This window comes from Neodiprion pinetum, chromosome 1 (genome assembly GCF_021155775.2).
Source record: "Neodiprion pinetum isolate iyNeoPine1 chromosome 1, iyNeoPine1.2, whole genome shotgun sequence".
Lineage (NCBI taxonomy): Eukaryota > Metazoa > Arthropoda > Insecta > Hymenoptera > Diprionidae > Neodiprion > Neodiprion pinetum.
Genome location: NC_060232.1, coordinates 36,198,571 through 36,269,424, shown reverse-complemented (window position 1 = coordinate 36,269,424; position 70,854 = coordinate 36,198,571). Strand labels below are relative to the sequence as shown.

At 41.1% G+C, this 70,854-nt stretch overlaps 5 protein-coding genes across 9 annotated transcripts in view; 1 reads left to right on the top strand and 4 right to left on the bottom strand.

The window, feature by feature from the left end:
• Window positions 1-5,875, bottom strand: part of LOC124224836 (pupal cuticle protein 36a-like) — an 8,765-nt gene extending 2,890 nt beyond the window's left edge. The window contains exons 1-3 of the mRNA XM_046637042.2: window positions 5,795-5,875; window positions 4,475-4,763; window positions 2,758-3,036 (exon numbers count right to left, since the gene is read on the bottom strand). Of these exons, the coding sequence (XP_046492998.1) occupies window positions 2,758-3,036; window positions 4,475-4,763; window positions 5,795-5,800 (574 nt within the window). The 5' untranslated portion in view covers window positions 5,801-5,875. The remainder of the gene's footprint in view (window positions 1-2,757; window positions 3,037-4,474; window positions 4,764-5,794) is intronic.
• A 34,135-nt stretch (window positions 5,876-40,010) lies between these two features.
• Window positions 40,011-42,425, top strand: LOC124224835 (pupal cuticle protein 20). The gene is made up of 5 exons (XM_046637041.2): window positions 40,011-40,167; window positions 40,712-40,973; window positions 41,122-41,331; window positions 41,466-41,717; window positions 41,837-42,425. Exons 1-5 carry the CDS (start codon window positions 40,159-40,161, stop codon window positions 41,962-41,964), a joined length of 861 nt encoding a protein of 286 aa, XP_046492997.1. The 5' UTR covers window positions 40,011-40,158; the 3' UTR covers window positions 41,965-42,425.
• LOC124210858 (transmembrane protease serine 9-like) lies at window positions 42,359-46,762 on the bottom strand. The gene is made up of 8 exons (XM_046609311.2): window positions 46,542-46,762; window positions 45,782-45,969; window positions 45,204-45,550; window positions 44,709-44,839; window positions 43,899-44,042; window positions 43,385-43,587; window positions 42,924-43,270; window positions 42,359-42,768 (listed from the first exon to the last, which is right to left on the bottom strand). Exons 1-8 carry the CDS (start codon window positions 46,692-46,694, stop codon window positions 42,629-42,631), a joined length of 1,653 nt encoding a protein of 550 aa, XP_046465267.2. The 5' UTR covers window positions 46,695-46,762; the 3' UTR covers window positions 42,359-42,628.
• A 245-nt stretch (window positions 46,763-47,007) lies between these two features.
• LOC124210856 (ATP binding cassette subfamily A member 3) lies at window positions 47,008-58,755 on the bottom strand. 3 transcript variants are annotated; one of them, XM_046609303.2, is made up of 28 exons: window positions 58,621-58,755; window positions 58,320-58,408; window positions 57,769-57,873; window positions 57,463-57,671; window positions 56,023-56,369; window positions 55,553-55,860; window positions 54,858-55,016; window positions 54,172-54,412; window positions 53,681-53,848; window positions 53,369-53,556; window positions 53,016-53,186; window positions 52,730-52,838; window positions 52,486-52,640; window positions 52,162-52,323; window positions 51,932-52,003; window positions 51,620-51,758; window positions 51,298-51,535; window positions 50,977-51,187; window positions 50,672-50,888; window positions 50,011-50,535; window positions 49,799-49,924; window positions 49,494-49,709; window positions 49,105-49,371; window positions 48,745-48,989; window positions 48,497-48,644; window positions 48,024-48,234; window positions 47,742-47,955; window positions 47,008-47,658 (listed from the first exon to the last, which is right to left on the bottom strand). In XM_046609303.2, the coding sequence occupies exons 4-28, from the start codon at window positions 57,561-57,563 to the stop codon at window positions 47,449-47,451; spliced, it is 5,148 nt and encodes a 1,715-aa protein (XP_046465259.1). In that variant the 5' UTR covers window positions 57,564-57,671; window positions 57,769-57,873; window positions 58,320-58,408; window positions 58,621-58,755; the 3' UTR covers window positions 47,008-47,448. The 3 variants fall into 3 exon arrangements, with proteins under 3 accessions (XP_046465259.1, XP_046465262.1, XP_046465261.1); XM_046609306.2 differs by lacking the exons at window positions 57,463-57,671; window positions 57,769-57,873; window positions 58,320-58,408; window positions 58,621-58,755 and adding an exon at window positions 56,471-56,905 and having other exon boundaries at window positions 47,011-47,658; window positions 56,023-56,392; XM_046609305.2 differs by lacking the exons at window positions 57,463-57,671; window positions 57,769-57,873; window positions 58,320-58,408; window positions 58,621-58,755 and adding an exon at window positions 56,471-56,905 and having other exon boundaries at window positions 47,011-47,658.
• LOC124210857 (phospholipid-transporting ATPase ABCA3-like) lies at window positions 58,537-70,256 on the bottom strand. Of its 3 annotated transcripts, none has more exons than XM_046609310.2 (26): window positions 69,652-70,256; window positions 69,124-69,533; window positions 68,322-68,629; window positions 67,867-68,025; window positions 67,239-67,479; window positions 66,939-67,106; window positions 66,660-66,847; window positions 66,271-66,435; window positions 65,935-66,043; window positions 65,668-65,822; window positions 64,665-64,826; window positions 64,477-64,548; window positions 64,165-64,303; window positions 63,835-64,072; window positions 63,583-63,763; window positions 63,217-63,433; window positions 62,361-62,876; window positions 62,161-62,289; window positions 61,803-62,018; window positions 61,438-61,716; window positions 61,027-61,271; window positions 60,615-60,762; window positions 60,237-60,447; window positions 59,850-60,063; window positions 59,548-59,764; window positions 58,537-58,779 (listed from the first exon to the last, which is right to left on the bottom strand). In XM_046609310.2, the coding sequence occupies exons 2-25, from the start codon at window positions 69,458-69,460 to the stop codon at window positions 59,549-59,551; spliced, it is 5,013 nt and encodes a 1,670-aa protein (XP_046465266.1). In that variant the 5' UTR covers window positions 69,461-69,533; window positions 69,652-70,256; the 3' UTR covers window positions 58,537-58,779; window position 59,548. The 3 variants fall into 3 exon arrangements, with proteins under 3 accessions (XP_046465266.1, XP_046465265.1, XP_046465264.1); XM_046609309.2 differs by having other exon boundaries at window positions 58,537-59,764; window positions 69,652-69,834; window positions 69,974-70,255; XM_046609308.2 differs by having other exon boundaries at window positions 58,537-59,764; window positions 69,652-70,255.
• Window positions 70,257-70,854: the final 598 nt, after the last annotated feature.

The following is a 70,854-nucleotide window of genomic DNA, read 5'->3' as shown; positions in this document are numbered from 1 at the left end:
ATAAGCTTCAAGCTCGGAGTCTGAAAAGTTTTTGAAACAATTCGTTTGTCGCATAAATTTTATCTCGCGTGAGGCGCGGTTTACGTCACCGCACATTTGCAATACCGGGAAAGTCCCGGGAGGTCGTTTGAATTTTCTATTCCAGGCATGGAACGCGGGTCGAAGATCATCGGCTGGGTTTCCAAACTGGCATAATTCAATTACACGAGCCTCAGGTGTAATCCTTTACGTTCACAGAGCTGGATCGATCGAAGTTTGCTAGGCAGAGGAACCGACGCCCTGCATGCGTGGATCGTGAAAACAGCCGAGAGCCTTTTACACCCGTCAAACTATTTGCACATGTCGGAAGACCTTTGCGCTTATCTGTCTGACAGGTAACGCTTGATAACCAAAGATACGATCTCGACCCCTGATCTGCACCTCATTTCACACGTAGTACTCGACTCCAAACGTCCGCCTATCGGTGGTACCCAACTATGGAAGACTCTCGTTAATCGCATAGATCGGTCCAACACTCGTGCCAAATCCGACCTTAAATCACCGAGCATCGTTGGGACCAAAGGATCGTTACACGATTCTAATCGAGTTACACTGTAAGGTGGAACGAGGGACGGGATTTTTCGGAGAGGATCGTCTCCGTCCAGCTTCGATCTTCGCACGGGCGTGACGCAACATGTGTGTAAACTCCGAATCGAAAGTGTCCAGGATTCCTCCGATCCACAATTCGGTGTCTGTAAGCAGCCTCTTCGGCACGTCCGGAACGATCGTGCGATTCACGATTAGTACCCACAGTGTACACTGACTCATTGTTCTCATTGCTGCCGGGTTGCTGCGAGGCGATGATGCAAAGGCAAACAAATGTACCCAGCGAGGAGATGATGCCGCTTGGAGGTGTGGAGGTGCGGAGGTGCGGAGGTGCGGAGGTGCGGAGGTGCGGAGGTGCGGAGGTGTATCCGCCTCCTGGACGTGTGGACGTCGAGGAGATACCGCCTATCTGCCTGCACGTACGTACGAAGGTATGCCTACATAGTTGCGTGAGCTTGGGAATGGGCGAAACGAAATTGCTCCGGGTGCCTTCTGCAGCCAGGCACAGACGCCCGACTTACTTTATACACTCTCACTCCGCGATACTGGAGCATCTTAAAGGTCACGTCAGCCGCAAGGTCCGTCATTCGTTACGTGCTCGTTTATTTCCAGGCTCTCTGTGTTGTTGGGTAATTGCCTTGTATACCTGCGCCAAGTCGAAGCTACTTAAGTCGTCGAGGTGTAACCCGTGTCATGAATCACTTTTATGCCAGGATTTGTATACCTACCTACCTGCCTGCCTGCCTGCTCTGATTTCTTCGATTTTATTACACCGTGTAATATCGCGAACGGGCGATAACACCGATCGTTAAAAAGTTTCACTGCTTCACTCTGTCGTCATACTCGGCAGTTGAGAGACGATCATGGCGCGCGATGCGTAATTGAGTCGTTCTTGATGCACTCGCCTCGACGCTGTTTCAACTTGTTTTCACGTACTCGCCAATTACACTTCGCGTTCAAAGAATTCCTGTAACTCTTCAAGGATTATAAAACGAGACAGGTATATTACCGTATTGTGTTCCCGGCTGGCTTTTGGCCACAATAGACTGATCGAAAAGTACGTCAAACCAATATCCTTGTAGGTACGCTGCTTGTAACTGGTTTTCCCAAGGGTCGTTCAACTGCCCGGAAGAATATTCATTCAACGAGCATCGCGGAGGAATAATTCTCGGGGATTGAAAAAACGTCGAACGTACAACGTCGAAAAGTCTTTCGGTAGCCGTGGGACAGCTAATCTAGTGCAGGCAAAAGTTCAAACAACTCATCGGTACGACGAGGTATCTGAAATAAGGGAAAAGTGGGGAGAAGTTGGGGCAAGACCTTTTGATAACGTAAGAAAGCCTCAATTTTCATGGTTTTACGAACCCGAGTAACAGTACGTTGGTACCTACATGTGAGCGTGTATAAAACCTCACGGAGAATACGTCCAATTCCACCTTGTCCCTCGGGAGAAGAAGTAACTTTTCATCCTTCCTTTAGTATGGTAAAGTATACGCGAGTAATCCCTCTCTAATTTCAATTTCCACGGCTTAGCGTGAAGTTCAATTACCAATTAAATAATAAGCTATTTTGCAAGATAAGGCCCTGGGCCAAGTTTACATAACGAGGGCACAAAGTCGAGGGCGACGACCATCGTTCCGTTCCTCGTGTGCAGTTTGTACTTTATAATACATCAATTTTCCGCCCGAGTTCTCGGCTCTCTCGCGAGTAAGGCTGAAATTCTCCTCATTTCACCTTTGTTCCTTCGTCTAACAGACAGGTAACCGAAGGCACGGGGTAACTGAATTACTTCCGACAAAGTGCCGCCTGCCTCTGCTTCCTCGCCCTCGTACACGACCGAGGGGAGAAATTCTATCGCGACGCGGTGAGTGCATATTGTTCCTTCTGCATTCCGCCGGCTTCGCCTTCGTTACGAATCATTATTTCAGCCCTGAAGGCGGAGACGGGTCGTTTCGTCAAAAACCAAGGCAAGTCACAACTTGTTTACAAAAGCATCGTAAAATGCGTCATCTTTATTGGTGTACAATACAAATTTTTATAAGATATAAACCTAGTTATTGCGAGTATCTGCAAGGATAATACAAAGAACGAAGAAGTCAACACCCTCAACGGTGTTGTCTCACGTGGCTTCTGTTCTTCGGATGCGACATGCACCGAACAATAGCCAAGTCTAGTAGTGATAGCCTCCGGCATTGGCTCCGGCCGAGGAATGCTGGTTGTTGTACACCTGGGCAGATCCGGAATGATACTGTCCTCCCTGGTTTTCCCCGCGGGCTTCAGCGGCCAGAGACAACTCGACCCCGCGACGTATTTCTTCGGGAACGGGTGGTGGAGTCGGGAGGTGAGCACCTTCGGGATGAAAACCGTTCTCATCAGCGGTGTAGTGGACCGTGTACTTGAGTCCATCGGTCCCGGTGTACGAGTAGAAGCCGGAAACAGCCTCGGTGTTGCCTGTGGAAATATGGAACAAAAGGGACCAAGATGATAAAGAAACTTTGGTCGAGATTGCGGGGATTTCGCGCAGTCTGCACGCGGCGTCATTACCGTCACTCGGAGCGGTTTTTGGGACCGCGGGTGACGCGTCGATTTGGGAATTGTGATCCATCGAGGGAGTTGCGTTATATCGAGGTCGGATACGGAGGTTTGAGAGCCCTTCAAAATGGACTCCGAGACGTCCGAGCTGCGGGCAGTCAGCCGAAACGACATTCGCCTCGCCAGTCCGGAGACCGTTCCAAGGACAGGAAGCTTGTATCGTTGGGGCAACATCTTCGAGAGGAAGTCCATTGAAATATGATTGCGGACTTTGGCCGGTGTTGTGTGGTCCGCAGTTTGCGGAATTTCCTATACGATGGTCTGCGATCTTCCACGCAACCTCGAGCATCCAGGCTTCGCCTTCGTTTCGTATCGATTCAAACGCGGGCGAGAAGTTGGCGAAGAAATTGACGAAGCCGGTCATGGGAGAGGAAAAAAGAGAGAACCTCGTTCGCGGTGAAGAACCGTCTGCGAGAATACTCTCAGACACACTTAACGCTTGCGAATTTTTCAGGAATGAATCTGCGGCGACCGACGGTATTCGAATACCGGAGGGTTTTGAACGCCGGAAGGAATCTGCTCGTCGCCTGCGGCTGTTTCATCAAGGCGAGTCTACCGGACCGATGGATGACAAAGCATCGTCGTTACACCGTTTCTAAACTCGTTCGGTGCAGTTTAATCCACATCCTTAAAACGTCAAGAGTTACGAGGTCGTCACGCCGTGGAACGTCTCGTCATTTTTTATCCGTCTTGCTTTTTACCATCTCGAATCTCCTAAGATCGTTCTACCGGATGTCGCTGAGGCTACCTTGTCCCTAATTGTGGACACCGACGAAGAACTAACTCAAGAAATGAGACATCGATGGAGATCGTATAGAAGAAAAACGTTGCCTTCGCATCGCCGAGTGTCTTGAAAACTCGTTCGAACGCGTTGCGGATGAATCATTCGAATTGATCAATAGCAACGGCATTCTGGTCGTACTCAATGGACCACGCTTCGTCGGTTCAGCGGTTAATCTTTATCGACGAACAGCAGAGACTGCCAGTTTTTGGCTCAGGATTTTACTACTGAACCGAAATGACGGTTATACGTTGCTTCGAAAGTGAGAGGTGACTGGTCCGAAGCAACGTAGAATATATTCAGCCGTCGGATAATGAACGGTGAAAACAAACGAAGAATATTGATAAAAGTTTGGGCTCCATTTGTCAGAAATTATGTAGATGAAAAACACGAGCATCCTCGTATCGTGGTTCCATCTCAAACGCGGTTAAGAGCCTAGGATGATGATTCTTGGAAGAAAAATGTATGACGCGAAATACCGACAAGGACAAATAGCGACGGATAAAAAGCTCTTACCACGGGCTACTCCGGTTTCCTCAGCGGAAATTCCATTAGCCGTTTCGTAGTTGTAGCGGTAAGATCCGTCGGCGTTGTTCTGATTGTCGTACTTGGTGATCGCGATCTGTTGTCCGTGATAAGAACCTGCAGCGGTGGCGTGAGCCTGGGGATTGTAAGCTCCAGTGAATAATCCCGGAGCTTGAACGAGCCCCGCTCCTCCGGCCGTCGCGGCCGAAACCGGTGGAAGGTAGGTCTTCTCCAAACGGGCAGCGCTGGCCACTCCGGCAACGAACAAAAGGGCGGCGATCTGCGAACAGGAGCAATTGCGGTCTACATCGCACGGCGACGTTGGTCCATTCGTGATTGCCGATTGTCTTTCTCGGGAGGGTCGATTCCCGCCACCACGAGCTGCCGGACCAACACCCCCTTGACCACTGGCCGACAGCTCGAGAGAAGACGCTTAACTCCTGACAAAAGCTCTTGGATCCGGAGACCGTGAGGGACTTGGGAGAAAACTGGATCGGTGAAATAACAGTGGGATCTATTCAAACGCGGACATAATTAGATCCGACACACTCGCGGACGGTGTGTATTGATTTGGAATATCAGGAGCGAAATTTGTACAATGTGGACTCGGAGGATAGTCGATGAAGACCTTGGGTCGTCGGAAGTAGTCCCGATGTAAGACTGAAAATTATTTTCGAAAAGTCGATTTTCAACGTGAATTCCGTGCATCGCTTTGACGTTGAGTCGCACTGAGAAAAATTTCCTTTGTTACAGTAACTAGAATAATTGAGTAAAACAAGTATCGTTAAAAAAAACTGTTTGAATATTGTTGGGATTACGAAAAACGAGGTACGCGTAACCATTTTGCGCTATTGTCGATTCTTTTTTTGCAATTGCAACGGAAAATCAGTTTGTTCGGTTTACTCTACTTTTTTAGTTAAACAAGGCTTTGACGTCAATTTATCGTTGCACAAGCATTAAATTTTCGCAACGGTTGCAAGAAAATATAGCAACAGCGATCGTAATGAGAAAGAATAGTAACGGATACCAGACTTTCCGGTAACAGCTAGAAAACTAATCTTCATTTTCTACCTAGAACTATATTTTTCGATTGTGGTAAAAAATGAAAATAGCTAAGGACTGAGCGGTAACCGGAACTAAAAATTTCTCTGAATGTGGTAACCACACTGGTCAATCAACAAGATCTGTTTGAATTACGTTGGCAATTATACATATATTTGACACTTTTCGATGAAAAAGGATGTGACTTACACCCCGGTGGAAGTTGAATATTTGGGATAAAATTTGATTTTCGTAGTGTGAAAATTTTACCTTCATTTTCCTTCTCTTCCGAATCGAAGCTGTCTTCACTGTTGTCAAAACTTGACGTGCAACTCTAGGAATGCTTGCAATGAGACAAGTGACGTCGAGTTTAGGGGCGAACGGTTTATATACACAAAATCTCCCCCCTGAATGTAGCCGGGCGGAAAGAATTGTTGAGCAATACGTGATCGAAACGTGCCGAGTGTTTCTGATATGGATCATCAAAATACGAAATATCTAGAGTGACTTGCGATTCGCTGCGGAAAGAAGGCGTGCGCTGTAAATACAAAATTGAAGGTGTAAGGCTCGCCACACGGGGAATGTAAGTCTGCGCAAAAGTTAGAAGGCTGCTCTCTTACCCTTTGGCTCGAGTTATTTCCTCTGATCCGAATCGCCGATCCATCCTACATTTCAACGCGGCAATAACGACGATCTTTCACGACGATTATTCAAAGCTCATCGGTACCGCTGCGCCCGGTCTAATGGCCGATTAAAGGACTCCTAGAACTCGTAATTATAGAGCGGCGGTTAATCGCTTGACGCAACACCCGCTCCGGAATCCTAAACGCGCCCGTCTAAGCCTAGGCCGGCTGTTTCAGAGGTGCGTCGAGACGCGTCGCGTCGCGGCGTCGCGACGACAGGCGTACACGTACAGCCATTCCGGAGACGACACACCTCATTACCTCGCTCTTCGTTCAATCTGTTACACGCAAAACTTCCTCCATCCAACTTCGCGGAGCGGCGGGCAAACTCGTTTCACGAGCTTGAAAGCAGCCCCGGGATCTCATTAAAATTCGTCATTTCGCGAAACCGTCGATATTTCCCTCCGTTTTCTCCCTTTTTCCATCACCGAAATACCAAAAAACTTGAATCGACACGTCGTTGGGATACCTTGTACGTATTTCCCTCTTCTAAACGTGTAAAGATTGAGGATTCCCGAGGCAAAATTCGTCATGCGAAATCGTTGCGAAAATAATCTGTGATCAATCATCGAGCATACCGAGGTCGGAATTCGGGTGAGACTTAGACGTATCATCGCATCGGTCGGAGCCATACGGGGAGAGTTAATCAAACTAAAAGCCTTCGGCGAAACGTGAGTGTCTGTGTGTAGAGCGAAACGAAAACGTATTTACTATACGGCAATCGAATATTCATATCGCCTGCAGGCAGCGCTTTGCAAGGTGCATGCAGAAAACGGGCGGCTCCGTGTTTGAACGACTTTAATTGAACGTGGGCGTTGCTAGCTGGCTCGAATGTTTATTAATTTAATTACGGAATATAATAGAGCTAATGAGTTTTAGCGAGCGTGAATTAAAAACAATATAGATTAAATTGAAAATAACTTCCCCCCCGGCTATATTACGTTAGACTCGCACGAATTTCGTATGTGGTTTGCCCTACGCTATGTGAAATTTAATCGCGATCTACCCACTCGCTATAGACTCTCGCTCGCCCGATCCTTAGATATTGGAGTACCTTACACCTTAAAGGTCACCAGCTCGTCACAAGGCCTGAATCATTACATGTAGTAATCGTCGCAGTTCTATCTTTGTTCGCGGTTGTTACAGCATCGATTATTCGTTCTTCGCGCATCTTCAATCGCACTAAAATTGGGCCGCGGAATTATTCCAGAGTAAATTCGCTGTAAATTTCTAGTTTATTTTTATTTTTTTATTTTTTTTTTTTGTTTTACTCCCCATCCTTTCTCGGCGATCTTCTCTGTCATCGTTTATTTTGACCGTCCGTTATTTTTCTTTCTTTTTTTTTTATGCCAGTCGGCAGATTGTTGCTACTCATCTCATATACCGGTTCAACAATATCTTTCAGGTATAACAGTGAAAGTTTGACCGCGTCTGTCTGATGGCTGAAATTTGATTGATTACTCGTAACCATTGAGCAATTTTTTATCCTCCCTCTTGGATCTAATTCAGAGCCTAACGAAGATACGGACGAGTCAATACTTCTCAGCAGGTTCGATTGAGTTTCCGGTACTCGAAGAGTCGAAGAATTGTCGTTTCGAATGTTTCACAGAGCTATTCAAAACTGGTACAGCTCTTTAATGACCCGAATTTTGTAGTCTTTCAATTTGTTTGTGGGTCACGACGACTTTCGGCACTATGATGCAAAAAAAAAAAAAATATATATATCGACGATACCCGGACTGCTTTAGAATCAATCATAATCAAGAGACTGTAGGTAGAGTCTCACGCCAAATATGCAGCAAAGAAGAGCGCAAGGCCATGAAACACTTTAATCGCAACGAGACTTTTTATTTCAGGCAATCGATCGTCCATTAACAATGGTCGTTACACGAGAAATAAGATCACCGGACATCATCCGTCAAATTTTCGATTTCAATTACGAAATCGAATTAAAGAAAAAAAGAAAGAAAGCTACTAAAAAAAAAAAACAGGGTCACACGTTTAACATACGGCGGAAGACCGTGTATGATTATAACTCGATTGAGATTAAGTTCTCTGTAGTGAAAAAAAAAAAAAAAGAAATTTATAGTCAAGCTGTGTAACCGACGGCCTTTAACAATTCTCTAAGAACAGCCAAGTATGTCGTTTCCGGTGGCTTATCGGTAGGTCGATCAAGCAGCTTGAAATTCCAGCTGAAAGAGCGTGAAAGCTGATTTCATTTTTATTGTCAGCTCGAAAAGCGGAGGCTTTTCACCGCTACGGTAAGGTTCGAAAAATAAATAATGAAAAAAAAAAAGAAACAAAAACAAAAAAACCCAGTCACAGCGATCTTTATCGTACGTACATAACCGTACACGAGTAGAACATCCGTTGAGATAAAACTTATTTTTTGGTATGACGTTTGTTTCGCGGGTCGGCATGAAAAAAGAAAAAATAATAAAAAATAATAATAATACAACATATTTCTATCGAAGGGCACCCCAGCTGAAAGACGCGTTTCACACACTCTCCTACGGCTGGTACAAATGTGTCTCAAGTGCGAAGGAAGGCTGCCAGGCAGGCATACCTCGATGTTCCCTTGGGTCGAAGGACAAATCGAGCGGTACGCGCAAGTGGCGTTTGTACCAGATGGAACAAAGAGGAACAGGACTTCGTCGTGCTCGGACAATTACCGCATTCATTCGCGATCCGCATCTAGGCACCTTATGTCTATTACTCTCCTATGCCTGAACAAGGTGGAGGAGGAGGAGGAGGAGGAGGAGGAGGAGGAGTAGGACTTGAACGGAAGGTCGCTCTCGGCCACGGAGAAAGTGGTCTCTGCATTCAGCCGTTCCTTGTACTAGTTCTTAATAGCTCGCCGCTTAGTTCGATTCCTGGTTATAGACGAACGGTCGCACGTCTTCGTTCTTGCGCAATTTCTACAATGAGGTGATCGTAATCGTTATTGAACGAAAATGATCTGCATAATCGATTCGAACGCGTTGTAGCGTTCGAATATTCACCACCGATTTTCGACTCGAGTAAAGAAGGATCAAAAAATAATCCATCTGCGGGAATTATCATCCAAGATGGCGCCGGAAAAAGTGATCAGCTGATCGTTTAGGGTCGATTATACGATCATCGGTGCGGAGAAAAACCTCGCGCAGGCTGTCAGTCTTGTATTTTATTGAGTCGAGTCGATTTGAAGAAAACGATACGATGAACGTCAATTTTTATAATTAAATACGAGAAACGCGGAGGCGCAGCGTTTGCGTTTTCTGCCACTCGATGCCTCGCCGTCTTCCGATAGCCGACGCTCCTTCTTCTGGGCGCGAAAATCCTTTCTCTGAATGGTTTCACGACTCGGAATATACCTCCGCAAATTACGCAATTACCCATCGTCTGACCTACCTACGCCTCGAGAGACCCACTTGCCGGACCGCAAATTGCGCAACACTCGATTGCCTCCCTTTACTTATAGCATGCGCTGCACCGATACATCCGAATGGCCTCTGGGTCCCGAAGAAACAAGATTTTTACCGCGATGAGAGAAACGAGTCGGGCGCAGGTCCTCCTTGTCGTCTCGTTTAACACTCTTCTCGAATCTTTGTAACGAGTGGGAAGATCGTATGATTTTAGAAACCCAAATTTTCTGACGCAATCATCCTTGTTTGTTTTCTATTGTTGTGTAAATCGTTCCGGGCTGTTTAAAAGACTGCCGCGGTCTTGACAGCGTGCCAATCGACCAACTGAAACCTATAATCAAATTCCTCAATCACCGTATGATTATCCACCGGTGTTTTGCGGGTTTCTATCATTTTTTGTTTATTTTGTACGTTCTTCTTTTTTTTACTTCAGCTCTTTAGTTAGAAAAAGATACGGATACTTGTTTTTTTTTATTCTTTTTTATTTTATAGTGTCTCGAAAAAACAGATTATTACAGAACCAGTTTGTAATGGGGAAAACCGTATAGAAATTGACCACGTACGGTAAAGTTCGATTTCGTTGTACTCGTAGAACGTATTTTCATACGTTCTCTTTGAAATTTCCATAAGAACTGTAAAAGTTTTTGAAAATCGGGAGGTTTTCAGAGTGATTGAAGAAAACTACCAAAAGCTGGATTAAAACTTGAGGGAAAATGAATATCTTTTCCAGCGAAACTCAATATTTTTAGAGACAAGCCATTTCGAAATTGCAAGCTATCGTAGAAGTTTTCATCTGAACGTTTCGGAACCAAATTAAAATTCTTCCAGGTATCTCTGTCGTTTACACTTTCACCCTGAATTTTTCTCCAACATTATTTCCGTGGGAAAATGTCGAGTGAAAAACCTTTACCAAGATCAATATAACGACACGACGACACAATATAATACACGCACAAACGTAAAACTCCAGCGATGTCAATTAACGGACGCGTCGTCGAGTATCCGGGTCACCGATAGACGGGAGAACACAGATAGTAGGATGCTTCCCTCGTTAGGGGGTGAAAACCGCAGCGAAAGGGTATAAAGAAAAACGCAAAGAGCAAAAGAACGACGAGAGGGAAAAATCGAGGGCGAAGAAAAGGCATCGAAAAGGAGGTGGGGGGGCAATAAGCTCAATCAACGAGTGAAGCCTTGCGTAGCTTTGCGTCGTTTGATTGAAAGACCGTCGGAGGTAACCTCCGTCTTTATCTCACCTTATTTCCCTCGACGTATCGGCGTCTCTTTCGTTCCTTCTTTCCCCGAACGTGTTTCAACCAGTCAGCCAGTCAGCCAGTGTCGGCTAGCTCGCTCGCAACCGGTAATTTACCGAGCTATTTGTCTCTATCGTATACATGAATAATGCATAAACTCGGCATCGGGGGTAACTAACCGAATCACCCGGCGTATGACTGCAACGGCATCCACCGGCTGCCTGTAAATCGCAGATTTGAATATCCCCCGCTTAATATGCATTGGAAAGTGTAATTAATACTCGCAGTGAGACAAATCGTTTCAACTCTCTTTACTTCCCCTCGCATCTAACCGCGTATAATCGATCTTCTTCGCCGCACGATCAAACAGATTTCAATTTCTCACAATTTTGTCCAATCCTCTACACGAGGTATTTCACGGGACGAAACGAGACGAGTTTCCGCCGATTGTCAGCGAACTTTACGTACAACGACCAGAATACTTATTCCTTACTATCTTGTGGCAAATAATTCTCGACCCTCCGGAAATTACGATTAAAATAATTTTTCTTAGGGTCTGCTCGATTCGCTTGAAAATTTTTACCGAACGCAAAAAAGTGTAGTATAATTTTCAACTGGACTTTGTTTTCTTATTTTTTCAACACATTTCTTTTTTCACAAATCGAACTGTGTTTAGTAACATTTTTCAAGCGAATCGAGTAGACTCTGTAAGAAAAATTCTTTCAATTGTAATTTTTGCCGGGAGTCAAAGATTATTTGCCAGCGAAAACTACGAAAGACTGGACATAAAATTCCAGTATTCAAGCCCAATATGGCGCGAGTTTGAAGCAATCAGTCAAGTCCACCTCTTTTTCCGATTAACGATGCACCGGTCATCACGCTGATAACGTTGAGCTGCACAGCGTAGAAATTCGTCCGAGAATACAACCTCTTTTCATTTCCTCCACCCTCTTCAAGATGCGCATCTATATCGTATAGGAGGAGCAAGAGGAGCAACTTCTTAATTCAAAAGGGCGCGCTCGTTGGGCTCGGCAAGATGAGTAGCGGCTCGTTCATATTCATTTACGAAACTCGTTCATCGAGGGTCTTGACCCAATAAACATCACGTAACTTGCAGCGTGTGACCGAAGTGGGTAGATACGTGAGGACCGTCGAGGCGTTAGACGATCACTGCTACGTAACCAAACTTCCTGCCCGATCGCTGCCTCGCGAAATGGTCAAACTCCTCGACCTTTGAAGAGGAATTATGCCCAGGCATACGGGACACGTGGCACTGGTTACACGGACGTTTTGTCCAATTATCAAATAACTATCCAACGCGTGGAAACGACCGGATATACAATAAATATGACGCGGGCCGTTTGCGAGGTGTTTCAGAATCGCACGTCGCGTGAATTGGCTTTTGAAACGTGAAGCACTCGGTTGGGTGAAAGACGAGTCATCGGTTCGTTCTTCGAATCAAATCCGGCTTTTTTCTCCGGTTAAAAATCGTCAAAGACGTGCGCGAATAAAGTTTTTTTTTTTTTTTTTTTTTTACACTTCTTACGCTTCGACGTAATGTTTTTGTTAATTAGAAACGTCAGCCGGGTTGCGGACGAATCGACCTGTCAGAATTGTTGTCTGTGCACGAGTGTTCGAAAATCAACATCTCGTCACCGAATGAAAAGAATTACGCAACCGGCTTGTGAACCTTTTGGCACCTAATGCCTTCCAACTCGCAATTACCGTCTTTTAACCGTGTTTTGACGTTGTATTGAGTAACGAATAATTACCCGGAAATTTTTTTACCACGTTACCTTAGACCGCGGCTTCATCTGCCGTAATTCAGGTAAGTCTGTCATTGTCAAGTAACGTAGTCAGTCCACTTATACTAGTGGCACATTTCACGAGTGTCATTAGTAATTTCAAGCGGCATTTTTCTCGCATAATCCGATATATGTATCGCGGAACTGTATATCCTAAAATAATCTCAAATACTGTGACTCAAAATTCTCATTATCTACCTCGATTCGTAACAAGCAAGGCTGCTAGGGCTGTTTCGAAATCAGAATCAAGCAAAATAACAATTAACTGCAACAACGGATGTTAGTTGGCTGTAATTCAATCGCAATCAATTATTCGTACCTACCTAAATCCGATTGAAAGGTAAAATCAAAAGCACCGCAGTGGCGCAGGGATTGCATCCGAAATTCGCTGAGTGACAACTCGAAAGCCCGATATTGCTTTTGTGAACATGATGTAAAGCCCAAGCGGGCTGCACGGTCAACGAATTATACGCAATTAATGCTTCGATTGTGTTACAATTGCTCGGCTCAAGAGCTTAGTCACCGAAACGAACGAACACATCGGTGCATTTTTAGTCCCAGCGCAGCCTCGTCTTCGTTAAAAAGTATCATCGAAGTTTTTCCCCTGATCAATGACCGTTCCACGTTCACGGTAATTGACTGTCATGGATTGTCGAATCGTTCATCAGCGCTATCTCGAAGGAAAACATTCGAATCAGCCGCAATTATCTTAACTCTGACAAGCAGATACCGCATGATCTCGACTCTATTGCCTCCAAGGCCACTTATTTCACCCCATTCTTTTTTACACTCCTTTTCCGCCCCGGGTATCGCGGATAACTTTTCCGCATGGCGCTAGACTGCGACAGATAATTTGCATATCTTAAACAGCCGCGGTATGTAAGACAGAGTGTTTTTTAGCGTTTGGATTTATGTATAATATCGAGCGCTTCGTCCTCCCGGTTTTCCCGGTCCTCCCGCAACGCCTGGATGTCTGTCCGCTGCGGCTTGGCACCGGGAACGGGACAACCGATCCGGGCGGGTCGTTTGTAACCGCTATCACGAGCCTCGTAAGCTCCCTCGGCCCGCAGCCCGTAGATCCTGGAGGAGTGCTGAACCTCGTCCTCGTCGTCGTCCGCAGACTCGTCTTGTTATAACGGACCGCCGTTTTCCCGCATTGCACATTCGAGAACGACGATATCCTAGCTGCGCACAATCCACCCCTTGACAAATGTCTGAACGGCTTGTTGCCTATCGCTGGAAACGCGAAGCGGCACGCGAAACAATTCAATTTCACCCCGATGCTCGGTAAAGGATCCTGCGATTGATGATCCCACCCACCGGCTATGGATATCCTCGATTCTCAACCTGAATTGCGAATTTTTTATGAATTCCTCCAGGCACCGGGCTGAGGCAACTTCCGTGCGTGACGAGGCAACGCGAATATTCACTTCTCACAGTGAAGATCTCTCGAAGATAGATCTCTCCAATTTCACTTCTTTTGTAATATGTTATCGTAGACTTAAGACTCAGCGATAAGTATTTTTATTTTACTTTTTTTAGCTGCCATTAAATACTTTGACGGGTTGAAACCACCCTCCAAAGTAAGGCATGTCAAGGGGTGATTGGACAGTTTCACCCACAAGAAGTTAATACTTTTTAACAAATCGAACTTGAAAAGTTTTTTCATAACGAGAAATGAATAATGTAATTTTCTGAATTGAAACGAACACACTGCCAAATCACCCCTCGATTTGTCTTACTTCGAATGGTGGTTTCACCCTCTTAAGGTGTTCAATGGTAGATAAAAAAAAAATACGCGCTGCTGAGTTTTTAGCCTGTTGTAGCATATTACAAAAGAAATCAAGTCGGAGAGGTCGTCCTGGGATACCTTCCTTGTCAAACCGCGCTCACGATTTTCTGACACCTACTCAATATCGTACCAATTACCGTTTATACTCCGGAAGATTTAACGATGAATACTTAGCGAATTCACACACGAATTGCCATCCCTCAGCGAAATCGGGAGATTAAAAAGTAGTAAATTTTGTCTGATTTCGACTCGGCTCTTGAAACGAGGAAGAAAAAAACTGAAGAAGAACTTTATTAATTTGAGCAAAGTCATTTTCGGTGTCCAAAGTACGTAAGAGCAAGGTCGGGGTGACCGTATAGGTGAGAGCCTGTTAAGCGGCCAATTAGCGTTATTAATTGTGAACTCTGTCTAGGCGTGCGTGTATGCGTATTATACCGACAGACGTGTTATAACGAGGTGGAAAGCGAGCCGCCGGGGAATCCCGCGTCCCGAGTCTTGGCCATTAGTCAAATTAAATGAACCATAAGCAGCTCAGAGTCTCCTAGGTCTCTACACGACAGATTTACACTCCTTACTCGAGCCGCGATATCGGACGATATCACTTTCACATTATATCTCGTGACTGTTTTCTTTGCTCTTTGCTTAAAACTCCCGGTGAATAATCAACTCGCTCTTATCACGAACTTAACAGTGTCTGTACAGCTCGTTACAGGCAGTGAAATAAAATCGAAAGTCCATCAGCGATACAGAAAATGTAATGCGGATGTAGCTTATAATTGACTTTGTTGAACAGATTCATCTCCTTACAGTTTTTATTAAAGTTAATCGTGTAAGCGTGTACACGAATCATCAGCGAGGGAGAAGATAGGTGAAAGGTCGACGATACTCCATCTAGACAATTATAATCGAAAAACATGACCATTGACCCATAATGGATCTTGTCGAAAATAATAAACTGACGTTGGAGTTTGAAGTGCAGATCCACCTTTCGATTACGCGTGATCCTTAAATACGTGAGAAACCAGTAGTGTTTATAATTGAAAAGATAAATAGATTTTAAGTTAATCGACGCTGAGAGGCTACTTATGTAAATTTCAAGCATGTTGCAGGACGCTGCGAGGTGTCAAGGATTGATTGAGAACGTACCTGCGTACCTTGCGATTGGTGTAACGAAACGTTTGGCTTTATCGCTACAAGAAACTTTGAGGTAATACATAAAACTGCGTGATAAATTATTATGCAATGCATTTTGATAGGTATGTACCTACGACGATTGGAAGCCGCGTTTACCGTTCGCCTGACAAATTCCAAACCGCAACGATATTCCATCCGGTCGTTCACGTTCAGGATTATAATTAGAATTTGTACTCTACCGCGAGAAAACTCATGATAGTTTTAATATATACATTATATATAACAAGTATATACGTGCGGAAGTTTTGCGGAGTACATAGAGAACGAGTCGCGGTATAAGCGTAGGTACATATATACGAAGTCGGCGAGCCAAAACAACCCAACTGAGTCTTAGTTAGAGCTATAATTGAGAATGTTGGGGAGAAATGAGATAAAACATAATTATAACCACCCCTTTTACCCCCCCTCGCGAAAGCTCGGTACTTTTCATGAAGAGAAAAACCTCTCGCTCTCTTTTTCTCTCCCGTTTTTCCCTTTTCTTGCCTCGGTCTTTCCTGCTCGCTCTCTCAAGTTCTCCGGAGGAAAATAGAGCAAGCCGGGAAACTCGGCGGCCTCTAAGTGATAAGTGGTTGCCGAAGCTAAAGTTGTTCGTTTTAATCTCGTTAGCCGGGTTGATTCGCCGTTGCATATTGCATAACCCAACATCGCGTCCCGATCCGCGCCCCTGAAACTCTACAACTTGCCGATGTGAGGGAAATTCGCGAGTGCAGCTTCGCCGCTCCAAGGATCCGGTCCTCAATTTTCGGAGCACCGTTGCACAGCAGATATGCGGATAGACGGCTGTAACGAGGCCGTTTTTACTCGCTCCGATGCACAGAGCTCGCGACCTACTCGGTGAAAGGAATACCCGGAGCCATTGTTCGGCGATACGGAGAGATGATGGTCGCTGCTTAAGGAGAGCTCGCCCAGACCGTGGAAGAAAGGGTTTAGCCGCGGTATTTTTCGCGACAATGAGATCAAGCGGGAGAGAGAAAGAGAGAGAGAGAAAAAGAGAAGGAAAAAAAAACAGGGGATGAGGATTTCGCTGAAATATGAGGATAACTGTGAAGTAACGCGACGGCGGCGGGAAAGCCGATTTGAAGGTGAATTCCAACTCTCGACCTTTACGCACACATATTCGTGCAGAGGCCGCGTTGAGCTCTTGAGTGTTTAATTTCACATACACCTAAAGTCACGCGTAATTCCACCGCCCTGCGTAGGGCCGAATCTTTCAATTATACGAATTTCGCCGGAGATTTATAGCTCTGATACCGCGTACAGAGGTTTGAATTATTTTTACTGGAAAGGGAGGAGAAATTTCAGCGAACCGTTATACCCGGCACGTTACTACGGCAGCCTTCTTTCTAATTTCGTTCATTCGCTCGCCTGGCGATTGATTAAAAAGGCTTGTCGGTAATTACTTAATTAATTACGGAGCTGCGGTGGCCTCTCCAATTATGCAAACCTTGGAAAATACAGACTTGGACGAACAATAGCAATCACGTGGTTCGATGATCCTCGTCGGTTAATGTCAACCGAAACGACACCGTGACATTGAAAGACTGCTATAGGTGTATTAAAGAGATTTCCACAAACGATTCCGAAGCTTGAAATTGAATCGAAACACTCTGTGATCGGAAATCAACGCTTCAACCTCGGCTGGAGAGGGAAAATTTTTTAATCCTTCCGCGTGGCGTAATGTTGATTAATTCCAGCCACTCGACCTACCGTAAATCCACGCGAAACCGACCCGCTACCAACACCGCGCCCTTCGTATAAATTAAAACCAACACTTTTTCGATTGATTAATGCCCCCCAAACAGAAAAAATTGTTTTCGAACGGTATTTTATAAATTCCACCAAGAGTTTCATTATTTTATCACTGTTTTCCAGTCTCAGTCTCCACTTGCTGTTGGATTACATGGAACTCGGAACAGAATTTGGTTGATTTCAATTGAAAAATGACAGGTCAATTTACGAAATTGAAAAACATTATGCATGAAAAAAATATTCGTTGAGATAAATAGTTTGATCAATTCGTTTCCATCTAATGAATGGACAGAAACTAAATTTGTCGATTTCTTGTGCTTGGAAACAGCCCTTTTCATCGTTCCCGCCTTTTGTCTTTTCCGTTCATAGATCATGAAAATATGGCCTCCCACTCTAGCTTTTTTCACCCTCACAAAGCGGGGTACAAAAGTTTTAGAAGGCGCCGTTGGTACGTGGAAAAAGGCGAAGATCAAACTATCGGTGTACGTGCAAACACCAACTAGAATTGTAGTGGGTACAAAAGAAACCAAGCGTACGTTGGACACGCTAAACTGATTCAAACTCCTCTGCAAGCGGAAGTTGAGACTCGAGTTCGGTCGAACAATCGGACAAAGGACGCCTTGTGAAACAAGCCGCGAGAAGTATAGCGTCAACAGCGAATTACTCAAGATGAATTTTCGAAAACTAAACTGGACCTATTTTCGAACAATATTGTGGTGCGGAAGTGATTCTTCAGATCCAAGTGTCAAGCGTCAAAAGCAGCTGCGAACTCGACGAATGGTCTGAAAAAAAAACTATAGGCAAGGTAGATTTCAACAGTCGGATCAACGCGCCATAGAAAAATCAAAATGGCCGCCGCTGACTCACTTGAGATTCTATTTCTTCTCTACCATCATTTTCATCGCTGAACATTTGCCGAACACCGAATCACGTCCAACAATACGATGGCAAGAATCGTTCGGTCATTATTTCTCCTTCGACGAAGTATCGAGGACCGAGAATTCAGCTTTAAAAATTACGGCAGGCCAACGGCCGACCTCTGACCCCGTTAGGACCAGCTTCCACGAATCGAGGAAAGAAATACGGTGCACCGCGTTGTTAGTCCCGATTATTCTCAATCTTCCGGTTCGTTGTTCGGCCGGAGTAAATTGAACAGAAAACGTAGTTTCTATCGACGCGTACGTCGGAAGCTGGGATGAAAAAGCAAAAGTTGGCGGTTAAACACGCCGAAACTTGGCGGTACATCGTCAGCGTTCTAATTAGACGTCTTTCCGTTATTTCTAAGGCTTGTTCGACGGATAGTTCTGCCGCCCGGTTTCCCGGGTCTTCTGCGTGCCAACCAACTACGCGAGTGTTCAAAACTCTCAAGTACTTGAAAGTCGTTGAGTAACCGAAACGCTACTTGCTCGTCGGTATCGCGAATCTCGACGCTACCCCAACTCTCAAAACTACCTGCAAACGATACGCATCTTCTTCGCAATAAAGTCTGCCGTCTCCCGTTTCCGGAGGGTGATTTTACACCGCAAACAAAAAGTTGCACCGTTTTTCTCGACGTGCGTAAAAATTATCCAACTTACGATCCGGATTCGACTATTTTTTCCAGAAGCTATTTCATACGTGTCCGATCAATTTCTTTGGGCTTGCGCGCCAAGCCTCCCAAACGATAATATATTACTTCCTCGGTCAGGGGACAAGTGGCCTCGTAGTTGGTTGAGTGGGGTGAGCATTAGCCTACACCTCTTGGCCTGAGGCGTGAGTGTGGTCAAGTACTTCCATTAGGAGCTCAAGGAGCCAACTCCGCCCTCTCAACTCCCTCGTTCAAATTTCGAACGCTCCGCTCTGCGGTGTTAGCGGTCTGAAATTTTCCATTTTTTAAACCGGGGAATCAGTTACTTGAAAGTCGAAAAAAAGAGACGAGGAGGAAAAAAAACTTGCGCATAGAATGTATTGTCGCACCGAACCCCGTTGCAGCCTGCTTTTATACGTCTCTGTTTTACGAAAAATACAAACGGACTAAACAATTAATCTTTCAGATTATAAACACGGAGATTGTTGAGGCGATTGCAGAGGTTTTGAATACCGGGTTGGCTCCAGGCTTTACACTGCGACAGGTGTTCATCTTGATTACAATCGAAACACCGTATTCTGTGCCTCGACTCCCCGTCTCGAAGACGAGGAAGACTAGAAAACGAAGCTTCAGGTACGTTTGAACACATCCGAAACATAATTGTAATTTATAAGCGTTATTCGTACGGAAATTATCAGTGTATGTACAAGGAGAAAGAATTTTATTCACGAGAGAATACTCACTCGTTTGTCTATATCGCGTTACAACAATCGAAACGGGTGAATTACGAGTACAAGAAAATCCGTCGATCTCGTTTAACAGTGATAGATTCGTTTCTACTCTTTGGAAAAAAAAATTCTTCATTTCGAAACTTTGACTCGTATAAATTTTCCGGCAATATCGAAGAATACCTGAAAGCCCGATTAACAAAACCATTTATGTCATCGAGGAAAGAAAAGAATAATTGCACGCTTAAGTACCAATTGAGTATCGGAGTGAAAAATTTCGCTGGAGGACGAAGAGCGAGCCTTTCGCCAGCCCTCGATCTTGACCCCCAAACATAAAACATCCCGGATTTCCTGGACGGTCAAGAATCCTCGAGAAGTGACACTCATCTTCTGGAACCGAGCCGCGCAATGGCGGGACTCGCGATCGTCGACAAAGGCTGCTAAGGTACACAAAGACCCTGGGGACATTAATTCTCCGTTACCAAGCTATATATGCTCAATTACGTCGCATTTACCCGGGCAAACGGGGCGGAACGAGGAGCAGATCCTTCGGAGCGATGCAGAAAACTGCTTGGTATATAATATGAAACGCGGCTGATAAATCGTGTCTCAAGGATGTATCAACCGTGCAGGCCTGCAGTCGAGATATTGATCAAAAAGATAAAACTTATTCAATCAGAGTTCAAACCGTCCGGCTGAAGTCGATTGAGATTAATTTTACGGAAACGAAAATCTGTCTCGCCAATATGAGGAAAATCAGTACCAGATGTTGAAACTAAACAAGTCCGATTGTCAATCGTTTCAGAAATAATATATTATTGCTCGTTTGTTTTTTAAACCAAATTCGTATTCGTCGACTTTTCTTTAATGGAACTCCTCAAATACTCTGAAATAAATTTCGATTAACGTCAACGTGAATTTTAATAAAGGCGTACGTTTACTACATCCAAGTATTTTCCTGACTAAAGTCACAAGCTTGCAGGGCAACGAATGTTAAATTATTCAAAATCTTTCGTTATTTTATTTTTGCATGTTTGAAATTTCTGTACATCGGCCATTCGCAATATCGCCCGATCCAAGTTTTGACCCCTACCCAGTTTTTAAAGCTTTGATTCAACGTTTTGTGTTCATGCATGTAGGACTCGGCAACTGATCGATTAATCGTCTCTTTGAGTTACTTGTTTTTCCGATCAATCGATGGATCGGTCCCTTCAATAAATTCCACTTTCAATCAATCATCCTCAGCTAATTAATCCAAGTCTAGGATCAATCGATGAATCTCAGAGCCCTATTTCGGACTAAATTCGTGGTCCAACCTCGAAGTAGGATCGAAAGACCATCGAACCAGGACTCGCAAATGATCCGGTGATTTCCGACCGTAAACAAGCGACACGCCGAAAGGCTCGGCAGGCGAAGAGGAGACGGCGCCACTTCGACGAGTGTCATGCAGAAGTTTCTCCTCGACGACCGCAAGTTTATTTATTATATTATTTCTTTCGGCTTCTTCGACGATCTCGCCGGAGTCGCTTCTCTCCCTGCAGCAAAGCCACCGCTTTGATTAATTCCTCTCTCGACTCCGGACCGCTGCAGGAGGGCGTTCTCCGCTTCCTCGTCCTCCACTCGTGGCGTCGACGTCCGGCTTTGCACACACAGACACGCCGAGCCGCTGACCTGGAGGAGGGTCGAAGCCGAGGGTGAGGGGTGAGAGATTCCCGGACGTTGGGGATGAAATAATATTTCTTTTACTCTCTCGATTAAATCTCTCGTTCTTTCCCCGCCTCGCGCCTCTCCGCACCGCCAAAGAGAGACTATGACCGCTGTCTTCTCACGCCTTATATACTGCGGGCCAAAGTGAAACTTGATTTACCACCCCTTAATCGCGAGCTAATTATGTCTTTTTCTTTATCCCCTTTTATCTTATACCTATACAGGTATATATACTCGTATGATATACAATTTGGATTGTTACGGCAAGCTTTCCCTCGCGTATATAATTCAAGTTGGTTCGCGGACTCGCTGATGAAGGGCTCGTGGATAAAAATAAATCAACCGGCTCGTTCCCAGCTGCGATGCCAAGTGGTATATAGGGGCAACAATTTTCTTTCTTCTTTTTTTGAAACACTTTTGTTGGAATGGAAATTCGGATTGATAAATTGAAAACAAATATTGAGTAGATATTACGGTCGAAAATTAGACTCAATAACACACTGCAAGTTCCGGGGATATTTTTTAAAGATTACAACAAATCAACGTCCCGGAAAATCGAGTAGAAACAAAGAAACAATTGAAAAGTATTTTTCTCGTTTTTCGAAATCTATCCATCTATAATATTGGTTATCCCTTGAATGCTGAATATCTGAATTTTTTTCCCCAGCCTGATGGCTATAGAAGTTTTATTGCAATAGCTGAGTATCCCCGATAATCGACGTATGAATTTTTTCCACCACCCATCTTCATAGAATCACCTTGCAACCTTCTATATTCCGAGACGGCCGTATAACCTTATCCAAAAAATCCTCCCGGCTTACATAATTTATCCACCGTATTCGCGGGAGGCCGCTTTCGCTATGGTAAAAAGTGGTTTCTTCTCTTTTTCACCTCACCCTCACCCTTTCTTCGTTCTCCGTTTTCACTTTCTAGATAGATATTCGAAGAAGCTGCACAGCGCGCGTATAGCGCCTAGCTGTGCTCATTTAACCGAGCGAAGTACGAAGTACCTACGTACCTAAAAGTACTCGAGCACGAGCTGAGTCCGCAGTTAAGTATATACTCGTAGGTATATTACACGCACATTCCTAAAAAGGAACAGAAATCGCGGTGTAAAACGACTGTAACTAACAACTTCGGGATTCCCGGAGGCTCCTAGAGACGTAGAAAATCGCTTTCCACCTTGCGAAACTTGGCGAAATTAACTCCGCACGGCGCGCAGTGCTTTCGGAGAGCGAACGTATTAAGCACCGAAATTGAAAGTCTTCGGAGAAGAAGTGAACCGAACGCCCCGCGCCCTTATAGACACGTATAATCTACCGTGACGATGACAGCCGGCCTCGTCTTGCAGGATGGCTAATTTCCCGAGGCTTCTTCTTCCCTCCTCCCCTCTTCACCGCGGCAGCCTGCTAATTACTTTTGTTCATAACCGTCCCGGCGGAACTCTTTATTGCCGGGACCTCGAAGCATATTTTCGGCGTCCTCTGCGAACGAGTATTACACTTTGATTAATTTTATTACGCCCGGAATATTTTCCCCGAAAGATCATCCCGTCCCGTTCCCTTCGTTTTACCACCAAACTTAAGACACCCCCGCCTCACCAAATGTCTCGCATTTCTCTTCACCGGAGTGAGCGAGCTGTACAGATGCTGTGAAAACCACGGCCTGTCATTAGCGGTCGAAAAATAGCCCCCTCAACTTCATTTATCCAAACATCAAATTTCATGGGAAGTTCTTTTTCAACCGCGGTAACGAATTTAATCAGCCTCTGCGCGTTCCTCCCTTTACAAAATCGCTGGGGCAAAAAAATTAAAGGGAAGAGAAGAGTGGAAAAAAAACAATTTTTCTCACCGTTAACATAATTCTCCGATATCGTATCTAGGTGTAGAACCTCAACTTGTGTTAGAAACTCTCAATTTGAATATCGTACAACTCGCCCAGAGACGTTAACCATTATTCGCATGCACGCGCGAAAAATACTGACGATTTAATTTACATGTGCGCGTTGCCATTTACTAATTATTTAATTCCTCCGGGTGGTCGTGGCTGGGAATTTGCTTGCAGATTTTAAACGAAATTCCCGCAACTCGATATAACAATTGTACTGGGTTTCCTCATCCGCAAATGCCGATGGTTCTGATTACCACAAAACCCGTAATAATCGTATTGTATATTATATTTGCGAGCTGGGCGAAGAGCAGCGCTGTTTCTCTGTAATCGAAAAGCTCTCTCTCTCTCTCTCTCTCTCTCTCTCTCGCATTCGTTAATTAATTTAATCACGGAACGGAAGTGGCCTCAAACAAGCAACTGTTACGCAGCTGTACCGATGTGGATAATTTTCAACAACGAATAAAATTTCGTTCATCAATTATTTAATGCAGCCGGGCAATTGGAGATAAATAATTGATAAAACCTCAGACCCGACAATCCCCGGGATAACAAACTGCGATATTACGTTGTGTCTAACCGCACTGTGATCACGTGATCACAAGCTCATACGGCAAGTACGGACCGCAAGTATTTTGCTAAAATATGCGAATCCAAATTAACGCTAATGCGGCAACTATGCGTACGTATGATATAATTATTTGCGGTCTTCTGTTAATAATTCCTGCGTAGGTATAACGGCGAAACGAAAAGAGGTGGAAATTCGAGAGGGTGAAATTGTGAAATTGTGATATTCCCCCAGCTGCCGTAACTCCTATACACGCACGAGTATCCGAATCCCATCTATATCTCGGGCTATTTTGTCCAGATTCTGTTCGAAAAGAGTCGTCCGATGCTGCAGGACGCATAATTCATTCCTATCTTGAAAGCCCGGCGGTGGATTAGCCGCGAGGCTATCTGTATCAGACTCGACCGAACGGCTAGCCACGCAGGACTTTATTTGTCTGGATTTACCTCATCAGCCATTGAGTAGCTGGCGAAACTTTTTACCCGCGCAATTCGTCTCTCTGTATCTCTCTGTCGCTCTCTCTTTCTCTCTCTGTTTTTCATCCTGCAGGAACGGCAGCTGATCGATCGGAAAAGTCGGACGTGTAGAGTAAATGCAACTGTGGTGCACGGCCATTTCCTCCTTATATCCTGGAGAATGCTCTCCGTTTCGTACTTGTTTTTTAACCTCCAAGCCACTTTTCAAACGCACATTGGAAAATTTTTATCCCAAAGAATATTGTGACTGGTGCTCGCTGCATTTTTTGCATCGGTATTGGAACAAGGAATTGCGAAATGTGAAAAGAAAGCGTGACGCGCAGAGTGGTAAGAGAACGACGAAAGCTTTATCAGCAGCCGGTTCCCTTGGAACACCGCGAAAGATGTCTTATTACTTATTCATTTATTTACATTCACTCGTCTTGTCATTCGAGAGGTAAATATAATATAATAATGGAGCTCGAAGGAGAGTGTTGAGGATATCGCGCAGTGAAACAGCGACGTCAGTAGGAGGGTAGAAGCGGCGCTGTAACGCCGCGAGAAAGAATGAGAAAAGTAATTTTGAAGTTCTGTAAAGTTGGGGTATCACGCGTTCGATCCCCCGGTGCAGAAAGTCGCCGGGCGTCGACGGGATACCGTGCACAAAGAGAAATGAAAAGAGTGGCAAACAAACGAACGAAAAAAGAAAAAAAAGAAACCCCCCCATACACGTGTACATAGCGCGAAAGAAGAAGAATAAAATGAAAAAGTAAAACATGGAAAGAACAAAGAACGAAAAGTCAGGTGAAAGCACGCGGCTCCCGTGGCTGCGGGGAGTGGAGTGGAGAAAAAATTAAAAAAAGAAAAAAAACAATACAGGTACCGAAAAACCCGGGGGCGACGGCACGAACTGATTCGAGATATTTGACGCACCGGGTCAAGCCTCCCTCCTCAACGGCCACACAAAGTCAGGTTAACGAGTATTAATGGCGCCCCGCTTTACTCCGGTAATTATTTACCCGCTGCGAGATATGCAGGCAGGAATGAAAAAAGTTGGGGAACACTCGATGGCTTCCGACACACTCCGAGCTCCGGACCCGGGGGCTGAAGGCCCGGATCCCGCAGGCCGGAGACTCTCGTGGAGCATTGATCGGTCGCTGCAGGACGGATTAATGGATCGCTCTCGACGAGGCAGGTAGATGTAATAGGATCGAGGCGCCTCTGCTCTGTGTATAAATAGTGAACACTAGCGCGTGCACAATGGAGGTCAAACTACTTTTAGTCCCTGAGCACCGCTGCGCTTATTGTCGAATTGCCCTGTGCACCATGCCGGAGGAACAGCCAAACCTCGAACGGGGATGACGTTTCACCCCGGTGAAACGGGCTTAACAGCTTACGCTACACACGCGGGTACCTACTAGCTGTAATAATTACGACTAGACGGGTTGATTAATTGCGGTGGGCGTTCATCACGTCAAGGTGCATTCACAGGTGGTGGAGAACGATCGGCTCGGTGAGGAAGCCGCTCCAGGTTACCCGGGTCGGTGAGGAAGGGTGGAGAGGGATGAAACGTTCAAAGGGATGCCGGGCGGAACCCTTGAAGTTATTTTCAATTAGTTTGTCCGAGGTGAAAGTATCGCCCTATCTTTTTTCTTCGCCGACTCGGTATGGGAGAAAAGGTTTCCATTACAGGCAAGGTTCCAGCTGTGAAAGAACTCGTGGACCACTCGAAGGTTTTTGCTGCGATTTGTTCAGGAACATCTCGTAATTGCAACGAATCAAGGTTCCATCCGGCGAATAGTTGAGCATTAGCTTGCTCTCAGCCCTGAGTCTAGTGGCGGTCGTTATGACAGTGTTCAACGGCGAATATAACCCCGAGAGAAGTGGACCCTTTTCAATACAAACGTCTGGCCGAAGGTACGTTAACGGGTCTCCCGAAGGACCGAGGTTGTTGTTCGGCCATCGCATGTTTAACTTCAATTTTCCTGAAACTCCTCCAGGTTCGCCCTTCCGCTAGATCGAGCGGACAAAGTCACCGTTGACGAGTATTTAGTGCAATTTAGACCTCCCTTGTTTCGACCCTATATGCAGGGTAGTACGTTGGGCCACTGCAGTGTCGATCGATACACCAACGCACCACGGGTCAGGTATATTACAGGGCAGTGAAGGGCCGTCCATAATTTACCTAATGCTACATTTGAACCCCTCTTTGACACCCTTGCGCCGTGAAACGCAACCCTCGACCTTTGTTCTTTGCCCTCTAATGTCTGATAATTTCGTTTCATGTTGTGTAACCTTCCTCCAAATTGCAACACCTTGCGTAGCGGATGATGAAAAGTTGACGAGTATGGAGAATATCATGGGTTGTTAACGATTTCTTAATATACATCAGCGTGCTGCGCGCAAAGTGTCATTTAACAGCTACTGCATTTGGCCCTTTATGCAATATGGTGTGTTTTCATGCACCGAGGATACCAGTTATAGCCGTCAATTTGTTACATCCGCACGTGTGATTATAAAGACGAAGGGCGGCGATACGTGTCTGCGGGATAAACTGCGATGATAGCCCATTTGCCTAGTCATCCAAGCGACGAATGAACCGAACCGTTAAGAACCATGTCAGCCCAGGGAATTGCAACGTCATTCGTAAAGTTGGCGACTTCCGTAAAGTCCGTTGATTCGCTTCAGCGGCTCAAATTTCTAATCGCGTTCTCGCTGACGGCAGATAATTCCATAGTCGAACAAAACCGGGCGCTTTTCACTGGTCTGACGATGAGTGTCTCACGCGTAGCGTGTAACGCCGTAAACGCGACCATGGCTGAACGAAATTCATCAAGTTTACTCGGAGGAGCGAGGAATCAACGTGCGATCAACGTTTCCGACGTACTTTGCACGTGCGGACGCTGAATAATGTACCCTTGAATACCGCACGGAGTCAAAGTCAAATTGTACTAATCACTGTACCTCAAATCAGAAACGTTCTCCTTGTTGAGCGACTGTTTTTCCACATCAGCGGACCAGTATTACATTCGAAGATTAATTCCAAACCCCGATTACGATTCATCATAATCAGCCACTGCCAGAGCGGCGCGCTGGGCAGAAAATTTTTTCCTCGCTCTCCACCGAGTGTGTTTCGCCAACACGTCCGTCAAAGGGTCGTTCTTACCCGGGAAATTCGCACGAGCAAGTGAGCTTCCATCTGTCAACGCCCAGGCGTGATTCATAACCGCGGTAAGCCGACTGCGAATCAATGATTCCGGGGGTGCGGGACCCGCTCCCCATCGACCCTGCGGCTCTTCGCCTAGGGGCGTGATGGTCCTCTGACATTTTTACCCCGACACCGGCTCTCCAACGGTCGCCAGATCACCTGTCCAAATGAATCTTGCATGTACCACACCAATGCGGGCGATCCGAATAAGATCGATTGATTCTGGGATGAAGGGCCAAGTCCACTTTCAGCATCCCTGTAACGCGATGTGCAAACGTGTAACAGTGAGAGAAATTTTATAGATCTGGTTACTGTACGGTCATTGGCAGTTGTTTCCATTTTTTTAGTGCAGCCAAAAAATACAGTTTCGAATAAAAAAGAAAAGAAAATCACTTTTGAACGAGGCGTTTTAACTGTAATCACAATGAGAAAAATTTCATTTCTCATAGTTACTGGATAATTTTTATAAAATATTAATGCTGTGCACTCTTAGTTCAATAAGGCACGAACATTAATTTATTTTTGCGCCAAAATCAAATTTTCGCTACAGTTACAAGAAAATATAGTAAGTAGATTTCCTGGCTACAGCTACAAAACTAATTTTTGGTTTGTACCTACAACTACCTATATTTTTCTCTTGTGGTAAAAAATGAAAATAGTTGCGGACTGTGTAACAACAGTAACTAAAAATTTCTCTCAGTGTATAAAATCTAGCATAATGTTACTTTTCTGTTAGATTTTGGTCATCTCGTAACGCACTTCTTTGCCATTACATTGTGATAATTTGACGTTGACGCAATAGCAAAACAATTTCAAGTTCTCGTTCAACTGAAAATGTATTAGCCTGAATATACAAGATTTGACGTTGCGATAACCAGAAATCGTAGTAGTCGCAATTATTTAATTACACTAAATAGTTACTTGCAGCATATTTTTGTTTCTCATTTCACCAATATTTAAACTGCCTTCGTAACGATGTCCATTCGCTAATATTTTATAGTACACACCGTGACTATATCTGAAAGTTTTCCCAACGCGTGATAATCAACAACTTTGTAATCCTCATCCACTTTTACTTCTTGCATGTGATTACGAGGTACAAAATGATGTCTCAATACATGCAGTTATGGGCCGCAGAGGTGAATGCGTTTTTGGAACGGACGTGGTCACTGGTTGTGCCTTAGTTGTCCTCAGGACTTCGGACTGAAAACGGAGACATTCGGTGGTCCAGCTGTGGTTTTGAGCAGCCGCGAGTTAAGACCACTGTCAGTGCGAGTATCGCTAAGTTCCTCCAAAGTATAATTGGATTAAGCCTCGAGGAGGCCATGAAAGTACAAACGAGCCGGTGGTAATTGGCTCTACCGGCGTCTTAAGGGACAGTGGTAGAAATTTCTCATTAATATACCTAAATTGGAATCATCATATCACAAGCTGTTGAATAAGCACTGAATCAAACGTACAATTACACGCCCCTTGTGCAATCTCTACTAAGTGATCGTCGGATGTCGCGACAGGTTTGACGTCAGATCGCAAACGATCATTCTGCAGCCCGCAGCGCATCGAATCCGGATTTCAAGACCTGCCGGCCAGCCTGCTGCTGGCAGTCAATCACATCGAGCAACCTTATTAGTGTCAGCGAAGTTTCGAACGTGCTTCTGGAGGCTGTAGGAGGTCCACAAAGACGGCAAGATCGAAGAAACGGAAACGGAGAACGTTTGCCATTCGGCGTTGGTGGTCCAGTCTACCGACTGAACGGGGTAGCCAAGGAACACGGTGACTTCTGGCTAACTTCTAATTGATCAGATAGAAATCGAGGAGACAGCTCCGGACCAATTTATCGAGCAATGCAAAACCCGGTCCCCTTATCGTTCGCCAATATCTCTGCAGCAGCTCGGAATGCGCGAAACGTGGAGCGGAGAGCGTGATTTACGGATCAGTGTTCTACCTGACTTACGCCGGTGACCATGAGGAACCGTTTCGATCGAAAATTCACCACTGTGATCCCGCGTGTCGCAGTATAATATACCCAGCTATTCCGATTAATTGATCATCTAATCGTGAGTAGGTATCAAACAGCATTCGCCTGGGGCAGGGAAACTCGACTCGACGAATTTCAGTACGCGACGTGTCACGGCAAAGGATTTTGGTATTGTCTCAGGCTTATCGCGACGGAGCAAACATGGTATTATATGCTTTTCCTGCCTGCTGCAGGGTATCAGACTTCGACTGATGCCGATAAAGTAATTATCCGGGCGTAACGGGCCTTCCACGTTTCGCCTGTAATTTCTAACACCTGTGGGATATTGGTAAGCTTCTCAAATTCTCTGCCCCTTTGATATCCAGGACAATAATTGTGGAGCCTGCCTCCACGACATCCTCCGATTCTTATTACGTATGTATGTAGACGAGAGACGAAATCCAGCCTCGACAGCTATTAATAACCATCGTCTGATTCTTCTCACCGACTAATCTCCAATCCCTCAAGCGATTGCGCCTTTCGTTTCGTTTCATTTCATCTCATCTTATTTCTTCCACAATCGGCTTGGCAGCATCAGGTTCTTCTCCCTGTTTCCCTTGATCCAATAAATCCTCCCCTTGCGCGTACAAGAGATCAAAGGATACTGAGGTACGACACGTACACTTACGTACATACAACGACAGTTTTCTAGCTTTGGTGCTGACGGTAAATTACACGCTATTTTCTCGTAATCGGATCCTCAGGGTATTACATTATATACCTTTGGAAAATGTGCTACCTTACCAGCTGTTGAGAAACGCGAATATTCTACGAGGCTTAATTAGCTCTCGCGGTAAGGCGATTCCACCTGTAACAGATAATTGAGATACCTCCTTAAGTTTCGAATATAAAATCAAATTTTCTTTCACTTTTGTAAATGTCCAAAGTCCGTACAGTGTAGCAGTTTGACAAATCTTTGAGGAATTATGCTTAATCGAACTGCTTTCAAAAAACAGGTAAGCCGCGTTAACGAATAATATCATGCAACGACAAGGTTTATACTTAATTGGAAAAATGTGTCCTTCAATTTGAAATCGTATGTAATTTATAACGCCGGTTTAATTGATACAGGAGTCGATGCAATTAGATACAGCAATTCAATCAACGGCCCGCAGACGAGAAACTTTCTGTCAAGATAGCTGTAGAATATATCGCTATTACGAAACCGATTTAAATATACCTGGTATCCCGAGTCATTTACATTCAAGCATAATACCCGCACCTTTGCGCGTGGCTTTCTGGTAATTGCTCGATCAACGCGTACACCGGCTTAAATAGCATTTACGACTTAATCGTTTTTAGCACCGTTGCACCGAGAGGTGGCATGTTGTAACTCGCGTAAATCTACAGGTATACATCGAACACAGCCAGTCGCTGGGCTAATGCTACGGACTCCTGACATTCTCTTTCAATTAAACCACTTCCCGCATTATTACCGGCTAATTGTTGTAGCAAATTTTCCCAGCATTTGAGTGCTCTAATTCAGAATTTGACGGCTCTCGAGTGACGGAGGTCGTTAGGACAATTAGAGATTCGAGAAACATCGGGCCGAGGCTCGGCTGTCTTGTCAGGTGCTTTGCATAATTGGCGTTAAACATCAACCCGGCATGAAGATGTTGCTCAGCTTATTAGCGCTTTGCTCCTTTCCTCATCGTAGGCTTGATTTAGGATTTGGTTTGATTGACGTTCGCCTGCATTGCGCGCATCTAATTGGCTGTGTTGGTATGTAAATCGACGGTAGTCACCACTGGGTTTGTTGATCCTTCGGATGAATAAGGATATATCGAAGAGCGCACCCGGTTAGTCAATAATAAACGCTGCGATCGTGCAATAATAATCAACAAGCACAGGTGAGAGAAAAGGAAAGAATTATTCGCAATGTTCCTCGTTCGAATATAGCATCGATAATTTACAATCTATTCGTTTTAATTGAACTCATAAATTTATTTCGCTAATCGATCGACACACACAAATTTTGCAATTTGTGCAGCAGATGCGATTGGCGGATTTTATGAAATCTCACAGTTTTCATCAACGCGTTGAGGCAATCGTGTTTTAACCCTCGGTATAAGGTACATGGCTTTTCCATTTCTATTTACTTATGGCCCCGATCGACCTCGCGCGTTCCTCCGGTGACTAGTGAAATGATGAGTGCATTCCCGTATTTCATTCCCTTGCACAACTGATCGCAGAGTAAAAACTTTTTTCCAATTTTAATGCTACTTAATAATCCTGTTTCGCAATAATAACAACATGCGTCTCTATAAATTATATGTCGAAATTAGTACGTCCGCATTGGTTTTATGAAAGATTATACTGCGTGTCTGGTCTCGAAAATGTTTTTATTTATCTTAATTATGCTTGGGAAAAATGAATGAGAGGCGAGAAATAACCCAGAAATGAACATGGATCTGCAATCTATAAAATTTCGGACTTTTAGAGTTTTTCCACTTAATGGTGTTCATTTTGTAAACGCAACCAGTCCTTTCACATTTCTTTCTCATAGTTGCGATCTTGAGTTTTTAAAATACCGGACCGATGAATTTTTTTAATTCACTTTAAACTAATTCTATGTATATCTATGTTCGCAAGATCGAAGGAGAAGAATCTGATAGCATCGATTGCATAGAAGACCTAAACAAAACAACTCACATATACGAAACCCAAGAATATCATAAAAAAGTATAAAAACGTGTGCAAAGAATTAAACCAAATGAAAATTAAGCTTGACCCATGGAAGCAATCAGTCAACTTTTATTCTGAAAAAACTGATGATTTTACCTACCCAATAACAGTAATCGTATAAAAAACACTATGACACTGCGATACATTGCAATATAAGATATATGTACCAAGCTAGAAACACAGATCTAGAAAATAGAGCAGAAATTTAAATCCACGGAAATCGAAGCCATGGGTATTCCGCAAACAAAACGTGAATGAAGATCATCCAAAAATGGCCGATTAAATAGCGAAATCAATTGACGTTGAACGCAGCCAAGGCAACATCAACGAATCACTAATACCTACAGTAAAGAAGCTCACATGTCAAGTCAAACCGCGCGCCTAAAAAACAATTTCAAATTCACTTCGATCAAAGACAGTCAAACGTATCGTGACATTACCTGCGTGCGCTTCGTAAGCACTCCTAATTATAGGCAACTGGGGATGCTAATCGACTCTGAGCAGCTCCGAGTTTCGCAGTAGCGGTTTCAAACCAAAAATCTGAAACTCGGAGCTGCTCAGGGTGTGCGAGCAGCCTGAATTGCCTATAATTACGGGTCCTTACGTTGCGGATCACGTAATTTCACTGTACGTAGGAATATAACACTCGGTTATCAACAACTTTACGAAATTTGCCGTACCTGCAGACTGTTACAGTCTGCCTTATTATACGCTACCTGCACGTCAATGACGAATGATACTAAAGATGGCGTCACAGTTTCACGAAGAAAGTGCTGCCATCTCAACAATGAACTTGAGAACTATTATCGCCGTAGCGGGAACTTTGCAGCGAATTTAAATGCATTCTTAGGATCGGATCGTACTCACCGATTAACCGAGGTAACTTAATGAGTTCATAGAATGCAAAATTAGAATTGAATTTTGTAGGAGGACGCATCTCCTGTTTAGTGACAGTGTGTCCAATCCTTTTACCGTAAATCTTTTGCATTGGTCAGAAACATATTATTAGTCTCGCTGTTCGTTTGTTAACGATATTTTTTTTATTGTTTGAAATGTACTTAGACTTGAGAAGCTGAGAAATTTCTGCTGGACGATTTGTGTTGCGGAAAAGGAGTCTTTTAGATGAGCTAGATGTTGCGCGACCTATGCCAACATGCAGGTATAATTAATTAAGCAAAACACCTTGGCTAACTTATATACTGACTAGTTCTGAATTGCGGTAACATAACATTCATTTGTAGAGACTCAGCTCGAGGCTAGGCGGTATGAAATCTTGCACCCGCCAAATAGTAACCGCGAAACCGTTTACTTGAGAAATTACACCTGTCAAACACGAGCGAATAGACCATAAACAGCAGGGGAGAAACATGAATTTGTAATAATTGAGATATTAATCAACAACATCGTGATTCATAGCTAACGAGCCGCACACCATTAGCTTGGGTCATTTGGCCTGCTCGACAACTTGATATCCACATAAATAGGTACTTATTACATGAGTAAACGAGCGTTCAAGGTTTTCTTTTCCAAGTTTTCTTTGTTTTTCCTCTTTCTCCTTCTTTCTTTCTATTCAGCATAACTTCAGGCATAGAAAATCGTTCTAGAGGCTTTGTGCAACAGCATAACTCGCTATATTATACAGTGATGATTTGTTCTTGCATGGTTGAATGGTATGATTCTCGATTAAAATCCGTTTCAAGAAATTAAAATATTGTAGTGTATAAAGAGAGTTTTGCGCAAACGTGTGAAGTTGCTTGAAGAGTCCGTGAAGAGAATGAATGAGCAAAATGTGCAATTACGATTGGATCGGCGTGAAATCGGGGGTAAGTGTATCAAGGAAGTGCGGCACATACAAGCGCTAGCAGATTGATGAGAGCTTGAAGCGGTGAAAATTGAAGAAATTGAAACAGTTGATAGCAGGCCGACCATAAGCTTTAACGAGATGATAAGGAAACAATTATTGAACAATATCAGTCTGCAGCTTCTGATATACAGCGAAAATGATAATTAAGTTGGGCGATATAACTGTTGATTCAATCTCGGGGAAATGGATGTAAATAAGAATGAAATGTGTAACCTCGGCGGGAAGAGGCTGCAGATTTGAATATTTATGCACATCGTGACCTTTACGGATCAGAGAAGTGCCGCTGCACGGTGAATACATGTGAACGAAAGGCATTGCAGCCCAGGATGATCCAATTCCAGCTGCTGCTGCCGCACCACGAACGTACAACCAAGTAGTTCATCCGCGAGAAAAAGGTTGAACACCTTTTTGCAACGTCGAGTGCATACATCTCGTGACCTTTGGAGGAGCCGCCGACTCCTCGCCTGCAGACACAGCTAAGAAAACCTCCGGGCGGCAATGCGGCGATGGAGACGAGGATGATCCAATTTCCAATGCAGAAGAGACGATGAAGCGGTTTTCCTTGGGTTGTGCAATCCCCAGTTTAAGGGAATTTGCAATTCCGCGAGATTCTCCACGCGCCGTGTTGCGAAGACGGCCGACAACCGATGGACAGGCGAATCGGTGAGCAGCAGATTTCGCGGATCGTGCATCGCGGATCTGCAGGATTCAACTGCAATAAACGCTGGGAGAGGAAAAAAAGGAAAACAGAATCGGGCGCGTTTCGCAACGCGGCAAAGTCCGCCTTATTCTGTCATATTATATAACGCGGCTTTAACCGACGACTGTGTAAATTGAACATTAACGAGCTTTGCGTTTCTCGACTAAGGATCCCGCAGTTCTTGGGGAAAAAGCTAATCACTGCACTCTGGAAATCATTCTGCACCGATCGACCTGGAGATCCACCGTCAAAAAAACGTCGACGGGGTCGGACGATCGCTCTGGAACAACGCGGTGAAAGTTCACCTAGATCCGCGGAGACTGTGCAGTGCACGCGTCAAAACGGAGTATCTCGTATGTTACGAGAGCCTGATTCGTTCTTGCTCACTGATCGTCGGCCCTCGGGCAATCGGCCACATGCCCACGCGTCCATCGATCCTTATTCATCTTCTGACACGCACGCAAGGTGCGGGTCACGCGTTAAACGCGAATTAAAAGATTTTAGCAGACATGCGCCGTGCGGTGAAACAATTACTGTCGCAAAAAAGATTATGCAACCAAGCTTTAGTAGTGGAACTGAAATTGATGGGCTAGAATTCTATTCAGAGTCTCGTCTTAGCGTGGGAGACAATTTATAAAAACTGTCAAAGTTCAGTCGTTATATAATTGCTCGTCAGAAACATTACGTATAATTCAAAAATCGCTTAAATTTACGATTTAATAAAGGATAACATGTTGTTCAATTCAGTATAATTTTATCAATACTTCGTATCGAACAGATCCGTGTATAAATTGTTTTTCATACGTGCATGAAAAGTGCGGCTTTGCGTAGCGGTTGAGCGGGCCGAAAGTAACCAGTTTCAACTCAATGTTGTAAAGATAGGTCCGCGCATGCGCAGCCCGCAATTGCCTCACTTTCGTCCCTCGGGAAGAAAAATGGGCCACACGCGTCCGGCAAAACTGCCACGCATCGCCCACCACTTTTAATTCGCTTGTTATAAAAACTATTGTACGCGACTCGGGCCAAATATTGACGATCGCCAATTTCCGACCCTTGTCACTATATACACTATTCCTCATTCCTCTACGATCTGTTGCCGATGAATTTCGAATTTCTGATCAAGAAGCAAAATCAGACGCAGCAGTACACGAGCAAAAAGTACCATTAACTTTGATAACAGAAAATGGAGCCAGTGTCTAGATGCCGAGATGAGCAAGGCAACACCCGAGTGAAGGATAAGTCGGTTGTATTCAAGTGTAAGAGAAGCCGCAGGTGAATACGGACACGTCAACGTCAGATCGTGTGAATAAAGTTACACTGACACACGTAAGCGGAGAATAGCTTCGCCAGGTTCCGGATAAATTAATGATGGCGTCGACGAGGTACCTAGGTCTATGAATAAAAAGACAGCCATGGTTAATGAAGGAATAAACAAACTCTGTAACGCATTGGATGTTACGGGAGGTGAGCAACGTCTCTTACGCAAATCCGTACGTTCTGGCATTCGGCTTTTTTCGAAAGCCCCGAAAGGAACTGCGTTTTTACTAGACGGTGGTGCATCCACGCCATTCTCATGACCCCCTCAACCTCGCTGGGTTTGGCATGCACCTTGCAGACTTAGAACCTGATCCATCAAATGGTACTCCGTCTCAATATACGATCGTTCCTGCGCTACTGCTACTGCATGGTAACCATTAGCAAGGCCCAACCCATTGTTGCCTTCACGGATTGATTGAATACCAGCAAACTGTCCAACACTTTCGTCGCATAATTAACCCGAGAACGAATGACCGGGGGACGAACGACTCTCAATAGGATTTCAAATTCCGCAACTTTCTGCACATCTTCGTCACTTTCTTTTGTTCGAACAATTCTTTTTTGGTTCTACCAACTCACCATTGAAAAAATTAACTTTCATGCACACCGTTCGCTTTCTTATTACTTATCATTTGTACGGTGAGTTATAAATATTCAAGCTCTGTTATTCGTTACGGAAACTTGAATTTATCCCTTTGTCCGCCAGTCTGCAGTCGTTTAAATGCAAAAAAAAAAATAAAACAAAAAGTTATACAATCGTTCCATGGTTGACGAACTTTTGAAATTATTTCTCTATGAGACTGGAAAATAATCACATATGTTTGAATCCCCAGTTACTTGGAAATCGATTAATCAGTGATTAAGCTATAATTTCAAACCGCCCAAATTTCCGCGTGTAAATGCCTGCAACGAACATAACTTGAGACAATGAAACCCTTGCGGAAATCAGCGAAGCGTGAGTCATTCTGCAAAATTGTAACCCTGTTAATTACAGCCTGTCCAGAAAAGCAGCTAGTTTATTAAAAGCGACATTAGGGAGTTAGAGAATACAAGGAGAAGAGCCCCGAGGCAAAAAGCAATAAGAGATCCATTAGCGCAAATGAAATGACTCAGAACGAGCTGATGGCACAAGTGGCGTCTGTGAACTCATAAATCCCGCGAATCCCTCCGGCAGGTAAGTAAATCTACCGAATAGACGTCCGTCTAGCCGGCGATCGGATACACGATTGACACGTAAGGCTCCTGTTCGCAGATCCTCGGGATCCAGGAGCGTCAAAGTCCTCTCATGCAGTTTAACGCGATCCCAAGAACGCTACCGATCAACGAGGTCAATTAAAGGTCACGTCAGATCGGACGGCTCGGGTTAAACCGGGCCGTGTTATCCAGGTGAGATTAGCCGCGGATCAAGAGCTACTTACACAGCGATCCAAGAAGAGAATCCCACCATTTGAGTAGCCTCTAATTGCCGGTTGCACACCAGAATAAAAATTCTACGACTGATCAGCAGATCGGATCTTTTGACTGCGTTTGCTGTGAATCAATCCGGGCAATTCTTTATTCCGTTCTTTTACAACGCAGTTTTCACCAGGCTTGATGCAGGTTCCTTACACCTGTTACATTTATAGGTACTCTACGGGGTTGCGACGTTCGCATTGCTGGTTTTCAGCGAAAATCTAAGAGCAAATCGTTTATACTGCAGCTTTGAAACACCGCGATTGCATTCTCCGACATTTTATATTATATCGAATATTCGAAGTGTCTATGCTCCTGGGAAGCCTCGATAGGATCCGCTGTTTTATATCCATGCAGGTTACTGCGTTTTAACGACCGTTCCAAGTAGGAAGGAACGCGATTTTTCTTCCCTCATATATACATACATATATATATATATATATATGTGTGCTCATAAAATGTGAAACAGCATGGGACCTTGTGAATAAGCAGAATTTATAGAAAATATACCGTATATGTAAAATATAGAACCAAAGATTTCGATATGTTGCTAAATAGTCATTAATCAATTATTGTACATTTTCTTCTTCCCTTCAGATTATTGGTTAAAATAACGAGGAAAAATCAGTTTAATCGTATCGTTGAATACTTTCTCTGTCTCTTGCAGGCTCTTACGAAACTTGGGACACTGGCTGTTGTTCTTACCGATAGCCAATCGATAACATTTGACACTAGAGCGGCATGACTATTCGTTACCGTATCCGCGTGCCTTCCTAGCCTCTCGTTCGTTGCCTCGCCTTGATGGCATAACACGAGCAGATCCCTGTGGGATAAAAATCCGAAAAGGACGAAGAGGACACGATCGCACAAATCGTGCAATTCTCGGTCCGATATCCATTGACTCATACGTACCTATACCGCAACTTCTGCGCAGATCGCGGGAAATTCGTCCGCCAATAAGGAACTCCGATAATTAATTTCTTGGATCAAGAGAAAAGTCTCGCAGTCATATCCGTGATTTTATACTGACAATAATTATCACGTTGCACTTCTCATCTTTCTTCTTCGGACAACGGAAAGATGCAATTTCCATCTTACCGCATCCGATGCGAATGATTAATTGCAGTCACGATCATACCGTAGTAGAATGACAACAGACGTTCGATTGGCATCGCATTCATCGAGGGTAATAATTAATTCATTATACTCACTCGTATCACGGATCTTACGTCGGAGAAATCGAACACCGACACTTTGTGCGATACTGAAATTATTCAACGAAATTACCGGCGACCATTGCCTAGTCTGCATTGTAGACAATCGAGCGTAACTTGAATAGAATAATTGAAAATAAAGGGAAAGTAATGATGAGAATTTACTGCACGTGATTCTTGGAAGAACAAAGTAAATGGGCGCGATGCCGATCGTCTCTCAGGGTGCGCCAGATCCGTGTGCAATTTCTTTAATGCAATAAAATGTCTTCATACTTTCGGGCTCCCGGATAATCACTGTACTAAACAATCGCGATTCAAGGAATTAGGAAAACGATTATCCCAAAAATCCTGAAAAGATCCCACCGGAACTTTGGTGTTCATCGGATCTTTCCCAAAATACTCACCGCGTACGTATCATTGAATTTGAGTCAGCAATCGTTGATAATATTTTGCCTGTTAAATAGAATCGTCGGTGAACCGTATGTTCTACACCATCTAGATTTACCACTATGGTAATCACTCCCTGGGTAAATGACAGCCCTGACCGATTTGTTCGTTTGCAGAAGAGCAATTGACACTTGAAAATGTACAGGCACATGCGCATTTCTCAATACGCCGCAATTAATTATCTGCAAAGTGTGAGCACATACTCTGCGTTTGACACGCTGGTCCGTTAGGAGAAAAGAGAATCATCTCGAGTCATCCGATTTGCGAAACAAGCGCAGGGCAGACGAGAAGAGAGCAAAGTATGACGAAGCTCATCAAAGCGCACCGCAACAGCGCGATTGACGATTCGCCGCATCAGAATTGTGCTTGCTTAATAACTTGACCAAGAGGATAAACAGAACAGGATCACGGACGTCGATGCATCATTGATCGATGCGACGTGACAAGTCAGCGCGCAGTATTGATCTTTATAGAGTAGATCGGATAACGAGCTGGTGGTAACAATTTCGCATGGGACGGTAATTAAAGACGCATCTCTTGTACCTCCGTTGCCCGCAACTACTCGGAGGCGAACTTTCTGGTTCACTTTCAATTGACCCGATTGAATGACCTTCGTTGAGTAAGGTATGTTCTCGACTAACCACCACGATCTGTATCACGTATCACGGCAATGACGCAATGACAGGCGCATCTTTGCCCTCCTCCAAAGCTACGGTCCCTCGAATGCCGGGTTGCTGGGACGCCGAGACGAGAGCGTCACTCGAGCCGCTCATAGTTAGGTATATAAGTTCCTCTACGATTAGCACCAAGCCATCAGACACCGCCGAGAGGAGTCCTCCTCTGGTGCATCTCGCAGATACCCAGTTCTTGTACGAACTCATCGAGAGAGTTCGCCGGCTGATTTACCGTGAAATTTAGTGCCCGCGGCACCAAAGAACACCATGAAAACCGTACGTCAACCATAGTTAACCAGTGCGTCGTCACCAGTCAGAAACAGATCCGGGGGTTTCGGTTGGGTTCTCCGGGTTCGTTTCAACGAATGGCATAAATCCGCGTCAGAATACACATCGCGATCACAATGCATATTTTAGCCAATAAATCAATCCCGCGACCACTGTCGACGTTCGTCATCCTCCGCGTATCTTCGCTCGTCGTACAGCATCACCATTTGTTGAGCCGTCAGTGGTACTCCGGTGATTGATTTGCGGGCTAAGGTCGCTTTGCACCGATCGGAACTCGCAGCCTCAATAACGAACTGTACCTCTGTTTTCTCGCAAACTAATTGAATAAATAAAGCATTCGGCAATGATTACATCGTCAATCAGATCCCAGGATTCTAATCGTCGGGATTCATACACCGTTCAATTGTCACCCAAATTTGGATCACAGTTTTCTTACAATCAATGAAATCGACGAAACGGTATTCGTTGCGAGTGCCGAAACTGCCTGACGAAATTTCTAAAAAATGATCAGACCTTGTCCATCATCCCTCAGATCACGTCGGTTGCGCTACTCGCGCTAATCGGTACCTGCTACACCGCGCGTCTCGAAAACACTTACCTACCACCGGGCGGCGCGTCAGGTTCCGGTGGCGCAGGGTTCATTCAAGCACCAAATCGAGGAACATCCGGAGGATCGGGTGGTCCAGGAGGAAATGGCGCCGGTGGAAGTGGGGGCGGTAACAGATTTGCCGGAAGCGGTGGAGGACGTCCTGGTGGCAACGCTGGCGGTGGTGGAGGCGGCGGATACGGCGGTGGTAAGTGTTCCGAATTCTGTCTAATTATAAAACAGTCTTGGAATAATGAACTTGCAAGTTGATGTTTCGAGCATCGACCAGAAATAACGGTCCAACAGTATAACAGATCGAGTTTCAACGTGATTTAACGAGTCTTTATTTTTCGCAGGAAGTGGTAGCGGCGGCGGCGGTGGCTCCGGAGGGGGTGGAGGCGGAGGTCGTGGTACTGGATCAGGTGGCGGTGGCGGCGGTGGGGCTGGAAGTGGTGGGGAAGTCGGGATTAATTCGTTCCAGAACGAGAACAACGGGGATGGAAGCTATCAGTTCAGCTACGAAACGGCGAATGGAATAAGTGTCCAAGAATCTGGCCAGCTTCAGGGTTAGTAGATAAATCGAACGGTCCCGAATCCGGACCATCTCACGGTCTGTGGCGATTAACGGCAACGTAACAATTTAAATTGCTTCGAGACCGACTGTGAAACTATTTGGCAAAATTTTGAAACCTGGTTGCAGGTGAGGCCGAGTCGGTGAGCGGATCATTTTCTTTCACCGGTGACGACGGAGCCCAATATACCGTGACGTACACCGCTGACGCAGACGGTTTTCACCCTGAGGGTGCGCATCTTCCAACGGCGCCGCCAATACCGCCAGAAATTCAACGCGGTATCGAATTGTCGTTAGCTGCAGAAGCTCGAGGCGAGAATCAGGACGGTGGTGACGGAGGCGGAAACAGCGGCGGTGGTGGTGGTGGTGGTGGTGGGGGTGGTGAGAAAGATTCCATGTATAATAAACTTAGCCAGAGGCATGTGAGATCCGCATTTTCCCGCTGGAGTAAATCATCGCTCAAACCATCTTGAAATTCATTTTTGAATGATTGCTTTCAGGCGGTGGTTCAGGTCGTGGAGGCGGATCCGGAAACGGTGGAGGCGGTGGTGGAGGCAGTGGACCCAACTCTTTGTACCAGGGGCCAAACTCTTACCAGGCAAGCCCCAACGGTGGATACAAATATTAGAATCGACCCTCGTGTTACATTATATCGGCTACAGCCTACGCACTTACATTTCAGTCATCGGTGTTTCTTCGTCTTGACTTTACGTATAACTTCAATCTTGCTTTTAAACAGCAGACTTATGTACATAATATAATATAACGTATTTGCTACTTTTTTTATTTATAGAAAACGCGTCGACTTGGTTATTTCAAAAAATATATCCCCGTCCTGTTCCTAAATCGTGTTTCAAACATGATAGGTTTACATTCACGATTTGAGCTTGCGTAATTATGCGATGTAATCGCGACTCTGATGCAGTTCAAGGATGTGCATAATATCATTGCGGTAAAAAATCGATTCGGTGACAATCATATTTTCACAATTGCGAACAAATACGTAATAATCACGGAATATCAGAAATAACCATACTGATACATATAACTCTTTGTTCACATGCAACGGAAATACAATTGTTGAATACTGTCGAATGACCCAATTTTTTATCGTGTAACATTTCTTTAATCATTATTGCTCTTACTGGTTGGAAATGAAAATGAAGCGCAGGAAACGTAAGGTGGATAATTATGCTGTTTTGTCAACAAAAACAATGGGGAAGGATTCACCAATCGATGTTTCAAGTGATTTTTTTTTTCATTTTAAATACTCGTACTTGTTATTAACACCTTCATTGGGTAACCGGTTTATAATATTTCTTGGTAACATTCCTCATCCAAGGAACAAACTGGGACACGTCAGTGTAAAATGCTGGTACCATTTTTTTGGCGCATCCAACCCCCCAGGATACGATACCGGCCAAAGAATTACCTATAATTGTAAAAAATTCAAATGTCATTCAGTCTCCGAGCGCCGAGTCAAAGGCCTATGTTTTTTTTTTTTTTTTCATATGTCATCCTTACTGCTGTTGTTGTCATCACCATTTCCGTTTATTAGTTTTCACCGAAAATTTTCGAGCTACTCACCTATCGTTATAGGACCACCACTGTCTCCCTGACAGGCGTCTCGGCCCCCTTGTAAGTACGCGGCGCAAAAATGCGTGTCGCTAACTTGCAGCGCTTTCGTAACATTGTCAAGAAGCTTTATGCACTGATCATGATCGAGCACAGTCACCCAGACCTGTCTCATTTTCTTAGACATAGTCTCATCGCCCTCCGCAACGACACCGAAACCTGAAACGAGGGCCAGAGTCGATGGTCTGGGGCTTTTTGTCCGCACTGGAATAGGTGCTACTGTTGGACCGAATACGATGTTTGAAGCTGTCATCAGCATCGCGATATCGTGGGTCATTGCCCACTCAATACCATTGAATCTGTATACCAAGTAGAGGTCGGTGTTCGTATCATAGGAATAGCCGTAAATTCATTTATCCCATAAAATGTTTTTAGTTTGAAGGTAAACATAAAAAATGGAAAAATTCACTCACTCGTTGTGGATAACGGTCCTTGAAACGCTATACCACACCGCACCCTCGTCATTATCGATGTCGTCTGACCCTGCTCGGATGAGCGTCTCGTTAACAGCTACTCGAGCGATGCAGTGAGCTGCTGTCACCACCCAACGACGAGTAATGATGGAACCTCCGCAGCCAGGAATCGTGAATTTAGGAGTTTTGCGGTAAATCAATATCTAAAGAACCGATTTTAATGCTCAAGTATCTGGATGGTATGACCGGAATTTTCAGCCCTGATGGCTTCGCGCTCTCTATTGTAGCAAGACTGTGCCGAATCACTTCACCCCGAAGTCACGTAACGTTTGTATGACAATGCAAAGAACCAAGAAGCATCAAAAAGGATGGATAAGAGGTACTAAACGAAGGACAGTTTTGATAAAAGCTTACACCTCATGGAATGATATAAGGTAATTCTCAGTCTTTGTGAGGATCATCGCGACTTCGTCATCGATACGTAACTGACTTTATTAATGTTTCTGTAACTTACTTGAAAGGGACGATTAGTAATCGATGCAACTTGTCCACCAACGATCCTCACCTCCAATCCCTGAAAACCAGAAGCTAACGTTCCAACACTGTTCAGAACGAGATGTAGTAACAGTAGCATTTTAAAACGTGCTAAAAAGAACTGCTAAGGAAATTGAAATGGTACTTTATAGCACGAACGTACATGGCAATTGACTTATAGCACGGAGCGCGTTATCGTACCGCGCGTTTTGTACGCTATGCATTGACGAATCGGATCGTCAGCAGCCGTACCAAATACTTATTAACCATACGTACATTGCGTACATATCAACCGTCGCCTGTACCTGGTAGTATAATTTATTAACTCCCGATTATCGCCTATATCTTATAATACGTTTTACACTTTCTCAGAACCATAAACGCTACGTAGTTAACACTTTTAATAAATTTCGCCGAATTCCGAAGCATCCATTGCTTGATACAGCTTAAACCGTACCAGACACTATCGTTCGATTGGATGATATCGTTATAATTACACATAACTTAAGGATAAAACAGTAAACCAATGAACTATAAAAAAAGCATCATTTTGGTCACTCACATCATCCAATAAAAGGCTTCACCAACTTTTATTCTATTTGTTTACTAACGAACAATAATTAGCGCACCAAGAATCGCCTGTCATTACCATTCAGACTTTTTGACCCCTAGAAGTTTTGCAATTAGGAGCTTCGATACCCGCTTGACAAGACTATTAACGAGACTTCACATGTATTTTATTAATTACATTATACTCGGTTACTGTCTTGGTCCTCAGCCCACCTTTTCACTCGTCCACCGGGGCAGAGTTCATATTTTCCAAAATCCAATCAAAGTAATATGACACGTCCGTGTAAATACCGGGCATCATTACTTGCCCACAGCCAAAACCCCAGGACACTACACCCGCCAAAACATTGCCTGGAGGAAATATCCATATTGATTTTTTTTTTTTGTAATCAGACCTCACGGAAGAAAGTTTTCAAACGCCTACTACCAAGGAGTCAAAAATTTTAAGTTACTACTAATTACGAGTCAAAAAGCCAATAAGAATTAATCAAATTTGTTACTGCGATATTACTCTTGACTAACGCGAGGTGGCAAAACACGAGGTAATAGTAAAAACTGTTATACGAAAAAGTCTTCAATCTTAATTCCCAAGGCGCGATAAGCGATGGGAAGTCGATGGGTAGACGATCGAGCTTCTTTTACACGCCTCGATTTGACATTCACATTATGATTCTGAATCAGGAAGGACCAATATTCTATATACAATAGTACTCACTAATCGTAAGCGGACCACCGCTATCTCCCTGGCATGAATCCTTTCCCCCGTTCAAAACTCCTGCGCAAAAACTCCCGTTTGATAATACCAATTGGGGCTCGGCGTTCTTCAGTAAGGATCTGCACGCATTCCTCTCAATCACTTTACCACCAACGGCCATCAGGTAATTTGACGTTACGCTCTTGTCAATATTCGTCACACCGAATCCCGAAACCACAGTCTCATCGCTTGGCTGCGGTGAAACACGATTTAAAGGCACCGGTTGCACCCTGGAACTGTATTCTATAGCATTTATCGTCCTCAATAGAGCGATATCATTTTCCATCGTCACCTCGTTAGAAATAAAGCTGTAAAAACGATTTTTATAATATTACAGATATAGATTTATTTAAACTTGTTTAGAAGGATTAAACATTACCACTTTTTCACTAATATTTTATTATACTTTTCTACAAGCTGACTAAATGCAATGCGAAATTTGTGGCATTTTTTTGAATCTCGTATATTAAATTATTAAAAATTTTCGTTGCAGTATCCAGATTAAATTAAACATTTTACGATACAGTAGCGAGGCTTACTTTTCATGTAGAACAACCGTATCGATTGCATAAGTAAGCTGATCGATTCCTCCAATTTTCGAAGATCCAACCGCAACAGTAATTTGTTTTGCAGATAAACCATAAACGCAATGGGCAGCCGTTATAATCCAACGTTCAGATATTATCACTGCGCCACATTTTTCATGGTTATCAACAAGCAACAATGCCTAGACAAACGGAATAGTTAATAAAAATAAAAATGAAGCAAAATTAATACGTCGTATACAAGAAATCACAAATCCGTATCTTCCAATAATCATTTCCAATTTTTAACATTTCAAAATGTCTACTGAATCTGTGTATACCACGTTAGATTATGTATGTTCCATTAATAATTATTCATGATAATTCAAATTTAAAATTCCAAAAACTCGCCATTATCGTACTTAAATTAGATAAAAATCGTAACAGCTACAACATCGTCAAAGTTGATTAATAACAATGGTTGCAGTGTTGGTCAAAATGAATAATCGCGTCTTCGGTCTTGACCGGTATATTCAATTTTACATGTCCCTTAAGATTTTAACAGCAGATAGATCTTCGTCATCGAAATTGTTGGAATTTGAAAAATCCTAAAACACTTCCACATCAAATCCGCGGATCTGATTTCGTGACGTGTGGAATAATAAAAGCAAGAAAACGTTAAGTCCGTAAACTCCAGTTTGACCAAATTTCTTAAAAGTAGCTCTAAAAACAATACACCTCGTAGTAGAGTCCATATCAGTTAGTGTGAACTTACCTGAAACGGTCGATCAGTAATCGGCATGCAATACCCGCCTATAACTCTTTGCGAACTGATACACTCCTGTAAATCATCGGCTTCGAGGAAGCTCGACGTTACGTCAAGTAACGAAATGATAACTGATAGAACCATACGTTTCAGTGCCATCATTTTTGGATACTGTCAAGCTTATACTATTTATTATAACTGCACCATCCGGAGCAATCGTGAAATGCAAACATAATAGTTCATGCCAAATTGTTATACCTTGAAATTGCACACGCTCACCGGATTGTAATGAAACACCATCACCGAAAATAATTCAATTATAATACTTACTGATAAGCTATACTTGCAGTCGTATAAAACACGAGTTACTGAGACTTACTTTAAGATTTACCTATATACATATATAAGCAGACTTCAGGTTGCTTACAATTAGTCCCATTAGATATTAGTATAAAAAATCAATGTATTCTCTATTTCGAGCAATTGAAAAATTCCACTGCGCATAACTGAGCTATACACTTTTAGGTGCAATCACGTTATCCAGTATTTTTCTTACAGCTTATCTTTACGATGAATTAATCACATGGCCGTAAATAACGGAACAGAAATGGCCAAAGTTTTGGGATTTTTGTTTCATTTTTAATCAATCATTTTAACGCTTATTGTACACTTCATTCGATTTAAATATAATTCTGACATTATAACCTACCGTAGTTGATTACTTATTATTTAATTAAATATACAAATTAGCCTCAACAGTTTGTTACTAGTCTTTATCAAGTTTTCTAACAGCTGTAGTATTTTATACATTGAATATGTCACGTTAACAAGTTAAGATGCATCTCCACTTTGAGTAAAAAATGTAGAGATCAAAGTTTAGTATAATACTGAGTTTGTACTTATTCACGATACTGTATTATACGTTAGTTAAAACGTTAGTTACTCCATTAGGTACAGTCGTAGATCCTGAAGCAGATCTAGCAAACTGTATAAATAATTGTTCTAATGTCGACGAGGATACAGTGAAATCCTCGATACAGCTGTGCTGTGACTTCAATGTATTCATTATTCCAAACATTTTCACCCAGGTTGTCCGATTATCAAGTATGTGATAGAATAGATATCCCTGTAAAATATTACAGATCGTTTCAGTAATCGCCTTACTATTATGAACACTCTGGTGATAAGACGGCGAAATGTGATACTTACCGGATGTTCATCACGTAATTCACAGGTAAGAGAAGATTGGATTTTTTCTTTAATCTTTTTGTGCTCCTCTTCCGATCTTTCCGGGTTTAATTTTATGCTTATATCGTAGCCAGCTCCGTAACGCTGTTTCAACTGCTGACTAGCTCCAACGCAAACTAATTGGCCTCGAACCATGATTAGTAATCGGTTGCATAAAGCTTCACATTCCTCCATACTGAAAAAAATTTTCAATTATTTATAAAAACTAGAATTGAATCAAGAGTAAAATATCAGTTAAAATACCTGTGCGAAGTTAATATAATAGCTTGTCCAGAATTTTGACAACTCTGAAGAACGCCCCACAATGACCTTCTCGCTCCTGGATCCACACCTGCTGTTGGTTCATCCAGCAACACCATTTCCGGATTCGCAATTAATGCCATTGCAATATTCAACCGTCTCTTATTGCCTCCGCTATAGGTTTTGCTCATATTTTTAGCATGTTTGTTCAATCCTATAAGCATTCTATTTTTATAATGGATACCAATACAATGTATTATGTTAATGACATTACAACCAGGATGAAGTAATGTTTCATCAATATGAAGTGTTTTTTTTTTTTCTTTTCATCAAGTATAACACTAGAATACAAGTTGATACACGTTTTTCGCATTCATTTTTCCAAAAATTTTCAAATGATGAAAGCCTAAGAATTTTCCAAATATTTTGCTAAATATCCGCGAAAACGTATACATGAAAATACCAGTTCTACTCACGCAACTTGTCAATCCATAGTTGAACTTCTGAATCAACCTCAGCCTTTGGCACGCCTCTTAAGCGGGCGAAAAGTAATAGATGTTCATAGGCATTAAAAGATGGGATCAAAGCGTTGATTTGAGGGCAGTATCCAATTCCTGCTAAGTACTAAAATTAGGGATTTCAATAATTTTTTTTATCATGATTCATGCCCTGTAAGAATTTTACTTATTTTGGATGAAAGGAGAATGGTAATTCCAATCTTTACCTGCTGACGATTGATTTTGATATTGTTACGACCACGAATAAGAATACCACTTGTGGGTACATCCTCGCCAACTAACATTCGAAATGTAGTACTTTTTCCAGCTCCATTAACACCCAACAAACCGAAGCATTCATTTTTCATGACTCTAAAATTGACTTCTTTCACTGCTTGAAGTTTTCCATAACGTTTACTTAACTCGTAAGCTAAGAAAACATTTTCATCTTCAAAATTTGAATCTTGTTCACCTGTTACAGTTATTATTAAATATAAAAACTATGTTTTCTACAATACCATTAAGTTAGCTGATACTGTTTCTTGACTTGTGTAATTTTGTTGAACGAATGAAATGATTCCACTTACGCTGATTAATCGCTTGCTGTACAATTCGCTTTTCATTTACAACATCACTATCGATAGTTTCGGTATCACTTAAACCTACTGTTTCAGAAGATTTCATCTTAGATATCAACTTTCCAAATGCTCGATGTTCGAGTAAAAATAAAATCATCAGAAAACCAATTGGTGTCAATGCCAGATACAATACGAACTCTTCTAATCCAGCATCTGCAGTAAAGTCACCAAAATATGGAACTCTGGCATTACACTTGCCGTCTGCGCAATCTAAATCTGAAAAATAATAAAAGTTGTACAAATTGTATGTACGGACGCTGCATGATAACATCTGAATTTGTGAGTCAGCAAATATCCTTCTAGCTTTATGATCACTCAACTAAATAATAAACACTTACTGCAGCAGGGGTCCTGAAGGAGACAAGCTATTTGACCAAAACTGTTTGGCAACCCGCGGCATCTGGCATTGTTAGCCGCTACGTCCAAGAATTTCGAGAATCCAAAAGTGAAGCTGACATGGGGCAACAACGAAAATAGTCTTCGTTGAAGTAAAAAACCTACACCATATGACTCCATGTATTCCAATGCCAAGTTTATAAACACCTGAATTTCCGCTGTGAAAATCAGAAGCAATAAAATGTAACAATTATCTACTGCGAACAGGTTGGCAAACATAAATCACTGTACCAAAAATTTAACTCACCAATTATAATATTCGCGAGACAGAGGATTAAAAGTACTACATAGAGCGGTTTTTGTGTGAAACTAAATACGTAGGCCAGCAGTAGGAGATTGATACCAAAAAGAAGTAATAGCAATGAGAGAATTCCTGGAACATCAATCACATTTAATCATCTCACAACAAGACAACCGTCCTTTAAGAGAAAAGTGTTGAATCTAAATAATGAAACATACCAATTTCCACACTGTAATATGTTTTTGATTGAAAAATGATATCCATTATCACAAATCCTAGTACTGTGACAATCGTCGCTATGATATAAATGCCATAATCAAAAATGAACATAGTTCCCCAGTACAACATGGATGAGACTCCTGTCATTCGTTGAAGTTGTTTAACAGAAGTAGTAACTTCCATCAGTGGATTAATGACAAACAACCCAACAGCGATGAAAAAAACGCTTATAAACAACATCATTTGCAACAGATTATCCGACTTTATTGTAAACTCATCATAGAGATAGTCGACCAATGATTTTGGCAAGTTTTCAATATTTGCTGTGATCGAGTATGCATCACTCGCGAACGTCTTTAAAAGTGAATTCGAGATTACATTGACACTTATTGGTGCACTCAATGTCGCACTACCAGAATAAAGACCATTTGCTGTAATAGTCTCGCCAGTTGAATCAAATTCTGCAGAGACGACTATATTGTTCCTGTAATATACAATGCCTGCTGTAGCTTTCTCCAGTAGTGCTGAAAGGTAACATCAACAGTTCATTAAGTGATAACTGAGAAAGGTAGACAAACTCAGCACAAGTCAATTTATGCCCATACTTATGATGAAATGAGAATCTCAATATTATATCTGAAGAATAGTATATCAACGAACCATCGAGTATATTAACTTCAGATCCTAACAAAGTTGCTGTACCCCCCTGGCCTTCAATAACCGCTGCATATGTGTTTGCCAGGTTTTCATCTTCGTTATATATCAGAGCCTCCGAATTCGGATAGATACTAAGACTGAGCGGTCGGTAATTTGTGCTGCTGGTCACTTTCATAGCAAAAATCGGCATTAATATTACTGCAATCAAAGTTCCAAAAACCTGTAAAATAATTTTTTGTAGTGATAAAAAAATAACTACTGCAATTGCAAGTATGGTTCACCCTACATACAATTCTTTCAATACACACCATTCCAATTAATATCCCTCGATTATTTTTAGCATAAAAAGCTTTCTTTGCTAACAACGCCCAAAAAATTTGTTTCTTAAGTTGCAATCCTGTCAATTTAACATTTTGTTGACAACCCAGTTCTTTTTCTTCTGCATTACCCGCAGGTACACTAATTTCTTCATTTTTTTCATCTTCCTTTTTTTCTTTTTCATCTTCTTCTTCAGCAGCTCTTTAACACAAGATTTTATCTTATCAACATTGAATAAATAACAGTTGACGCTGAAACTGAAACTGTATTTGCATTTGTCAGGACGATAAATATTTAATCGTCTTACATACTTCAAAAACACCTGTTCTAGAGTAATCATGGATACGCTAACACCAGAAATACCAAGCTCTGCTTTCATCAGTTCTATTTTGTCCAAGGTCTCTGGCAAGGAATCAGTCATTGGAATGCTTATGACTATTCTGCCGTAAGTACTTGTATCTATCTTTGCATCAGTCCCAACTATGGCTTGAATTTTGCCTCGATCGTACCATGACTCTATCGAAAGAGTAACTTCCTGATAGTTCTTACCTGTATTATTTCAATTGCATATTCAAAACGTTAATATCAGAGGCTGGACAATATTGATTGAAAAAAGAAAAAGTACACAATCACCATAGAATTTTTTAAGAAACATTGAAGTGCCGTAACATTTCATATTCCCATTGTGCATAATCGCAATTCGATCTCCAAGAACATCCGCTTCCTCCATACTGTGGGTTGTAATTATTATTGTCTTCTGCTTTCGGAATTTCTAATTAAATTAACAATAACAAATTTTTAATTCACCGTACCATAAAAGCATTCACATCAGTTTCAATGATTTACTGTAAGCGTATACTATTTTCCAAGATACGGTAATTTATTGAAACTACAACAATCATGAAAGTGAATTGATTTCAGTAATACCGATCATTCTAGACTCACCAATATGATCTCCCATGTCACTCTACTTGTTTCTGGATCCATACCTGAGGTTGGTTCATCTAAGATCAAGGTCTGGAAATTACAGATGATCAAGTTAGGTCTGCTGAAAATCTTGATTTGTATTTTACTCAATGTCCAAAGTTTCAAGTTGATTCGAGATTAGGATATTTGCAATTCTATATGTGTATAGTGTTATGATATATGTTCGAAAATTGTAGTTTGTTACTCACCGATGCGTTGCCAACAAGCGCCATCCCTAAACACACTCTTCTTTTTTGACCCCCAGAGAGATGCTTCGGGAGGGCGTTTCGCTTTTCACTTATTTTCAGCTTGACTAGTAATTCTTCTACATCATGTATGACCTCATCTCTTGTTTTCGTCTTCTGTTTTAACTGTACAAGGAGTAAGTAATTTGTTATCAGCACACAGCAAACTATTCTTCATGAAATTTGTCGCATTCCTTAAATTTTTCAATTTCACTAAAACTGGTTTCAATTACAACAATACTATAAAATTATACAGACCATGTAAGGGGCAATTATAAAATAATTTACCAATCCAAATAACTGCAGTTGTTCCATTACGGTAAGATCTGAGAATAGCATGTTCTCTTGTGGACACATGCCTAAGTCATCCCTAATTGCTTGCATATCACTGTTTATATTTTTACCATTGACCAATACCGTTCCTGATGTAGGTGAAGTTAAACCTTAACAAAAAAAATTTGAAGGTATATCTCACATAAGAATACGTTTAAAGTCATGCAAATTTCCAGAGAACGTTGGTTTCAGAACTAACCAGTGAGGATTGACATTGTTGTAGTTTTTCCAGCCCCATTGTGTCCCAATAAAGCAGTTATTTGTCCTTTGTAAAAATCAAGACTGATTCCACGAACCGCTTGCACCGTCTAAGGACCATGGACATTTTCATTCATGATATCTCATTATTTACACACATAGGCTTGAACAATTATTGTTATAAATACAAACACGTCAAAGTTAGGACATTGCATGAAAGACTGTAGTGTTTTCGTGCTACTTTCGTGTTATGCAGTATTTAAATACACAAATTTTACGAAACAGACCTGCGATTTTAAATATCCAATGGTGTAAGTTTTTTCCAAATTTCGTATCTGTATTCCAGGTGTTAAAGCACCTTCAGCCACATGTTCCAATACTTTAGGCTGCCCGTTAGAAGCACCATTCAACACTACGTCATTACTCTGGCCATTGTTCACCTTATTTTTCTTGAAAGCCTATTGAACCATAATAAACTATATTATAAGATTCCATAGAAAACGACTAGAATCAATGTAGTTAAGAATCAGAGGTTTAAGCACTATTCTTATATCAAGGTATGAGACATTTTTATGTCATTACAAGTAGATAAAATTGGTATCGGGATTCTATAGTTTGGCGTATTGATAAAATACTAGACCTTGAGAAAAAAGAACGGTGATTTCCCTACACCATATTTGCCAGGTAAAACAGCATCGAGATACAGGGCAATAAGGAAGTGGAAAATAGTAGCAACAATACTAAAGATCATTATAAAGCCGAGAGTTCCGTCAAATCCAAGTACTTCATGTTCCGTTAAAAATAAATTATTCCACTGTACTCCAATTACTGTAACAGTAAAAACATGGGTGTGAAATGAAATAAGAATCCATCCATTATTTCACTTAAAATGAAATGGCACTACGTTAGGTTAGATAAATAATAAATTTGTAAATAACGGCTCACAGCTCACATAAATTGTCGTAGCTATTGAATTCGTCGAATATTCTCATCGCAGCTGCAGTTGGGAATAAAAATCCAAGATACGGAAGAACGCTATACAGCTCATTGGTTTCAAGTTGGTTGACAACTTGCAGTACGACAAACACTATCAGCATCATTGTTGCTTGAGCAATTCGAGCTAGAATGTGAAATTACAACAGCTACTTTATTTTCATTTTTAAATCCTATATGCGGGAGTTGAGAACATAAGTGATTTAACTTGGAAGTTGAAAATAATGAGCAAAGGTGTTCCTAGGCTGATACAAATCAAGTGATGGAATATTCAAAATTTTTACTCAATACTTTTCCTGATAAGTGAAATTTTACTCACATTCTCTCAAGAGACAAATGTATGACAAAGGCATGTTTGCAGAATTTCTTAGGGTGACTAAAGCTTTTGTATTGAATAATGCATTTGAAATAAATAATACACAGTCATAAATCAAATCTGGACACACTCACCTTTGGTGAAGTAAGAAGCTACGTGCAAACAGAAAGCATATGTGTGAATAAAGTTTATCAAAATTGCCATCCAAAATATGAAGCCATTGCTATAGTAGTAAAACGGTAGCTGACTGGACGTGAAATACACTTTGACAACTATCGTAATTAGAAGAACGGCTACAGTGCCCAATACGAAGCCAATGATTAACCAGCTCAAAAAATTTTGATATGTTTTCACACCGTTCATCTTCAGCAGGGCCTAAAAAAGTGAAAAATGTATAGTGATGTCAGGAATACCATATTCTTTTACACGAGTATCCCTATTTTCTCACTATCAAGAAACTGATTGGATACACTGCAACTTTTAAATCACTCTGACTAATCATCTGAATGTAGTCCAGAAAACAGAAGTACCATTTGTACATTACTGTTGAGTAAACGATGAGCATTTACTTTGTACGACTTGAGAAATCAATCAACTACTCCTAATCAACACATGCAGTTCACTTTTATTACTCACAGACACGTAAGCATAATTATTTTCATCACCTTTGCTAGTAGTTATACCCAAATGAAGTGTCTAAGTTTTTAATAAATATATACTTCACAGAACTAGTAGTGCTTGTAAAATCTGTGGAACTCTTCAACCTACGTGTCAATATTTATAACTATCCTCTTATGCTAAAGTCGATGGCCCTACTCACGTTCACTCCTGTGTCTTTTTCCGTAGTGATGTAAGATGGTACCAAGTATAATGTTACAATGAACATAATCGCTGCCCAGGTGCCAATAGTATCACGAAAAAAAAGTTCACTCAAATCTGCAGATTCATATGGGGGATATGGCATTTTTTGTAGACTTCTCTGTAAAAAATTTCCTTTTCAAATATGCAATTTTCAATGTAGTTAGCGAAAACATGATCAGAACATTTGATGCCGTAATGAATATCAAAAACATGTTACAATTTCACTGTCTTTGTTGCTTGTCCAGATAAAAATATGTAGATTTTATACACATATTATATTATGAATCCATTTTAAGTTTAATTTCTTAGCAAGAGTTTTCATCTACAAGCATAAATTTATAAATTGAAAATAATATTGATTGAGAATTATGCGCAGGTGAAACTAACAAAACGATAGTAGCAACTACCTCATTTTAATGTATGAATTTTGCAATCAATACATCGCTTTGCAGATAAATACTGTTGCATCTATAACAAACATACTCACTTTTGTTAATGATGATTTTAATGGTTTAGTCACCTCAATCGAAATAGATGAAATGACATTTGACATGAAAAATAAAAATATGAGTAGGATGAGAAGCTAGGTCAACATTCAAGGTTTCCCAAGTTATTTGGCTCAAAGTAACTCCTTAATATGATCGATCAACATACCGTTGGCATCTGCTCGGCATAGGCAGGAGCGACTCGACTAATAAACGAATCATCTACGCACATTTGTAATGCTACAAATGGGATTTCATCTATTAGAGTATCAGCTACAGTACTAGGCATTCCGTAATCAGAATCAACTAATGAGCTCTTAAGTGAACGCGAAGTCTTCATGGTGTACACTAAATTCTGTACAGAATCCCCGACAGTCCCTTCAAAGACAACCACCAGGACTGAAATTGTCAAATCCTGTGCTTGTTGCGCTTCATAACCCTCCAACATAGTAGATTCCGTATCAAAGCCATAGAGTTCTGAAAAAATACAAAAAGTAAATTTGGGCAATAGTTTTCTTGAATCACTTATAGAAACTTTCTGATCAATCTCATACTAATGCAATTTTTTAATTTAAGGCCTCCAAGTTTTGAAAACTATAGAATTGTATATTTAGCATCAAAAAGTATAGTTATACTTACGGCTACTTGCTATTCCAAGACATTCTGTAGAGTTCTCCATTAAACTGGTGGTGAAATCATTTTGGGGTAAATAAAATATGCGAAGTAGATCCGGGAAAAAGTTACTTTCCAAGTAAGTTCTATTCTGTACTGGGTATATCGTGCTATTGGTAACGACAGTAGTTCCACTAGGTATGAGTGTCCTGAGGGCCATGATGATTGCAATAATGCAAGCTGGTGTTACAACTTCAGCGATGGTTCCAATCCAGTGTCGTTTACGTATTATCAAGTTTTTGTGCAGTAGGAGGTACATGATTCGCCATCCATCCCCCATCTTGGTGTAAATATGTTTGTAGAATAACGTCGTACTGAAAGGAATTGAGCAAGCCACCTGAACTATTACGTTAACAATACAGCACTACAAGGATAAAAACAATAAAATTCGTCATTCATAATTACTTATACATACGTGCAAAGAATCGTTCTTTTAATGTCTCAGTTTATGTGCACAAACGATGTTATAAATAATTCATGATTATTGATGACTTCTAGGAAAGCTAGACAAGGTTGGATTAATAATTTATTAGAAGCTGAATCGGTGACAAAGAATTACCGACAACACTACCTATACAGAAAATGCATCAATGGCACAAAAATTTTGTGCAGGGTATAATTGTAGGAATTCAAAAATTAATTTTGTCTACACTCGTTTGTTTTATGTGAATGTATACTCCCGCACTAAAGTACACTGCACGTTTAACTGCCGCACGGTCAGGATCTTGCTGACAAATCCAACAGAATTTATGATCGATGTCCGCTTTGTCGATTTACTGATAAGATATGGTAACATGTCCGGTGTAGTTTCCGAGTTAACTGCTGGCTCCAAAAATAGCCAGCCAACCCTCTAAAGGTTAAACTTGCTGTACACTACATTATTAAGTATTAGGAAAGGCATTGAAAACAATAACATTGCAGAATGTATAATCGCAAGTTCCAGAGCTGAGATTCGTATAAAAAAAATTATTATTCCATAAGCTTTTACACGATGTAGAACTCAATCCGACATAAGCTTTGCAACGTGATATTGCAATTTCAGTGCCAATACTTCTCAGGAAATTTATGATTCATAACTACATTATCAATTAAGTGATAAGAAACTCGTAGATCCACCAGTCAAGATACAATGCATCAATTACATCGAATTTTCACTTGAAGAAATTTGATAGGTAATAGACACAATCGAAACGTTTACATAAGACTTGTATTTGGATAAAAATAGATATTTAAAAAAGTATGGGTGAAAATTGCAAGATTGGCATTATAATGTCAAAGGAAAAATTGGCAGACAATTCAGGTGTAACAGTAACTTTATTGTTACAGAATCGACTAATAATAATTATTTGCGTACAGTGAATGGGCATGGTTTTGAATATTTTAATTAATTTTAGAACTACAATATACCTGATCCACCTCACTCCCATTACGAAACGCCAAAAGTTCTTATCCCTGAAGAATATCGGCACATTGATCCACCCCGGCGGTATCGTGCGTTGCGTTGTCATCCCTTAATTCCAACCAGTAAAATGTATCAATTTGCAAGGGCTCTGCTCGCATTGCAAAGCTGCGGCGACATCGAATGAATAAAGGGTTGAGGGTGTACAAGCGTGACACTAGGCATAAGAGAGATAGCATGTAACCTTAGAGCTTATAGACCATGTTATCCGTGTCTAGTGACAGTCGTCAACCTAATTATGTTATCAATTTTACCTAGGCATGCGCCACCGCAGGCCACCCTCGTTGCTGATGACAGTTTCAACTCAATGAGGGTGAAAGCCTCCGACAAAGGCCGCCGGCGAGAGACTCAAGGTCAAGCTGTTGTTGGAGAAACATGTCAACCACGCAACGTTTCAACACAATTTTATGATATATTCCATGAAAATATTAGGTTGGGAGTCATTTCGTGAATTCTTGGGAGTATTCCGCTAATTATTATAATGGGTCAAATTCTAGTAGATACAATATTTTTCATTTATTCGCACTCGATTTGCAACGTATCTCTGATCTACGCTGACGGAACATCTGTACACACGTTTTATCGTGTTGGATTCTGACCGATTCACGGGCACGCGCATTTCGCTCAACCCATCCAAAGATCAATATGTCAATATAAAGAAGTACCAGACGACTCATCAATCATGATTGTTAATCTAATCTATCAGTGGACATACTATCTATTATTTTTATACTGGCTTTAATCGTAATGATCCTCAAGGCCAGAATTTTGGGGGAAAAAAATTGAGACCGCATTTGTAAGTCACCTGTCATGTTAGGTCCCTTGAATACTTTCCTCGAAGTCATCCTCGCAGTTCCTGCAATCCCACAGTCACTTCAAATCAAATGAAATAAGCTGAAATCATAGTACATTCAATCATTACTCGTTTGAAGAATATGCCTTTTGTATGAACGTTCTCCAACTCCAGCATTTTTACAGCCGCGTAATTTCGGTGTTCAAATTAATTCTGATTTAACTTCAAGTTCTGACGTAAATTTATCGCATTTATTTGTTAATCATTCATTACGGGTAAAATCACAAAAGCTGTATGTATACAGTATCAATACCTTAAACATATCACACATCAGAACGTTTCGGTTTGTTTGAATTTTTTGTTTTTGTTCAATGTTATCTTTTTATTTCAATGCATACAAACATCGATATTTTGATCATCCAAAAAATATAAAAGCTCTCGCTTATCCACACTCTCTGTATTCCCCTTCTCCCTGAAAAAAAACTTCAATGTACATGCCTAATCGTAATTGAATTCAAAATACAGGTGCACTATAGCTTCATTCAAACTTTCGTACAAACATAGTTCTGCCAAAGTTTGTTGTCTCGTTTAGGTATGAAGTGTTGACAAAATTTGAACATATGAGAGATGTCCAAAAATTCCAAAGATACTTCACCTTCAAGCCCTTCAAGCTACGCAATGATTTTAATGTAATAATTTTAGGGCTGAAGTTTAGGCACAAGTATAATACCTTATTTCCGTGGAAACAAACAAAAAGAACTAATGATCTTACAATAAATTTGTAAAGTTAATGAAAAACTAAAAATAGTACAGATCTGCCTTAAATGCAATTTTTGAGAGTACACTTATGAGAAGTAATGGAAACAAGAAAACATAAAGCTTGACTTTACCAGTCGTTTCCTAACAAAAGGAATGATACATATTTCGCTGTTTCGATTTCTTGATACAAGTGTACTATCAATCAACATCCTACAAAATATATTTACGTAAGTTACCATTATTACGATTAACGTTTCAATTATTGTTTGAGATTATTAGATCTTTTACAGTTATAGTTAAAGTAAGCGCAATTAAATAGTTATAAAATTTGTATGTAAAACCCCAATTTGATATACACATACAGGGATTAACATGAACTTTGGGATCTTGTAAAAAAAACTGCTATTCAACTGCAAGTCAAGATGTCAGCTAACAGCAAGAATAGATCTACTCTTTTATATTTTATACCAGTAAGGTTAACCTTAGACACAACTTTCTTCGGCTGCAGTTTCCGATTGTATGTGATATTGCGTCGTAGAGTCTGTAGGCCTGGCAAACTGCATAAACAGTTGTTCCAACGTAGACGTAGATACAGTGAAATCTTCGACACATTGGTGTACCGATTGGATATCGTTCATTGTCCCAAACATCTTCACCCAAGTCGCTTGCGGGTCAGTCACATGGTAGAATAAGTATCCCTAAAATAATTAAGGCAATATATATTATTTGGAGTTATTTTTTATTGAAATGTTCAACAGAAACTGAATAACTAGTTTGACTTACAGGGTGCTCATCTATTAATCGACAGATGAAATTCGTTTCTATTTTTTTCTTAATTCTCGTGCAATTGTGTTCGGTTCGTCGCGGATCCAGTTTGATTGTGATATTGAAGCCTGCTACAAAACGTTCTTTCAACTCCTGACTAGCTCCGACACATACTAGTTGACCTTTCGCCATTATCACTAAACGATTACACAGAACTTCGCATTCCGCCATACTAAAAATGAATGATTTTGGTTCAGAGACGATTTTTTTATTACACGAATTTACTTTCCAATAAAATCATAAATGACAAAGCCCTGAAATAGCCCATTTCTTTGTAAAAAGTGTTTCTTGATTGGACATTCAAATACGTATCTAAAATCATGAAAATTGTTTCATTATGTATACCTGTGGGACGTAAGTATGATGGCTTGGCCAGATGCTTGGCAATTTTGAAGAACAGTCCATACTAATCTTTTGGCGGCTGGATCGACACCAGTCGTTGGCTCATCCAACAAAACCAGTTCAGGATTTGCAATTAGTGCAATTGCAATATTTAAGCGCCGTTTATTTCCACCACTATAATCCCCACTTGGTTTTGTTGCATGTTTGGTCAATTCTATACATTAGAATGTGTGAATTAGCCTCAAAGTACCGACTTAACTAAAATCGTTGCAGAAAAATTTCACTCATCTCATTTTACTATTTTAAAACGTGCAAACCATTTTAATAATTTAACAATAGTATTCCTACAAGTTCGAAATCAATTGCGATAATTATACTTACGCAGCTTGTTAATCCACGAGTAAACCTCTGACGCCACCTCATGTTTTGGGATGCCTCTCAGACGGGCAAAAAGGGTCAACTGTTCCACTGCATTAAGACATGGAATCAAGGCATCAGTTTGAGGACAATAGCCCATTCCAGCCAAATACTAAAAAAGTAAAATTTCATAAATAATCGAATAATAAGTGTTACTGCCCTCTATTTTGTGCACTGTCAAGTTACATTATCTGTAACTCTTTACTGATACCAATTTTCATACAAGATTCAAAGAAATACGCAAAATTAACACATACGTAACACCAAATTCTACTGACAATAATTTTCAATTCTTATTATTTATTATGCTTTATGATTCTGAAGTTGTATGAGTAGTAGATTTTAAAAAAATATGAAGAGACATGCTATTCTTTACCTTGGTTCGATCGGAATTACTGCTGTAGCGACCACGGTAAAGAATACCACTATTCGGGATTTCTTCACCAACTAACATTCGGAAAGTAGAACTTTTCCCAGCACCATTCACACCTAACAATCCGAAACACTCGTTCCTCAATACTCTGAAACTAACTTCTTTGACAGCTTCCACTTTTCCGTAATGTTTGCTCAGTCCAGATGCCAGAAAGACATTCTTGATCTCAGAATTAAATTCAGATGACCCTGAGAAAAAATTATAATGAACCAGTTTCTAATTGGATCGAAATATATTTTATTTCCCATGTTGAATTAACACATGTACTTTGATGTGTTACTTTAAAATGAGTACTAGTACTGACACATCATTTATTCTAGTAAACAATTGAACACTACTCATACTAATCAATACCTCTGTTAATGTTATTAATTTCTTGGCATACGATTCTTTTTTCTTCTTCGACTTTCCTGTCTATTGTTTCATCAGAATAACGCTTTGAGTGGTGGTTCGTTACTTGGAATTTTGATCGCAATTTTGCAAACGTCTGCTGCTCTAGTAAATAAAGGATGCCCACCAGAATAATCGGGGTGAATAATAAATACACAATATACTCTTTGATTCCGCCTTGTTCACTAAAATCACCCAAAAATGGTAACGGATTTTCGCAATATCCATCAGAACACTTCAGTGCTGAAATCAGAAATCTGTTTAATATTTTTCCATGGAAAACGGTTAGGAACAAGGTCCCAAATAATTTGTTGAAAATTATCCCATACCACAACAGTAGTCATTAGTATCACAAGCAATGGCAGTTGAAAGTTTAGGCATTGCTCGGCACCTTGCATTTTTGAATGCTATTTCTTCCCACTTCATACATCCAAAAACAAAACTGATGACAGGTGCCAAAGAAAACATTCTGCGCTGAATTACATTTGCCCATTTAACATTATCCATGTAGGATAACACTTCATGTAGTGGAACAATGATAAATACTGTAAAACATAATGAGGAAATATGTTATAATTAAAAAAAAATTCTTTAATGATTATATGAATTCCGAAAAAAAAGTTATAGACCCTCAAATGGTCACAAGTTTTGATTTGCATAACACAAGCAGTTTAAGTATAAGCTCACCTATTAATAATGGTATTCCACTCAAAATTGAATACACAACATGGAATCGTTTCTTCATGAAACTATGTATGTAAGCCAAGAGTAAAGCATTGATACCAAAAAGCAGAAATAACAGAAGTAAAACCCCTCCTGAAAACATGTGTTTTACGTTATAGATGGAAATTATGAAATGAATAGAAATTATAGTAAGCCTAACTCACCACATTCTGAGAAAAATACAGCTGACAAGTGATCGAAAAAATCCCTACAAACAATACCAAAAACGGCGAATAATGACACTAATATATAAAATCCATAATCAACCAGAAACATTGTTCCCCAGTATGTAAAAGGCGAAACACCAGCCATCTGCTGTAACTGTTTAAATCTTGTGCTATTCTCAAGTAGCGGATGTATGACGAACAAAGCAACAACGTGAACAAATATTGCCATGAATAAAATGTTTCTCATTAGCATTTCAACTTTATTCTCCATTCTCTTCTGTGCATCTTGCACTAACGATCGAGGCAATTGGCCGATACTTGCATCGATTGAATATTGATCGCCCGCCACTATCTTCAACAGTAAATTTGACATGGTATTCAAGACTATTGGAGCACTTAATGTCGCTCCGCCAGAATATAAACCATTTACTGACACACTTGAGTTAAATTCAGCTGAGACAATCATTCGAGTTTTATAGTATGTCATATCTTTTAGAGCTCTGGATAGTAACCCTGCGAAGAAAAACCATTTAATAAATTAACAGAGACGAAATTATACAAGTTCTGTACGGCATTGTCTACTTAATATACTTATATGTAAATAATTGGTTCTATACACATGCATACATAGGTTTGAAAATTCAGGTCGAGCATATTTTAAAGTTGAAAAAACTTGTTCTTCAAACGATTTTCTTCACAATGATTAATTTAAAAACTTCATTTAAAAGATACTTAAGCTTGGTTTTGCGTACGCACCTAACAGTTTCTGTATATTACGTGCTTCAATTTATTTGTATTATTTTACTTATTTTAGTCATGAAAAATGTAAATTATCTAAGAATACATTATATACCTTTGCTCAGAGAGACTCCAGCTTCAGTGACATCGATTTTAGCACCCTGGTTTTCAATTATCTTCTTATACATATTCCCTAAAGTTTCATCTCCGGAGTGTATCATCACTTCTGGACTTTTATATGTTCGAAGCTCGATCCGTAAATTTTGTTTTTTCCCATAATCAGCTGGGTTGAAAACAAGCGGCAATAATATCGCTATCAGAGTTCCACACACCTGCAAGATCATTATGGTCATGTTATTTGTTTTCATTAGCAGGGTAAAATTAGTAAGAACACAATTTAAACAGGTTTGTTGTTATTTATAAAAAAAGACTATACTATGATCATCCGAACACAGATGTAGAATAAAAAAACAAAACTTACGAGTGCTAGACTCACACCCTTGTTAGCTTTGAAATAGGTCATTTTCTTTGCTAACAACGCGTAAATCATTTGCCAAGTAAGGTCCCAACCTGTCAAATATTCGTACCCTCTTAAATCTTGTGCTACTTTCCCATCAACATTATCTTCCGACTTATTTGCTATTTCTTCATTATCGGCAGCCCTTTATTATATAGAATATTTAATATAATATTACCAATATGAGACATACAGCGTATAATAATTATAATATACCTTAAGAAAACTTGTTCCAAAGTTATTATTGACACACTGAGACCAGTAATTCCCAACTTTGCTTTTTGATTTTCCATACTGTCCAAAATTTCCGGTAAAGAGCTGGTAAATGGAAGGTTTATAACAATTCTGCCGTGCTGAGTCACATTTATCGATGCATCGCTACCAACCAGCTCTCGAATTTTGTCTATGTCGTAATTTGATGTTGTTGACAGCGTTATTTCATGATGATTGTGCCCTAAATTGTCATCAAGTTATGATAATGATCAATGACCTATATTACTTTTATAAAATTATCACATATTTTCGTGAAGTTGCCAATATAGTCACCATAGCATTTTTTAAGGTACATCGGTGAACCATAACACTTCAGTTTTCCTGAATCCATGATTGCAATTCGATCACCCAGAACGTCAGCTTCCTCCATACTGTGTGTCGTAATTATAATCGTTTTTTGATCACGGTATTTCTAAGTGAAAACAATTATTATAGCGCAATTATTTTCACCAGTAGTTATCAACATGAACATCATTTAATAATTAGTTGATTTGATACTAACAGTGTTTTAGCGAAATCAAACTTTAGTGAGAATAAAACAAGCAAATAGGTATATGGCAAATTGATTTCAATGAAAATTATTACCAATATAGTGTCCCATGTCCCTCTCTGTGTTTCTGGATCCATACCCGATGTTGGTTCATCTAAGAATATAGTCTAGGAAGGAAAGTTTCACTAAGTCAACTGCATTTGTTTACTATTTTCACAGCCTTGCTGTGGACGGTAGATATAAATTACAAATATCAGTGATGATGAACGAATTCACAACTCACAGAAGCATTGCCAATAAGTGCCATAGCTAGGCATAGTCGTCTTTTCTGACCACCGGAGAGTTCGTCTGGCATAACATCTCGTTTCTCTTCCATATCCATCTTTTTCAATAATTCGTCGATTTCTGCCATCAACTCTTTTCTGGTTCGGTCTTTTTGCTTCAGCTGTAATGAATTCATTTAATTAATCAGTGAGTAACCGTAATATCAAGATTCACAGAAGCAAATCGCTGCCAAGTGTCCATAGGCCGGCAAAAGTCTTTTATCCGGCCCAACTTCTACCCGAAGTGAGGGTGTCATATCTCCAGAATGAGTACATGTTTTTAAACTCACAGGCCTGAGAGATCTTCCCCATCCGACCTTGTTCTACAAATCTTAATGAAATCTGTACTTCAATTTTGAAGATATTGACATCCAAATTTGATTAAAATGAAAAATCTTCTCCGTACCCAGGATTTAGGACGTCAATAAGTGATACTGACTCAATAAGCGCACAGATGACTCGAGTTTCAACCTGATGCCATGAAGTGCAATTTGTTTGCCAGCCATGTGTGAAAGTCTAATGACAAAATAAGAAGATCCGAAGACAACGGCTTTCGTCTTTTCGTTGTTAAATGTAAGTTTGTTGAAAGAAGTCCAGCCTATTATTTAACCAGCATTTGCACTCATTCTCAGATGGCAGGTCGTCGGATCCTCAAGACTTTCAAGACAAACACTACGTAGTTTCTGCGTTCCAGGTACGCTACCTGGTAAAACTCCACTTCCCGGACTAGCGGACTAACATTTATTACCCATTGAACAATCCTCAAGCAGCTGGGGCGTGAGGTATCTGCTGAATCTCGTATCATCTGGTAAAACACTGACAACGAGTAAGCGAGCGCACGAACACAAAAACCAGCTACACTAGGCATCCGACCCCGAGCGAGCTTTAGCGAGCGAGGGTTTTAAAGCTAGTTGATTATTAGAATCAATAAGAATGTCAGTGAAAAATAGATGTATGACTCACCAAACCAACTATTCGGAGCTGTTCGACTACAGTTAAATCTGGGAACATGGTATTTTCTTGAAGACATACGCCCAAATCACTTCTGATCCCATCAATATCCGCAGTTATATCTTTGCCATTAATTTCCACACTTCCCGATGAGGGTGATGTCAAACCTTCAGGTGCACAAACGTTATCAAGTTATATATTAAACGGTGCTATTATTCCTCCAATAACTGTATTAAATATGTAATCGAATCGTTTTAAAAATAGTACACAAAAAATTACCAGTCAAGACTGCAAATGTTGTACTTTTTCCAGCACCATTGTGACCCAGCAAAGCAGTGATCTGCCCCTTGTAAAATTCCAAACTGAGTCCTTGAACTGCTTTGATTGTCTAAACACATTGAAAGTTTTATACAATCAATTCAATTCAATACAATCTGTGACAGCATTCAACTGTTTCTAAGCGGTTCGATTACAACCATATTCAATATATTTCAGATTCGATCAAATAAATTCATTGTCAGCAAGAAAATCGGTTGATCATAAACATATATTTGATTACTGTATTTCTAAAAATAGTTCGTATTTTGAAAATTTTCAGATTGTACTGTGTCTTACATTTCGTTTGATAATTCCACGTATAAATCGTTTCACCAACTGTGTCAGTTTTACCCCAGGATACAAGCTATTATCAGCAACATGTTCATATATTTCTGGTTCTAGAACTGGATTAAGCATACGTGTACTTTCAGAAGAGCTGCACACCTTGTTCTTCTTAAAATACTGTTGAAAAAAATACAGTATAACTTACGAAAGTCAAATAAATTCTAACACAACGAACTTGTACAGGTTTTGTAATGTATTTTAACAAATTTGTGATGATTATATTTCAATATTATTTCCATCTCACACTTTCAGATCATTGAGTATAAATTGTATAGCCAATAGTAGTATAATCATTCACATATTCCAATCAATCAGATTCACTTACAGAAGACGATACAAACCTTGATGAAGAATAACGGAGTCTCATTGATACCATATTTGCTCGGTAGTACAGCATCCAGATATACAGCGAGGATGAAATGGAAAACTATTCCCATAAAGTTCGATAACATTATGAAGCCAAGACTACCCCAATAATTCAATGCTGGATGCGTTGTCTCAAGAACGTTACTCCATTGTGCTCCAACACCTTTTAATGTCGACAACAGTGTAAAAAACGTAGCACTTATCAAAAGCACTTTTTTATTGTGATTTTTATGAATAAAGTTCGTCTTACTCACGTTGATTTTCACGCCTATTAAGCTCATCAAATATCCTCATAGTAGCCGTAGTTGGGCAAAGAAATCCAATCCATGGTAAAAAAGTAGATTTATCATAGTTTTCAAACTGGGTTGCAGTTATGTTTATAATTAGAGACACCGTTGTTGCCACTAGTTGTGCAAGCCATGCTGAAATTTCGAAAGGAAATAGATCAGAAAAAACAAATTAGAACAAACTGTAAATCTTAATCTCTGTTGTGGTAAAATTTATAAAGATACGGGGAAATGTGCAGCAAGTTAGCATGCTTTTAATATACTTACTTTTTGAGAAGTACGTAGCCAGGTGGAGACAGAAGGCATAAATTGCAGTAAGGTTGATGAAAAGTGTTAGCCAAATTATGCAGCAGTCAGTGTGATAGTAAAACGGTTTTTGGTCAGATCGAAAATTCAATTTCACAATTGTGGTAATTGAAGAAACAATGATGATGCTAAAAACCATGCCACATGCTATCCAGCTTAGAAAATTTTGATATGATTTTATTCCATTTATTTTCAGTAGAGTCTGAAAAATCATAAAACATGTTCGATTTTAAACACCGCTTCAAGACGAAGTGGTTATCATATCATCAACTTCTGAAAACGAAGACAAATTTTAGTGCCGGAAATGTCGAGATGAAGACGACACCAAGCAGGGGGACCTCGTGCCACCAGCCCCAAGAAAAGGCGGAAGCAGGAGGGCAGAGAAGGAAGAAGTGGGTCTTCTTTCCGCCATTACTCTCCAACTCCCAAATAATTCCAACGATGTTAAACACTCTTGCCTAATATTTTTGATATTACTTTGGCCAATACTTCTCAATCAAAGTACTGTTTTGTTGATGTTGTAATAACCAAGTGCAATTCAATTTAATTATTTATTTTAGAACGACTGTAGATATAGTGATATATTTACATTTACACCAGTGGATTTTTCTGCACTGATATATGTTGGTATCAGGTAGATTGTTGCAAGGAAAATAAGTCCACCAATTCTACAAATCACATTCTGTATTTGAAGTTCATTGGCATTAACTTTATCATATGGTGGAAATGGCATTTTTTGGAGTGAAACCTGTAACAAATATGTAAGAAAAATTTATAATCTTTATGGTGATATACATATGATAAGCATTAGTTGTTGCAATTTCTTCAGTCTTCAAATTCTGTCTTTGTTGCTCCCTTGCCTCACCGACTTTTATAAAAATTGACACAAGGCTAACAACTTATTAGATAATGATAAACTAAAATCTTACTCCTCACTATCTTTAATATCAAGACCGAAGATGTGTGAAGATGTGATGTGAACAATATTACATATCGATACAAAATCATCATATCAAAATAGTAAATATAATTGAATAACCATACCATTGGTTTAATTGCACCATCGCGAGCTTTACTTTCAATAAATGCATTGTCCAAACAAATCTGGAAACCAACAACGGGAATCTCGTCAAGTAAGTGATCCGATGCTGTACTTATGCCTTCGATATCAACATCAAGTAATTTATCTGGAATTTTCTGTGATGATCGAATAGTGTAGATCAGTTTTTTTGGATCAGAGAAGTCATCCATATCATCAAAATCAATTGCAAGGACTTTAACTAATGAATCCGTTGCTTGCTGTGTCTCATAATGGTGCAGCATGACTTCTTCCGAATTGAAGCCAGAGAGTTCTGTAAAATTATAAAAAGTTGTTAGAAAAAGGTCTCAGATGAAATTATTGTTGTGCCCAGTTTCTTGAAATCTGGGCGATGTTGAAAATTGATAGTAGATGTCATCTACCACTTTTTTTTTTTTACTTTAGCTCTTAAATACTCTTTCGGTTTAGTTCTAGTTTTTCAGTCATGATGTTTGCAACTTCTTCTTACAAATTCCCTTCATTGAGTTCAGCTCCTTTTATTAGAAAGTGTTTTCTTCTTTTTTTTCATCTGCCATTTTTTTATCCCGCATTCTACCGCTTGAATATTTATATTAAATGACACCAGGGTCCTTACTAATGCTACATAACAAGGTATATAGCAAGCAAATGTCCCGAGATAGTTTGAGTAATAAAAGTCAGGAAAATTCATGATTTGAAATTCCAACAGATAATAATATGAATATGTAGAGTAACATTCTGATTGCAAATATATTTTTTCATACATCGTATGGAAGAACAAATACTTACGACTTGGTAATATGCCCATACATTCTGTCACATTTCTCATGAGATTTTTCGTCAGCTCAGTTTGTGGTTTGTAATACAGACGGACACGAGATCGTGAGGTATCCCGTACCACCTCACTACTTGTTCGCATTTCATAGTATGTGCTGTTACGAACATGTATAGGTTCGACATCTAAGTTAGATCTGACTGCAAGGATTGTCGCAACAATGCATGCCGGTAATAAAATCTCAATAAGAGTTCCAATTAAGTGCCGTTTGCGAACTATGATATTTTTGTATATGAGAAATCCCGAATGTTTCAGTCTTGTGCAAAAATTGTTTAGCAGTGAAATACCCATTTTTCTTTCTTCTGAACTTGACAATTTCAATAACTTTTTCAAGCCTTTTATTCAAATCTAGTACCTTATATCTCTGAAACAGATTTAAGTATTTTATAACTACGTTATGTTGTAGAATTTTTTCAACAAAATACTCATAAAATTGCGTCAAGCTGGCAGGGTACCAAAATAAAAAATTAATTCCCACATACATTCACATGAATGATGATATTCTGGTTCGTAAGAAAGTTGTTTTCTTTAATTTCAATTTTTCAATGATTTGAAGACTGAAAAGAGGTCATCGTTACACTCAGGCATCTGCGAAGCGTCGTATAACCAGAGATGGTATAACGGTCCGAATCACAGGGCATATTGGTTTTTGAGTATCCATCAGTCTAAAGGGTAGAAATTTCGCAAAATTATTGCGATAATTGTTAATGCACACTTATAGTTAGTTCCCCACAATCCGATGGCTTAGTAAAATCAGTTTGTTTCCAATACACGCCCACGATAAAATGATTTACACGTAGCTACCAGCAACAAGGATCGGACACCCGTGTCCGCAATGCATGTTTATCCACAGTCGAATGGACTCGCGCTTCTATGCTGTGTAATTCAAAAGGAAAGTCCCCGGGTACTCCCCGTTTAACGTCAATCCGGAAGAAAAAAGATAAAGCTGCGTTGAAACCGCAGGCCTCCATGGACGTCAATTGCTTCTGACTAACTGCGATTGAAGATTGTGTGGAATTTTATCGTGCACCATATAAATAGCAATGACGGATGCAGAACACTGGTGTAGCATAACGTACACCCTGATCACCCTGATACTGTGTCAACGTGTGCATATGTGTATACGCGATTGCCTACATCAGTATACAGTAGGCGTGGGTGACGCTAGACTCCCTAACCAGAGATGAGTAGGGAGATCTCCAACGCTCGGCTTTTCGTGATACCAGCTAGATTGGAGCGTCGACGTGACACCTAGGCGGCCACGCACCGAAGGTGGCCCATTTCCGACCTGACACCTAGGCGGCCATGCACCGAAGGTGGCCCACAATCGTGTATATATAGATATACTCGGTCCCTCGAGCAAGTGGTTGCCAATCGCATCCTTGTCCCCGCTCGCACAGATGTTTCCAGGAATGCAAGAATTGGGATTTTTTTGTTTCAGTTATGAATGTCAGCGAATAAAAGTATCTCCAGATTTGATAAATCTTGGAATCAATTAGCGGACGCTGAACCAAATTAATTAACTATTCCCAGTCCGAATACTTTTTTTTTTTTTTTTAATATATATTATTTTTTTATTGATATGAAAATATGTGACGCCTGGTATTCTCGAATATTTGTGCACGCAGTCTATGGAAAAATATACGAAGCCAGCTCGATAACATTTATGCAAAATGTGCAATGGG

What these genes read in the sequence shown, in the direction of transcription:
- LOC124224835 (XM_046637041.2), top strand. An exon ending in AGAATCTGGCCAGCTTCAGG is followed by an intron (nt 41,332 to 41,465) that starts GTTAGTAGATAA and finishes ACCTGGTTGCAG; the next exon opens with GTGAGGCCGAGTCGGTGAGC. An exon ending in TGGTGGTGGTGGTGGGGGTG is followed by an intron (nt 41,718 to 41,836) that starts GTGAGAAAGATT and finishes GATTGCTTTCAG; the next exon opens with GCGGTGGTTCAGGTCGTGGA.
- LOC124210858 (XM_046609311.2), bottom strand. Translation starts at nt 46,694, where the DNA reads ATGATGGCACTGAAACGTATGGTTCTATCAGTTATCATTTCGTTACTT. An exon ending in ACTCTGCCCCGGTGGACGAG is followed by an intron (nt 44,043 to 44,708) that starts TGAAAAGGTGGG and finishes CAATTTCCTTAG; the next exon opens with CAGTTCTTTTTAGCACGTTT. An exon ending in TTACTAATCGTCCCTTTCAA is followed by an intron (nt 43,588 to 43,898) that starts GTAAGTTACAGA and finishes TCGGTTCTTTAG; the next exon opens with ATATTGATTTACCGCAAAAC.
- LOC124210856 (XM_046609303.2), bottom strand. Translation starts at nt 57,563, where the DNA reads ATGACAACGCAACGCACGATACCGCCGGGGTGGATCAATGTGCCGATA. An exon ending in AAAAAGACACAGGAGTGAAC is followed by an intron (nt 54,413 to 54,857) that starts GTGAGTAGGGCC and finishes TCACTTTTTTAG; the next exon opens with GCCCTGCTGAAGATGAACGG. An exon ending in ACTATGGATTGACAAGTTGC is followed by an intron (nt 48,235 to 48,496) that starts GTGAGTAGAACT and finishes GAATGCTTATAG; the next exon opens with GATTGAACAAACATGCTAAA.
- LOC124210857 (XM_046609310.2), bottom strand. Translation starts at nt 69,460, where the DNA reads ATGGGTATTTCACTGCTAAACAATTTTTGCACAAGACTGAAACATTCG. An exon ending in CTCCGTTATTCTTCATCAAG is followed by an intron (nt 66,436 to 66,659) that starts GTTTGTATCGTC and finishes TTTTTTCAACAG; the next exon opens with TATTTTAAGAAGAACAAGGT. An exon ending in TTGGAACAAGTTTTCTTAAG is followed by an intron (nt 63,764 to 63,834) that starts GTATATTATAAT and finishes TATATAATAAAG; the next exon opens with GGCTGCCGATAATGAAGAAA.